This window comes from Physella acuta, unplaced genomic scaffold (genome assembly GCF_028476545.2).
Source record: "Physella acuta isolate Inbredline_101_S28 unplaced genomic scaffold, ASM2847654v3 ptg000530l, whole genome shotgun sequence".
In the NCBI taxonomy this organism is placed as follows: Eukaryota; Metazoa; Mollusca; class Gastropoda; family Physidae; genus Physella; species Physella acuta.
Window position 1 is genome coordinate 43,166 of NW_026732049.1, and position 72,089 is coordinate 115,254.

Below are 72,089 nucleotides of genomic sequence, written 5' to 3' on the forward strand. Positions count from 1 at the left end.
ACAACGCATTTCAATATTCTCCAAAACGACTTTGTTAATATTACGCACTTACTGTTCAATAAAATATATGCCTTAAACCCTCACGACTCAACGTATGAGTGAAGTATAATTAGTCTACTTGTAGCACATTGAGATATTTTTTTCCAATAGAAGTAGCTTCAAGACATGCGAGTAACTAAACACTTTTCTTGAGAGGCACTCCGTCATAACATTAAATCACTCAAAACAAAATGGTATTAAGATTTCTATCGGCTTATGTTGCAAAAAACGACTTACCTTGACAAATCAACCAGTTTAAAATCAATATTTGTTTAACTATACTTATATAGTAATTACGATTTGTAGGCTCTTGGCATACACATACTTTTTTATGGACCATGCTTTTAGTTTAGAGATTACAAAGCTGATTCTCTCAGCATTAATAAGAATAAGGATACAAATGCCAAGTAATGGAATTTTCCATTAAACGCGATGGACAAAAATCCAACTTGCGAAATTATAAAATGCACTCGTCATTGAAAACAACATTGTTCACTCATCGCAGTAGCTTATCATTACATAACCTTAAGAACCAAACACAGTAGCGTCAGACAGGCGGAGGTGGGGGTGAGGTCCACATCGGGTGACACTTTTTAGGCATGTGCTAAAATAGTGACCCATGGAGTGGTTTAACTTCAGGGACATAGCGCTCTTGAGAACCACCGGTTCCCCTACACTTCCCTTTGTTTGGTTTAGTCATCAAATGTAGTAGCCCACCGTGTCCCAATAGTAGGGTACTCTCTAAGACAAATATAGACACCGTAGTGCTCGTTGTGTGCGTGTGTGTTTGTGCGTGTGAGTGTGTGTGTGTGTGTGTGCGTGTTTATTTATTTATTGTGTTGTTAAAAAATATTTGTGTTAAATTTTAATTCAACAGTCACATTTGATCCTTGTTATGGAGTGAAAAGTAGTGACCCCCGACCTTTGGTGATCCTAAGCTCTGGACTTCAGGTCATGTGTGACACAGTGACAGACGGTGGAGGATGGACCATTTTCCAAAGACGTGTTTCTGGGACTGTAGATTTTTACAGGAACTGGACGGAATACAAAAATGGGTTTGGTGATTTTAGTTCAGGTAATTTTTATCTGGGAAATGAAAATGTTTATTTGTTTTCTTCCGAACGTCAAACACAACTGAGAGTGGATATGGTCTTCAATGGAACAAAATATTTCGCCAAGTATTCCAGCTTTAACATCTCTAGCGAGGCAGACGGTTACAGGCTATATGTTAATGGCTATACAGGAAATGCCACGGACAGTCTAGTTGACCACAATGGTATGAAGTTCACAACGTTTGACCGGGACAATGACATGTACAACCAAAACTGTGCTGTCGTCAACCACGGGTCTGTCTGGACTGGTCAACTTAACGGCTATCCTGACAGTTAGGTCAGCCAGGGCTTTTGTGAGGTCATACACATCGTTGTAATGGTTACCAGGAGAGAAATGTTCAGCAATTATCTGATTTACAGGTACAAACTCTTGATGGCCAGGATTTTTTGTGCAACTTGCATGGTGTGTGTGTAGATCTACCTCACGTTGACCTTCAAGACATTCTTGCACTTCATATGTACCTATACATGTAAACAAAATGATTTCCTTAGCTATTAAACTTTCACAAACATAAAACATCAAACTACCACAAATACACAATACTGACCTACCCATGTTGTATAAAATAGGTAATACATAAGAACTCCTTCAGCATCAACGGACTAAAAAGGAGAAAATAAAACACTTAAAAAAACTTTTTTAAAAAACCACGTTTTTCTTGTGGACTAAAAAGTAGAAAATAAATTTTCCTACATTTGATGACAAAAAACGTGGGTCGGGCAGATGGGTCGGGTAATTTCATTCACCACTGTCCGGTCACTTTAGTTCAATTATCCAACCCAGTGTATACCTAGGTGTGACATAAATGTCGCTCTACACAATTGTGATGGTGATGTGTGTGGGGTGGGGGGGGGGAGATAATTAACTCAGAGTGCACGTTGCGTCAGTTTTTAGATGACTGTTCTAAACATACATCTATATTACACAAATATATATTTAGGAAATAGATTTAAATAAGTAGCAGTTTTATTATGACAATATTTTTTACCGAGAGTTCCATGGGGGAGGGGGGTTGTAACTGTTTCATATAATTTGTAATCGTAATCACTATAATCCAAACTGTAAGAATACTACTACTTCATGGTGATGACATTGTTGACCTTGTCAAAATTTTCCCACCACTACGCAGTTTGCTCATAAGTAAATTTAAATATAGGTGACCCCCATCAGTTGTATTTGTTTATGTATTGTAATTTTTTTTTAATTAATCACAGTATTCAAACTGTATATATAAAGTAATTAAGTGTGGAGTTTTATGTATAACATTTTCTAATTCAATTATTCGTAAGCAAATACATTATACAGTTTCCTGAAACTTAACAACCCTCTTGCCAAGTGCATCGTAATGGTTATTTTTAGAATGGCAAACTGATGCAGCTGTTAATACGTGTTGTAAATGTAGACACTACTAGACTAGTACAATAATGTTTAATTGCTGCATGAAAAGAAATCTTGTGTACATAGATGTACCGACCAAAACTATTTTTTTAACAAATATCATTGATTAAAACTTTGAGTTTAAAAAGTTTCCAAAAAGGCGCCACTTTGCAGAAAATGGCCAGAGGGGGAGCGGCCGCTCCCCCTGCTCCCCCCATGCGTACGCTACTGAGCTGTTTACAATCGTAGTGACCGCTATTAGGGGGCATAAATTGTAGTTTTTAAACGATTTGAAATTAAGGACTATTAATAACACTTTCTGCTTGCTCTTTTCATTGTCGTCTGTAAACAGACGGCTGCTATAACGGAGGCGGGGTGGGGTAGAATAGTCGAGTGGAGTGGAAGGTGAGGGTGAGAATAATCGACCTCAACTAGCTACTGATAATGTTTTCAAGCAAATCATTTTCAGTCACAGCATTGGAAGTGTCGAATTCACAAATTATGAATTACCAAAATTTAAATTAAACTAAATAGGGACGTATGCTATGTCGCGGGTCAGATGGTAATTACTATTTCATGCTATTGCATATATTATTTGTTCTCGGTAGAGAAGTGTTTTAAGAAGGCATATATGCTTTTTCTTTATAGTTGCAATACCAGTGTACACATTTCCAAAGTAGTCTATAATGGAACATCAGTTTAACAAATTATCTAATTTTGTGATTATTGAAGGCTATTTCTGTATAAAGTTATCATTCTGACATTGACAAGAAATATTTGAAAATAATTATGGAATTATTAAATTTTTTTCAGAAGAAAAAAAATTCAATTGATATTACCTGTGCAATATAGATTATCTTCTCCTCCACTGGCCATGCTGATGTTGTCACTTGATTCTTTAAATGGAAAAAAAACTGATGATGTATATTTCTGGAAGTAGAGAAAAATTATAAACACAAAATCATTTCAATTTAAATAGACCGGGAGTGATCTCCCCTAAACTTCCTCGAATATTCTTATACGAGAAAAATGGCCCGTTGAGGAAGGATACACCGGGCGCTAGCTTGATAGTGCTGTCTCTTTTCTCTAAACTAAAACCAACCCACCCCCCACACACACCACCCCCACCCCCACACACACCACCCCCACCCCCACCCCTCCCACCCCCACCCACCCCACACACCACCCCCCCACCCCCCCCCCCCCCCCCACCCCCACCCCCAAAAAAACATGTCTACCGTCCCATTCAACGAAATATAATTATATACTTTTTCCAGTGTCCGCCCCCCTCCCCGAAAATTCTACCCCCGCCCCCGAAAATTTCAAGTACCCCCACCCCTCTCCGGGGAGGAAAAAGTCTGAAAGAAACACTGGTGTCGCGCTTAGCCACTACGCGAAGAATTGCATTAAAGAAATTGCGAGAAAACCACTTTTTAGATTAGACACATTAATTAGGCGGTAATTTTATTATAGAGTATCGATGAGGAAACCACCCCACCCCACCCCCCCCCCCACACACACACACCACCACCCCCCCCACCCCCTACCCCCCACCCCCCACTCCCAAAAAAATCATGTCTACCGTCCCATTCAACGAAATATAATTATATACTTTTTCCAGTGTCCGCCCCCCTTCCCGAAAATTCTACCCCCTTCCCGAAAATTTCAATTACCCCCACCCCTCTCCGGGGAGGAAAAAGTCTGAAAGAAACACTGGTGTCGCGCTTAGCCACTACCCGAAGAATTGCATTAAAGAAATTGCAAGAAAACCACTTTTTAGATTAGAAACATTAATTAGGCGGTAATTTTATTATAGAGTATCGATGAAGAAATTTCTTTTGAGATGGGGAGGGGGGGCTCAGACGTTCCTACGCGTGGGGTGGGGCTTCGCCCCTACCCGAAGAATTGTATGCAAGAAACTCTTCACGCAAACCATTTAGATTAGACAACATTTCCTTTTTATTCAATGTTTACGCGATAATCAATGACGTCATTATATTACTGTGTGCACTTTCCGCCGTGAGATTATTTTCAACTCTATGCTAAATGTGTCGACGTCATACTTCGTCTTTCGTTTCACTGTGAGAGTTTTTAATTTCCTTGTGTTTTCTCTAGAGCGTTCTTGTCAGACAGAGCGTTCTTGTCAGATACACAGACAGACAGCGAAACTATTATTATAGATAACACGACGGGAGATGGCACTTCACTATAAAGACATGATTTTCTTTATCCATTTTTTAATTACTTAAACTGTTTAAAATATGAGCAAATTAACAGTCTCCACACACTAATTGTCTACGACCTTTCTCGTCAATGGCTCAACCTTCCCCCAACTGACTAGCCTCGACTGTCTTTTAACCTCTTTTTCTTCCCCATCAAGCCTAACTTAATGTGTATGTCGCCACATTTCTGCGGTACCTGAATAAAAATGTTAAACCAGCTAATAAATAAACCTCCCGGGATTTCCCAGTCCTCCCCCCACTTAGGTCGCCCGATTCAATTAGATACATGACAGCTACATCTACCCCTTGAATAATCTCGTCCGTTATTACAATCTAATTCTAACCCGTTTTTCGTTGATCTACAGTGCGAATTCAACATTAATATAATGCATTAAAAAAGTAATAGTCAAGACTGTCATAAGAATATTGATAAAATGTAGAAGATCATCAAATCGAACTTAAAAATCATAACATTGAATTACAACTGTTTTCGACATATCTATCGAGTTATTTAATTTTGCTATCTCCCATCAGTGTGGAAACCGTAATTATTTAAAATACAATGACTAATTTAACATCTAATTAAAACGTAACAATAGATTCAACTTGTATTGTCATCGAAGTGAAATCTATCAGAACAAAGTCGCTGCATTAGAAGTGGGTCAAAATTAAGTAGCAAGATTTGCTACAAACCCACAAACTTATAAGCATATGTTACGAACTAAAATAAAAGCTTGTAAAATAATTAATGTGTTTATATTCTAATTGTCGAAAATTTAGAAACGCATTTAAATATTAAATAAATAAAACGCCAAATTAATTACCTATTTAAGTCCCACGAGTCCACATGCAATCCAAAACTCTTCACGCACCCAAAAGGTATAAGGAAGTGATATAGGCCTACACCGTGAAAAAGAAGTCACCTGAGTTAATCCAGCGTGGGTGGTTTTATACGATCATGGCGCCATTTGTTGGTATATAGGGCAAAGAGAGTAACTAGTGCACACTAAAAGAATAAATAATAGCAATTCAGAAGCAGGTTATTTTACTTTTACATCTAACTTTATTGGAAAAAAAAACAACTGATTTATTGAAAAAAATGCAATAGTAATTGAGACAAAAAATAACAAAAAGTTCGGAAAATTAGTACTACGTGGTAAAAAGAATTTTTTTAGTTTAATAAATAGACATACAATCAAACAAGAACTGATTTATTTTATAAACTAAACAGTAAATCTTATCACCTTTAAGATCCTCATAGAACATTAGCACTCGTTAGAACTGAATATGTTATGTGATTGCTTTCTGATTGCTTTGTTTGTCTTGTAGACTTACACTAATTTCTCTTATCAGTTTTTTTCACTTCATTTTTTTGTATGCTTGAAATATTGTTACTGGTAGTGCTAGTTGTTATTGTAATATAAACTGTTGAATGACGTTTTGGCTATAGTTTTTGTGTTAAATTACGCATCGCTACAATTAAGTGTCAAGATTGTTTGTTTGCAAAAAAACAAAGCATGCGTCTATAGTATAAATAGATCAAACCACGTAAGCATTTGGTGTTTGTCATCGACTGAATAATAACTGAAATAGATTTAAGACATTGTAATGAGATAAATCGTAAGTGGATATAGAGAGTGGGGAAAAACTTTGGGAAATTGGGTGTTTTAATGGTAAATAAAGTTACTGTACATGTATATTGGTAAAAAACAAATACCTCAATTACTAGAGAGAACTACTAGAGCTTAAATATAATAGAAGTTGAATGTCGTGTTTTGAGTTGTGGCTTTTGAGAAACATGAACAAACGCGTTATATCATGTCACCGGGTTACCGCATTAAAAGTGGTTTGACCAGGTGCTGCTAGTCTTATTTTTTGTCTATTGGTAGGAACAGCTGTGAACACAACACATTTTAATGTTAAACATTTTGTTTAAACATTTTGCCTACTTGTAGGTCACATTTTGTACACCATGAGAAAAATTATAAACACAAATCGTTTTTCTTTAAGTTAAATTACATTTCTTGCATACATTTTCAATGAATATAATTGTATAATTTATGTAAATACGTTGTATAATTAAAATCTTATTTTGCAGATATTACTACACTTGGCTAAATAACGGCCGCGAATAACTGCTATGCAGACGTCATTTCAAATTGTAATCCCACACTTGTCTGGAGCGCTTAGATTTCTTAGGCAGAGAGATATATCAGAGAGATATATTAGAGAGATATATTAGAGAGATATATTAGCAAGATATATTATAGAGATATATTATAGAGATATATTAGAGAGATATATTAGAGAGATATATTAGAGAGATATATTAGAGAGATATATTAGAGAGATATATTAGAGAGATATATTAGAGAAATATATTAAGAGATATATTAGAGAGATATATTAGATAGATATGTTAGAGAGATATATTAGAGAGATATATTAGAGAGATATATTAGGAGAGATATATTAGAGAGATATATTAGAGAGATATATTAGCAAGATATATTATATAGATATATTAGAGAGATATATTAGAGAGATATATTAGAGAGATATATTAGAGAGATATATTAGAGAGATATATTAGAGATATATATTAGAGAGATATATTAGAGAGATATATTAGAGAAATATATTAAGAGATATATTAGAGAGATATATTAGATAGATATGTTAGAGAGATATATTAGAGAGATATATTAGAGAGATATATTAGAGAGATATATTAGAGAGATATATTAGGAGAGATATATTAGAGAGATATATTAGAGAGATATATTAGAGAGATATATTAGAGAGATATATTAGAGAGATATATTAGAGAGATATATTAGAGAGATATATTAGAGAGATATATTAGAGAGATATATTAGAGTGATATATTAGAGAGATATATTAGAGAGATATATTAGAAATCGATTTAAATAAAAGAGTTGTTGGACTGTGACCAAAGGGAGAAAACTATTGCAATACATAGGGATAGATTTGAATACATGACCACTCGTGTTTCTGACTTGAAAGGGGAATATTTGTTTACATGTTAGACTTGGCACAGATCGCTGATTTTATTCATGGGACAAGCTTGCCAATTTGTGTTTGTTTCTGTCTATCTAACTCGTTGGCCAAGGACTAAGGTTTATGAATATAATTTATTGGCTTACGTGATCCAATCTGTCAAATTCGTCTACCAGATCGATATGTATTGATTGCATATTTTAAAGTTTCATGTAGGTTTGTGAACGTCATTTGTACGCCTTACGTACATATCATGTATTTCTTGGACACCTCTAGTCATGGACACCTCTAGTCGTGGACACCTCTAGTCGTGGACACCTCTAGTCATGGACACCTCTAGTCATGGACACCTCTAGTCGTGGACACCTCTAGTCATGGACACCTCTAGTCATGGACACCTCTAGACATGAACTTCTCAAGACATGGAAACCTCTAGTCATGGACACCTCTAGTCGTGGACACCTCTAGTCGTGGACACCTCTAGTCATGGACACCTCTAGTCATGGACACCTCTAGTCATGGACACCTCTAGTCGTGGACACCTCTAGTCATGGACACCTCTAGTCGTGGACACCTCTAGTCATGGACACCTCTAGTCATGGACACCTCTAGTCATGGACACCTCTAGTCATGGACACCTCTAGTCATGGACACCTCTAGTCATGGACACCTCTAGACATGGACACCTCTAGTCATGGACACCTCTAGTCATGGACACCTCTAGTCATGGACACCTCTAGTCATGGACACCTCTAGTCGTGGACACCTCTAGTCATGGACACCTCTAGACATGAACTTCTCAAGACATGGAAACCTTAAGACATAGATACATCTAGATATGAGTACTCAATAAGTACACATCTGTTGTAGTTGTCTCTTTCATTCTTTTAGCCCTGCGAAAACAGTGGTAAATCATGTAAAGGCCGAGTCATGTGAAGTCAAGGTCCCGTACCAATAAAGTCCTGTGATGGCAAGGTCCTGTACCAATTAAGTCCTGTGATGGCAAGGTCCTGTACCAATAAAGTCCTGTGATGGCAAGGTCATGTACCAATAAAGTCCTGTGATGGCAAGGTCCTGTACCAATTAAGTCCTGTGATGGCAAGGTCCTGTACTAATAAAGTCCTGTGATGGCAAGGTCATGTACCAATAAAGTCCTGTGATGGCAAGGTCCTGTACCAATAAAGTCCTGTGATGGCAAGGTCCTGTACCAATTAAGTCCTGTGATGGCAAGGTCCTGTACCAATAAAGTCCTGTGATGGCAAGGTCCTGTACCAATAAAATCCTGTGATGGCAAGGTCCTGTACCAATAAAGTCCTGTGATGGCAAGGTCCTGTACCAATTAATTCGTGTGATGGCAAGGTCCTGTACCAATAAAGTCCTGTGACGGCAAGGTCCTGTACCAATTAAGTCCTGTGATGGCAAGGTCCTGTACCAATAAAGTCCTGTGATGGCAAGGTCCTGTACCAATTAAGTCCTGTGATGGCAAGGTCCTGTACCAATAAAGTCCTGTGATGGCAAGGTCATGTACCAATAAAGTCCTGTGATGGCAAGGTCCTGTACCAATTAAGTCCTGTGATGTTTTCGTTTGCTTTTTTGTTTGGTTTTTCTTTGTGTTTGTATTGGTGTTTGTGGTTTTGGTTGGGTTTGTTGTTAGGTTTTTGTTTTCGTTTGTATTTGTAATTGTGTTAGCGTTATGTTTGCGTTTTGTTGCTTTGGTTTTGGTTGGTTGTGGTTTGGGTGGGCAATGCCGGGTTTATGATGATTACTAAATACACAGGTAATGTTCTTTAACAGAAAGGTTTTCCACAGAAGCCAGAGCAGGGCCTGGCCGGGACGGCTAGTATTAGATTAAAATGGATTAAAAATCATGTCTAGAAGTCTATATCACGAGTTACCATCCCCCGTAGTGTTATATTAGAATATTCGAGAAAGTTTAGGGGAGATCACTCCCGGTTTATTAGCTGTAGTAAATAATTCTGTGGCATATTCAACTATAGAGATTAATACTGAACAAAAAAAATATATTTGAAAAGAAAACCTAAAAGCTGCTAAATCATGAATTTAAACTAAATGTACCGGGACGTTCGACGTTACGCAGATTGTCTTTGTTACAACTATAATAGAGAAATAAAATACTGTATTATTATAGATCTAAAAAAATCAAAACATAGTGCAGAATTGTAATATTACTTTATTATAGTGCTTTTAATACTATCTCAGAGTAAACTTATTTTTGAGTGGCATCATAGGAAAATACACGAATCGGTTGTAACAATTATAAAACGCTCTTTAACTACTCAAGATGTGATTCATTTATTATACAATAATGCTTTGAAAGTTGGTTTACTTCAACAATCTCTACAATTGTACGTCGAGAGAAATTTCAAGAACTGACAACCAACAGACGCTATGTTTTTTACATTCTATAAAATAAATCCTACCTTTGTCTGTAAAAAAAAATGTTGCTAGGTCTGTGATACCAGAAGTGGATTGTAAAAATGTTGGCTACACACGTTACTATGTCGCAACTACCTCATTGCTTGTGTGATGAAGTGCTAGGTTGTGTGACCGAATTGGTAAAACACGAATACATACACAAACACACAGATGCCCAGCCGTACACAAAAAACACACACGCAACGTCTCTCTTCCCATTTTCTCTGTCTCTCTAAACATATAAGACATGGCAGTATTATAGCTAATTTAATGTAAACTTAATAAATTATTTGTAGAATACTATCCGGCCACTAAATCCCTAGTCAGTGAATCGTCGACTCGTAACCTCCTAGTCAGATAATACCTAGGCATTTAATCGTTAGATTCTAAATTTTTCATAAAGAATTATGAAATATGTCTGTAGGGTTTACGTTAGGTTGAGGACTAATTGTCTGTGGAGGAAAAATCTAAGGAATAAAATGTTGGGGTTTAAGTGACTGGGAACCTTGAATAATCCTTCTGTCCAGTTAAATGTTTAGTCTAAACATCTTAGTAACAATGAACTTCAAAGGAGTGTTCAGTGAAATTTACTTGTTGATAGTATATTTGATTTTTTTTTCACTCTGAGATCACCAAAATGTGTGTACACTGATACCCTGGGGCCACCAAAATGTGTGTACACTTACAACATGGGGCCACCAAAATGTGTGTACACTGATACCCTGGGGCCACCAAAATGTGTGTACACTTACAACATGGGGCCACCAAAATGTGTGTACACTGATACCCTGGGGCCACCAAAATGTGTGTACACTTACAACATGGGGCCACCAAAATGTGTGTACACTGATACCCTGGGGCCACCAAAATGTGTGTACACTTACAACATGGGGCCACCAAAATGTGCGTACACTGATACCCTGGGGCCACCAAAATGTGTGTACACTTACAACATGGGGCCACCAAAATGTGTGTACACTGATATCCTGGGGCCACCAAAATGTGTGTACACTTACAACATGGGGCCACCAAAATGTGTGTACACTTACAACATAGGGTCACCAAAATGTGTGTACACTGATACCCTGGGGCCACCAAAATGTGTGTACACTTACAACATGGGGCCACCAAAATGTGCGTACACTGATACCCTGGGGCCACCAAAATGTGTGTACACTTACAACATGGGGCCACCAAAATGTGCGTACACTGATACCCTGGGGCCACCAAAATGTGTGTACACTTACAACATGGGGCCACCAAAATGTGTGTACACTGATACCCTGGGGCCACCAAAATGTGTGTACACTTACAACATGGGGCCACCAAAATGTGTGTACACTTACAACATAGGGTCACCAAAATGTGTGTACACTGATACCCTGGGGCCACCAAAATGTGTGTACACTTACAACATGGGGCCACCAAAATGTGCGTACACTGATACCCTGGGGCCACCAAAATGTGTGTACACTTACAACATGGGGCCACCAAAATGTGTGTACACTGATACCCTGGGGCCACCAAAATGTGTGTACACTTACAACATGGGGCCACCAAAATGTGTGTACACTTACAACATAGGGTCACCAAAATGTGTGTACACTTACAACATGGGGCCACCAACATGTGTGTACACTTACAACATAGGGTCACCAAAATGTGTGTACAAAGACACCCTGGTGACACCAAAATGTGTGTACACTTACAACATGGGGCCACCAAAATGTGTGTACACTGATACCCTGGGGCCACCAAAATGTGTGTACACTTACAACATAGGGTCACTAAAATGTATGTACAAAGACACCCTGGGGACACCAAAATGTGTGTACACAACATAGTGTCACCAAAATGTGTGTACACTTACAACATGGGGCCACCAAAATGTGTGTACACTAACAACATGGGCCACCAAAATGTGTGTACACTTACAACATGGGGCCACCAAAATGTGCGTACACTGATACCCTGGGGCCACCAAAATGTGTGTACACTTACAACATAGGGCCATCAAAATGTGCGTACACTCATACCCTGGGGCCACCAAAATGTGTGTACACTTACAACATGGGGCCACCAAAATGTGCGTACACTGATACCCTGGGGCCACCAAAATGTGTGTACACTTACAACATGGGGCCACCAAAATGTGTGTACACTGATACCCTGGGGCCACCAAAATGTGTGTACACTTACAACATGGGGCCACCAAAATGTGTGTACACTGATACCCTGGGGCCACCAAAATGTGTGTACAAAGACACCCTGGGGACACCAAAATGTGTGTACACTTACAATATGGGGCCACCAAAATGTGTGTACACTGATACCCTGGGGCCACCAAAATGTGTGTACAAAGACACCCTGGGGACACCAAAATGTGTGTACACAACATAGGGTCACCAAAATGTGTGTACACTTACAACATGGGGCCACCAAAATGTGTGTACACTGATACCCTGGGGCCACGAAAATGTGTGTACAAAGACACCCTGGTGACACCAAAATGTGTGTACACTTACAACATTGGGCCACCAAAATGTTTGTACACTGATACCCTGGGGCCACCAAAATGTGTGTACACTTTCAACATAGGGTCACCAAAATGTGTGTACACTTACAACATGGGGCCACCAAAATGTGTGTACACTTACAACATGGGGCCACCAACATGTGTGTACACTTACAACATGGGGCCACCAAAATGTGTGTACAAAGACACCCTGGTGACACCAAAATGTGTGTACACTTACAACATGGGGCCACCAAAATGTGTGTACACTCATACCCTGGGGCCACCAAAATGTGTGTACACTTACAACATGGGGCCACCAAAATGTGTGTACACTTACAACATGGGGCCACCAAAATGTGTGTACACTTACAACATAGGGTCACTAAAATGTGTGTACAAAGACACCCTGGGGACACCAAAATGTGTGTACACAACATAGGGTCACCAAAATGTGTGTACACTTACAACATGGGGCCACCAAAATGTGTGTACACTTACAACATGGGGCCACCAAAATGTGTGTACACTTACAACATGGGGCCTCCAAAATGTGCGTACACTGATACCCTGGGGCCACCAAAATGTGTGTACACTTACAACATGGGGCCACCAAAATGTGCGTACACTGATACCCTGGGGCCACCAAAATGTGTGTACACTTACAACATGGGGCCACCAAAATGTGTGTACACTTACAACATGGGGCCACCAAAATGTGTGTACACTGATACCCTGGGGCCACCAAAATGTGTGTACACTTACAACATGGGGCCACCAAAATGTGTGTACACTGATACCCTGGGGCCACCAAAATGTGTGTACAAAGACACCCTGGGGACACCAAAATGTGTGTACACTTACAATATGGGGCCACCAAAATGTGTGTACACTGATACCCTGGGGCCACCAAAATGTGTGTACAAAGACACCCTGGGGACACCAAAATGTGTGTACACAACATAGGGTCACCAAAATGTGTGTACACTTACAACATGGGGCCACCAAAATGTGTGTACACTGATACCCTGGGGCCACGAAAATGTGTGTACAAAGACACCCTGGTGACACCAAAATGTGTGTACACTTACAACATTGGGCCACCAAAATGTTTGTACACTGATACCCTGGGGCCACCAAAATGTGTGTACACTTTCAACATAGGGTCACCAAAATGTGTGTATACTTACAACATGGGGCCAACAAAATCTGCTTACACATATAATCTGAGACTAGAATTCGAAAACGTATGTATACTGACACCCTGAAACAATAGCATCAAAATGTGTGTAGTAATAGTGTGATTGCTTAGAACATTGGGAAAACTATTTTACTGTTCCTCTTAAATGTTTACCTTTTTATTTTATTTTCGGATCAGTTATGTTAACCATCTATCATTTTATCTTTCCTAATAACATGAAATTTATTTTGTAAATCAGATGGTCGTATTACCTATAGGAAATAAACCTAAACATCAATAAACCTAAACATCGGCGAAAGAAGTAACTAGAGTAAGGCTGCTTGTGTTGAAATTTTCTTTTGATTGAATTTGCTTAACCGCTACTTTTAAAACTCCAACCACCCACTACCCGCTCTACACTACCAGCCTGCCTTAGAATCCTTTCAAGCCTTTACATGGACTTTTAACTTGTAAATGGAATTTTAACTGTGACACCGCATTGCAATTAGTAATACGATATCGAGATAAAAATTAATTGCATATGTTTCACATAGCTAAAATATAAAACGTAACACTAAAAACGTTCTTACAAAATGTGGTGTGACAGACAGTAACATTGCTACAAGTCACTTTTAAACATGGTGGTATAAAGTAGTTAATTGACAACTAAGGGTTGTTAAATCTACTGACGTAAAGAACAGTACAATTCGGGCGGGCTTTAGAGCGGTCGACTTCTATCCTAAAAGTTTCAAGTTTGGTTATTGGTCTGGACTAAAGCCCGCATGACATCCCTGCATCCACCTAACTGTGATTGGTAACTGACCCATGCTTGTGAAAGTAAAAACGACGGCCCATTGTATTGACGAATCCATTCACTGATATGTCGAGGTCACAAAACAATTACACTATTGACATGTTATTGTTTTATAGCCAGTTGTATTATGTAGTCTAGTGTGGTTGTCTCATATTGTAGGTCATGCTGTCGTATCAAAGTTTCATATTTTATTTTCACACGTTGTGGTCTCATATTGTTGTCCGATGTTGTAGTCTGATGTTGTGGTCTGATGTTGTGGTCTGATGTTATGATCTCAAATTGTGGTCTAATGATGTCGTCTGGTGGTTGGGTCCGTGTTTGAATATAATTTTTCTTGTAGTATAATTTCCAATATTGAAAGAAACTAACCATATAAGTGCAATATAAATAAAGCAGAAAAAAAGAGACCAAATTCAAACACCACATCATAAGACACGAGCCTTGAGCTTTTTGATTAAGTCAAATTATATATCGCTGCCGCATATGTCTGTATTGTCACACACTACCAGACCATAACTTTGGAACACATTGAAAGCTAATAAACAACAAAATTACAAACCTAATTGCTTTAAAAACTTTATACTGGTATTTTATTCAGGTATTTGATAAATTAAATATTGAACAAAGTAAAGTCATTTATTTTTGTTTATATTGACAAGCGTAGCATTTGACAATCCTTGTTTAGCCTTAAAGATATCTGATACCCTTGTTACCAGTGTCTCTAGCTCGGATTTAAATTTAGCCTCGTTAATTAAACATCACGTACAATTACATATCTCTTTAACAATGTACACGTTTTGGCGTTTTTTTTATCGTCGATTTTAATACTGAAGTCCCCTTAATGTAAAGGTCGAACAGTCAGACTTTTCGGCCAACCGGCACCGGATCTAGCGTTCTATCGCCCCATGGCAGACTCATGCCAAATTTGAAGCGCCCCGACAACTTTGCTTTTTTCAAATATGTATATAGAATTTGTTTACAAGGTAAGAACCGTACAAATTAAATATTTTGCAAAACATAACATATCATACGAAATAATAGTTTACTTTATATATAATACTAATTTTAATCAGCGTTAGTACTTTTATATAATATTAGTTAAAAACAGTAAATGACAGTAAAATCAAGAAAAACATAATTAGCAATGTAGGCCTACATAGGCATTACATAAAGTTTTAAAACAACTTTGACATGTATAGAATGTGTCATAATATAAAATATTATTTAAAAGCTTGTTACAAATTTAAGAAATTCAATGGCCTAAATAAAATATCGGTTTTAAAAGTTATAAATTAATGTTAAATGAACATGCATTTTATGTTTTAGACACATACCAATTACACTTTTCGATAATATCATGAGGGATCATTTATATATGTATCAACCATACTCACACACTCTAATGTTAAGTTTTCTATCTAATTTATTAACCTTTCTTCTCCACCTAATTCAAATGACGAAATAGTTCGTCTTCCGTATCCATATACAATATATTATAAATTATTTAATATTTGCAAACTGAGCACTGGATAATGTTTTTTAATTGGTATTCTCAACTTTTTGTATGATTTATTTAAAACCAATTTAATTTTTATATCTGGATTTTTCATTTAGTTTCTGTCCGGTTGAGCCCTTCTTGGAAGGGGTCTATGTTGGCGTTTACGTATTATTTGCGTAATGCGTTCCCTGTTTTGGCACAAAATTATACCCGTGCTTATGAATAATAACAGAATTATAATAGCGATAAGGCATCTTTGACCAGCATCACTTGATAATTTTGAAGCGTTAATTCCAGCTATATGATAAAAAAAGAGATTTTGCTATTTATTTGCATGAAATGTAATCAATAGCCTAACTTAATTAATAAGAGGTATTGCGATAGCGAAAATAAAATAAAATCGTAAGAAATTTAAAAAAAAAGCTTACACTTTTGAAAAAGAATAAAAATAATTGTAAATTATGTAACTTGTTAGTCTTAATAACGTGCTTCAATAAAATATCATATAATATTTGAAATGCTTAAGGATTATTTTTTTAATAATTTTAAGAAATACTTACATGGTACTGTAACACATTGTTTTGGATAAGTTTCCCCAGTCATTAAGAAAGAGTTGTTTGCTAAGCAATAAATATCTGCAATATAAATGTAATGTGTGTGTTTTGTGGAACATTTCTGAATACTGATCTAAATCTTTTACCTTTTGGTTAAAACACAATACAAACAATTTTTTACAGATCATTTTACTACTGCTATAATAATGATACTTTTAAAATGTACCAGTTAATTCTTTGCAATTTTTATCAAGCAATAACGTTTGTTATTAACGTGTTATCTTAATTTTATTTTAATCTTTATAATTATATTTTATAACGAGATGATTGGCCAGTTGAGGGAGAAATACAACGGGTGCTAGGTTGATCAAGTTGTCTTTTTCTTTAAAGCGAAACTAAAACCAAAATCACCAACTCGTCTTAAAATTTTACCGGAAACGAAAAATGTCGTTTAAACGAATTTCTATCCATAATTGGCATTTTAACTGGGTTTAAGCTGGATCTTAAATTTAAAAAAACCTTGCACCTAAGCTCAAATATGACAAAAATCGCATTTAGAATTTCTTTGAGACGAACTCCCCGCCCCCATCCCCTCTCCCCCTACCCACAGCGCGTCTACCGTCTCATTCAAGTGGCTTTCAGGCATTTGTCGAATTAGGACAAGTGTCCATTTGGTAATATGTCGCATTCGGGCAAGTGTCCGTTCGGGAAATCGGCCTTCGGGCAAACGGCGTTCGGGCAAGTGTCTTAAAAAAGCTATAGAAAAATAATTGTTTTCTTACTAGCATTAAAAAAAGTTTTTTTTTTTTTTGCCGACGCCTACCTCCTTAATGTTGGTAACTGTTTACTTCTATGTTGATAATTTGTTCCTATGTTGCACATCATATATTATTACCTTGTACATCACTTGCTAAAACATTAAAGAAAAGTTGCTTCTCATTTTTTGAGTCAACTTGTGTATCGTTGATGTAACAGGTAATTGTTGTATGCACATCGCTTTTATCTTCTCGTTGAACAACACAGCTACTCCATTTTTCATTATTTTCATCAGTAGTGCAGTTTAAGGAGATCGAAGGTTGTTCTAAAACACATGAAAATATTTGATAGATTATATGATTAAGTTTTTTAAACAGACGAATCTTTCTAATATAGTCATGTATATTTATATAATCTTAAAATATAAATTACTGCAAAGAATCAACATTTCATTTTTTTTTGCCGTATGTGCCCGAGGTACATGGGGCAGATGTAGTAGAGTTAATCTTTTTTATTGACCTTGGTATGTGAAAGGATAATGTGGTCAGCCGTACACCCAGCCGCGTTTGTTTTCCGTAACATGATCTATGTGCACATCAGAGCTGGGTGGACTCAGAGACGCTCAACTGACTTGAATCAGGATACAAACTCGAGATTATCGGGTTAGCAGCCCTCTCACGCCGTCCTATTATCTAATATATACACAGAAATGTGTGATTTTTGTGTACCCTAACAAGGGTGTCGGAATGTTCTGGCCTGAAAGCGTGTTCTACACTCTTTTTGTTTGTTATATAGTATTCTATAGACAGACTAGGAAATGTATGAAAAATGATATAAATTGTATATATTTCATAATAATATATTTACGACCCATTTCAGGCATTGTATACATTGCAATGTATTCTATAGAATGCCTGTTTTTACACATTGCCGGTTTCATTTATGTACCTATTTTTGAGCTATGTGCTTACTATTGTCCATATCGATTTGTACTTTAAAGTTTATTTAACAGCCTTCTTTGTCCTCAATTAAAGAGCTTATTAATAGACAATTTAAGAAATTGCTTTTAGAAATGTGCGATTTCTGATGTTTGAAACTATCAGATATACTTACCGACATTTAAAGAAAATTGTCCGCTGTCTCCGTATATTTCATCATGCTTATACTTGGACAAGTTTGGATAGATTGTAGGAATGAGAACATGAAGACCAATACCAATTCTTTTTTGTAACATCGAATGGCTGCAGACAGGCCGAAACTTTTCTTGATCCATAACGTTACCGCAAGGATTCCAAGAATACACGTCGGTCGACGGATCCTATTTTTAAAGTAAAACTAAATTAGTATTAAATTAGGTCCTAAAGTAGGATGATCCCATACTTTATAATCTTGATGTCAAGCTATAATTTCATTTAGCAGCAAAACTTTGTGGTCTTTTAAAAAATTAACAGATACAATAGAATAATTATTATTTTGCTATTTCTTTTGTAATTACAGTTTGAATGCGTTATAAAGTCTTGTATGTGTTATTTCAAAATATTTTGTATTAAAAGAAAATATATTGATTAGCACAATGAAAACAATGAGGATAATAGTATATCGAGGATGAGGTGAGGGCCTATTCAATGCGTCATTTTTTTTCCACTCATCGGGATGCAACAGAGCAGACAAACCTTGATAGCTTTCTTCGCTCGAGTTAGCAAGTTCGGGAACATCGCGATAAAAAATTACAAAACAACGGAGTTTTAGTACATAATCTATCTAATAAACACATCGTAAATTTAATCCTTTTATGTTCATTTTTTTACTATCGATTATTTAATTAGTTAAAGGATCTTGGCATTAAGTTACAATTAAAAATGTGTCGTTTTAAAACATCCAGTCACGTTAATTACTAATACATGTTGGATTAATATTTAACACTATGTTATATAGGTAATATATCCAAATACATATTTTGTCTGAGATCATTTATCATGAGATGATTTGTACAAAAACTAATGCAAATATGTGACTACCTCTTTGTATTTAATGTTCATCTTGCGACGCTCTTCTCTGTAAGAACTTAAAGTTGTGCAGATTATATTTAGCAAAAGATTTTGAAACGCAAAGCTACAGGTAATATCTTTTAGTTTTTCTGTAAAATATGTAAAAACATTGCATTAAATATTAATTTCTTGTATAACAAAATGTATATAAAACTTTCAAATTACTAAAAACGTAACATTTTATACAAAGCTAGGCATTATAGGAGCGTAAAACAGGTGAAAATTAGATTACTTCCTACGGAATATTTCGGAAAAGCGACGCGCATATTTGTGTTAGCTCGCGTAAAAAACTAACTAAGAAAGAAAAAGTATCCTCAACGCGCATTATAAGTGTTAGATTATAAGCAATCATGTCCTTAACCTCATAAAGTGAGGTTTATAATGACCAACGTAAAATTATTCGTACTTAGCCCCTTAACATAATCTGAACCTGTATTTAAGGTCAGGACTCGGGACTGTATGGCGTCCTTGAGTCCAAAAAAGTCAGAAGGCTACCTAACTCACACTGGGGAAAGTAAATGCAGCTGGGCTTAGTACTGAGCAAATATTCCTTCGTATGCCGAGTTTAAAAAATGAACTCTACTGCCCTATAGAGCTTTAGGTCTGAAAAAGGAGCTTAACTTATGTATGTATATGAAATTTATTATTAAGCAGGTGTACAATATCATATATTGCACATTTTGTATTTCTTTTACATGTAAACATTTACACAAACTTATTTGTCCCATTCCGGAATGGGTTACATAGAATGCCCGTATTTCTCACTTTGCCGCTAAGACTATATTCTCTTTCACAATATAAATATATCAAACAATTACTTTGAATCATTATGGACTTTAAACAATGTAGTTCTGTTTGGTTAATACATTTACAATTCATCAATTAGAAAAACTTACCATAGAAATCGATTGAACAATATAATACTTCATGTTTGTTGTCTGGCGTGTCTTGTTGTTTATATAACGATAATTTACCTTCGTATTCGCTTGAAACAACTAACATGGAGAATGTTGCTTGACAATAAGTTTCATTCACTTTTGTAAATGTAGCTTGATAATCATTGTTTTTACGAAAACTCACGCACTTTTTATCTAGTACACATTCAACGAGACATTGATTATTTAATTCCCATAATACTTTGGTGGTTATGGAACACGAAATGTCATTTGATGTCAGATTGTAAATCAGACCTTGTTTTGCCAACCTGCACTCTGTGTTTCCTAACAATAATAAATGCAATAGCTAAAAAATATGACAATTTTTAGACAATACATTTGTTTGGAATTTAAGTAATCAAGAATATATTGCTTAATATTCAACGATTAATAATTATTAGTATATGAAAGGTATAACTAGAAAACTAACCTGGATTAGACTGGCCAAAGAGAAGTAGGCAAGTAATGAACAAGCACATTTTTAGACAATACGTTTGTTTGGAATTTAAGTAATCAAGAATATATTGCTTAATATTCAACGATTAATAATTATTAGTATATGAAAGGTATAACTAGAAAACTAACCTGGATTAGACTGGCCAAAGAGAAGTAGGCAAGTAATGAACAAGCACATTTTTAGCCGAATCTAAAGTGAAAAAAAATTGAAATAAGATGTTAACAAAATTCAATCTTCGCCTTTGAATCTTGTTAAATGTACGTTAGAAGCAGGGACAAAACTACAGTACCTCCAGAACCCGCTATTCGAGGGGTGGGGGAGGGGGGAAAGGCCGTTATATATGAGATCATTTGTCTTTGGTTTCATTTGTTCTGAAATATTTTGTCCTGGTATCTTTTGTCCGGGGACGGGTAGGTTAGTAACTTGATAAAAATCTACCACAAAACATCAAAATCACCTTCCAGATTACCACTGAATGCTAAACATTTTTTACTGCATAAGCGTACCCACTTTGCGTTGCTGAGATGTAATCTTACATACCAGGTGATGATACATTTCATACGGGTTGCATTAACTGGTAAACAAATGTTTTAAATGTGAGACGTCACTTTCAAAATTACGATGATGGGTTTGTCCAGGTTACTTGTTAGACGCCTTATTGCATTTTGTATGAAATTTTTAATCGTACGTTTATCACCCACCATAATAGTAAGGTTCAATACCTCTCGACAACATTCCAAATGTCAGAGGCGTCGTTGAAGAGACCGGTTACATTCGAAGGGTTTGGTGCAATCCATGTTTCGGTTTGATAATCAAGCGCAGGGGCTTACAGTGTCTTTACTGAGGATGCTATTTAAAACGAATGTAGTGTCATGGTGTTTGCTGTCATCCGTCTGCAAGGAACGCGGGGGCCGTCCCTGTTGCAGTTTCATCATTGCATCACTTAGTACCCCTGGCCCATCGGGACGCCCAATCAACGGATCGCATTTATTAAGGCTGCCGATGGGACACTTTGGGCGTTCCTTATTGAATTTAATCATCAATAATTTTAAGTATCCCTCCATATCTCTAGTGTATGGACTTCATTAAACAAAATACGCACCATAGTACTTAACAGGGAGATTGGGGCACACAGGATTATGCGTACACCGCAGAGCCAGCTATGCGACTGTGCAGTTTGACCATTGCATCAAGTAGTAACCCTGACCAATGTGCTAAACGCCGAATCATTGGGCAAACTCTGGTTGGTAAACTGCACCACACTACGCCGGGGCGCCACTCTCCAAAATAATTCTCATTAAAAAAGTTTTTAAAAACCCACGTTTTCTGATTGAACTAATAAGTAGAAAATAAATGCTATACATCACAAGAAGGCAAGCGATCACTCTACTATAAGCGATGAAAAACGTGAGGCGCCGAAGTAAAAGTTTTTTATCGGTCATTGTTAATATAAGATGTAAAAGTTATATTACTATTGATTAGATAATACTATTGACATTTATTAGGGAGCTTGTAGAGAGTAAACAGTATTAGAAACTGTAAGAAAATCACGGCGCCCCAAGTTTTTCATCGCTTATAGTAGAGTGATGGCTTGCATTATTGTGATGTATAGCATTTATTTTCTACTTTTTAGTTCAATCAGAAAACGTGGGTTTTTAAAATCTTTTTTAATGATAATTATTTTCTACTTTTTAGTCTTTGTCTGTTTGTTTGCATTAAAATCTTGCTATCGATTTTATCTTTTCTCATTCACTTTTTTTTGTGGGTAAACGAAGACAACTCGTAAAAAACACGTTGTGTGAATACGTTACTGACTAGAACACATAGATTTGAACCCGTGTCGAGTGGGATAGAAATCGTGTGCCCAACCACTCGACCATATCGTCTCCCCCATACTGGCCACCAGTTGTTACGGTTGTTTGTACACAAACACCGCGTGAACACTACTCAGTAAGCCAAAAGAGGGAGAGTACCAAACCTTTTTTTCATCAAATTACAATTACTGGGTTATGTCCCTTTTTCCCCACGTTTTTTTGTACAAATATATAGGGGTATAAAATGTTCAATAAAACGTTTTCATGAATCAATTTAGTAATAATAACAATTGAATATTCTATTGTCATCCGAAACAAAGCTTCCCTGAAAATTTCAGCGCGCTAGCTAACTTGTAAGTGCCCGAAATTTCGATCGCAAGATTTGATTGGAGAACCAAACAAACAAACAGACGCGAAAGCAAGTTAAAGAAAACGTGGGAAATAAAAATAAAAGTGTCAGAAAACTTTCCAGTCGTCTGATTTGTTTTTTTTTTTGTTTTTTTTTAAAGAAAATGTCTTGTAATTTGTTTTGACAAAAGTATTCTCAACGCTTTCCGAAAACTCAAGGTGATTCGATGAATTATGTATTAAAGCAAAAAGGACAAAGAGACAGTAGCGCCAAAATTAAAGATAAAGTAGATCAACAAGTGAAATGTGATCAAGGCTAAAATGGTAGTAAAACACTGACAAATAAATGGCCCTACTATATTCATTTGGTAGGTTGAAATTTCGGGAAGGGCAGACAGCTGGGAAGGGTGGGGGTGCTGGTATATGTGGCTGGAGTAGGGAAATTCCCGATCAGTTGAGGTTTGCAGCAATGCATGAAAATCTAAGGGTGCTGAACGCCTTTTTCTCACAAAAAAGTCAAATGTCTTGCTTTTGCGAGCTTTACGGTAGCTACGGCGCTACGAAGTATATTTAAATAATGGCGGAAATGATGTCGCCTATATGGCCTTCAAAAAAATTTAAAAACAACTTAAATTTTCACTGAATTTAGCCAGAAAGTGCACGACGACACTCATTTAGTTATATTTCGCAATGTTGTGAACATGGATCAAATATGTGCACGCGTTTAGATTTCCATACCGGACCATAAATACAAATACACATGAACATAAAAATAAAAATAATTATAAGCATAAACACATATCTATCCCACTCACCATCCCTATCACTATTCCCATCCATTCGCTCTTCATAGCCTTTATCCCTATCTGTATCCTTATTCATTTACCTTGTCTTGTCATTCGTGTTATACCCATCCTAATCCCTTTTCTATAGCCTACGTGTACCGATACACTCCTTCTTATAGCCTACGTGTAACGATACATTATGTATCCCTTTCTTAAACCGTTCCGTTTCCCTTTCTCTGTTCTAATCCCATTTTATTTTTTCTTTCGCTATGTCTATCCATTTTCCTATCTATATTCGTATTCCAGTCAATTTGCTCTATCGCTATATAGCTATACATTACCTTTCACTGTAAAATCTTTATTCTTATCTTAAACCTATTCATTTCCTTGTTTCTATTTCTATTCCTATCCTGTTTCACTTTCCAAATCGATATAGCTATCCATTTCCGATCTATTCTATTTTATTTCAATTCCTTAATGCTATCCCTATTAAGTGTATCTTGTTAAATCTTTCTGAAACTAAATACATAATTTCCTAAATTTGTTATGAAACAAATAAAATCTAGTAAAGCATGCAGCTTGCTTCCTTTTTAAAATTACAAAAAAAATCGGAAGAAACAAATCGCGCCCTGCGGGGCGCCACCCCTGCGAATATGATTTTTTTTCCCGCAGAAACCTCCCCAGGTATATTCTCAACAGCTTCCCAAAGTTTCACAGCGAGTAGATAAGAGGTGCATTAATGCATAAAAGACACACACACAAATACATTGCTGTATATATATATATATATATATATATATATATATATATATATATATATATATATATATATATATATATATATATTTGCTCATAATGATGATGTTATTTAACAAATTGTAATTATTAGAAACCGTCCCTAATAAAAAGAGGTCGTTTTCTTCGGTGTAGCTTAAAGGTTGACGAAAAAATCGACTGATAAGATTTGCATAAGAACTCGAAAATCTCGATCTTGATATCAACCTAAAAATAAACCCTTTCATATCTCAATATATATTTTACACACAGTACGTCAACATTCATAGTAGCCTATATAACTTTCTTCACGCTTTATGCATATATTGATTTTTTTTTCACCTTAACCCTCTGCTAAGAAATCAAAGACACACAAAAAATGTATTATTATTGAAGTAGTTCTAGTTTCTTCACGCTACGCCGAGCCCATTGACACAGCTATTTATAGCAGTTGTTTCAAATTGTGTTGACGCCGCTAAAATAGCAACTGTCCAAATATAGAGGTACGAGCCGACCCGTGGCGTATTATACGCCGCTATTTAGTTGTTTTATTTTCTACTTTTCAGTAATTTATATTTGTGAATTCTACAGTACCAATGCTGCAACTGTTTAAAACACTACCCCCTCCCTTTCCCCCAACCCCTACCCTATAACCCCCCCCCCCCCACCCCTTCCCCCCCTGAAGGCAGTCTCCTCTTAATTACCTCCTCCAAATAGTTTAAAATCGTTTCAAACTATATTATCTGCCCCTAATGGCCGTCACTAAACCCGACTCCACGAATGTAAACATATAGAGTGAACCATCGCTCACCAGACCGTGTGGGGGGTGGGGGTGGTAGTGATAGAGAGGAAGAGAGGGGACTGTAAGGGGCGCGCTTGCAGCTTGTTTTCTAACGGCTCCCAGAAGAGAATTATATATATAGATTATGTAAGATAATGTGTGTTATCTTAAATGTGCTATGTTCTATATACATACAATTTATAGTTTTACATGTCGTAATGAATGTTTGAATAGAAATACACAAAATGCATTACCTAGATTTACAGACATACAGCATTAAACTATAAACAGAGCAATTAAATCTTTTTACCATAAAATGGGCATATTTAAGCAAAAATGCCCTATAAAAAACAGGCTTCTACAGTTTAGCTTAATCTTACGCAATAACTCATATACATGATATTTTTAAATAAAGCATCGCAAACTATACTTACAATTATTTCTATCACATACTTGATTGTCATGTTGAAGAACTAAATATAACTTGCGATCTACGCATTAGCAGAAATAAAGTATATTCAGTATGCCTATATGATATTATGAACGCTTATAGGCCTACTTGTTCGGGTAAAGAGGGCTTTTCTTTTCAGAAATTTCGATCCTGGCTCGTTGCCAACATTTATGGCACTTGAGTTAACGCAATTGTAAAAAAAGCTGTTGTATACTAAGATTGCTTGTTTGTTCACATTCCAAAATTTTATATAGTGTAAAGTCGCTAAATTCGATAAATAAGACGTTGTTACACTCCACTGATTTAATTAATCAATATAATTCTAAAGTGAGACGTATACAGAGATGTGTAAATCATATTATTTGTTCATTGCTACAGCAGTATTTATTTTACTGTTTCATTTAGGTAAGTAAATTACATATGAAGAACATAGATAAAAAATTGATTGACTTGATTTTCTGTGCGGTGGTAACTTGAGATATCTGTTTAATTAGTTTCGTAAGCTTGCTCGTACATCGAACCACTTGTATCTCAAAGCAGTTTCCACCGTAACCCATTGCACACACATTTTGAGGTACCACTTTAAGTCCGCTTGTTCGTATTAGTGTATGTTAGTACATTTTGAAAAGATTATATTTATAGTGTAATAAAACGTTTATATGTTTGTATTTCTTACAGGTTCTGTTCAAACAATACGATGCGAGAAAAGGTTTTTTATTGGCAAGGTGTTAATTTCATGTACAAACCATTCGGAATTCTCTTACTCAAAGTTTTCCCTTTCTTATACAAAGGTGGGTCTAGATACATAATCACTTTATTACAAGTGACAAAGCGACATTATAAAAATCAATATATAAACTGCTTGTGAAATTTATTATATACTATGTTATTACAGTGGTATCTCGAGATATAAATTAAGGATACACACCATAGATAAAAAAAACTACTTTTATAAACATGTTCCAGGGTGTTTAAAAATTCATATGTTAAAAGTTGTTAAGGGGTCATCCATAAATGACGTCACGCTTTTTTGGACTATTTTTACCTCCCCCATCCCCTCCGTCACGCGTCGTCACAAAAAGACAGACTCCCCCCCCCCCCTAAAATGACGTCACACCTCAGCCTGCAACCCCCCTCAAAATTGCGGTTAGGGGCCCGAAAATCCTAGCTACGCCACTGTTGTAGATGATATATAATGCTAAATGCACTTGGAAAATTTTAATCTTGTATGACACAGGGTTCCAAGCATTATCGATTTTAATGATGAATTTTGTTTAAAAATGCAAAGTAGAGAACACTGTATAAACAGTTGTGGAAAAATGCACTGTGCGTTTCCTTTTACACAAAACAGAAAAAAACGACTTGTGTGGAAGAACCATTTGACTAGAAAAATACGCGTTGATTTAAATTGTAAGTTTTAGATAGATTTTTCTATGTAAGTCATATAATATGTATACAACAGGTAATGAATAAATGACTATTAAGTATTATACATCCTCTATGTCGAGTGTTATTCTCAGAACAGCTATCCTTAAACCAGATTAAGTTTTGTCTATCCCGATTAGAATTGTAGCTTACACAAGTTTATTGCCTCTAAGAGCCTACTAAATCTTGGATACAGCACTTGAGGCTAGACATGCCCCCCCCCCCCCCCCTCTACTCCTCCCCACCGCTGGATAGTGCGTGAAGATCCGATGAGCCATAGATTACCAAAGCTTATTCAACGTAAATAACACAGGGCTTAAGTGAATGCGTATCAGCCATCCCATCTAGTATTCACATTAGTTGATAGTAAACCCGACCAGGAGCGAAGGGCTTACACATGAACAAGTGTCGTTTACAGTCCGATGTAAAGTCTGATAAACGCGTTCAAGCTTAGCGCATAATGTTATGCAACACTCACTCAATAGGAATTTTTATTACCCACTGAGGTGTTGTATTTAAAAGGGCTGACAACCTTACTAATGTGCTACGTGCAGCACTAGCAGGAATACACAAATCAGTATTCTAATAATATACATTCTTTATATACCACATTACCTTCATAAGGTCTATTTTGTCATGATCTACCTTTAAGGCTGGTAAGTATGTCACCAACCAGTTCTACGGCTCAATAAAACCTGCATGAGCCATAGAGCTGGTTGGTGACCTACTTACCAGCCCTATAGGCAACGTCACCCTCCGTGTCCACAGCAGCCTTGGGACTGACTGACACGGCCCAAAGCACGAACTACCCATAATCCAGTGTTTCTTCCAGACCTTTTTCTCCGGGGGGGGGGCACTTGAAATCTTCGGGGGGGGGGGGGGGGCGGTAAACTTTCTTCGGGGGGGGGGGGGCGGACACTGTTAAAAGTATATATTTTCTATATAAATTATATAAATTTCATTTCGTTCGGGGGGGGGGGGGCGGTAAAAAATTTTCGGGGGGGGGGGGGCAAAGCCCCCCCCCCCCCGAAGAGATGCCTGGAAGAAACTCTGCCATAATCCCATGTCACATGACATGAAACACGGGTCAAATTCGCTCACAGAAGAGCTTGCAAAAAACATCAAAAGTTTCGGTCCCACAGAGGCCGCAACCCAATAAATTACGAATTATTATTTATCCCCTACCCCTGGCTGATAACAATTATATGTGTTACAGTTATAACAAGACTATTAACTGGCCTTTGGTTAAATAGCGAGAATAGGATGACGAATTGTTTCAGCTTAGTATAAAATGTACTAGACAGTGTTTATTAGTGTTCCAATGACAATCAACAGTACATTTTTTGGCAAAGTTGCAAATATTAACCTAAATGATGTAGTATAATTTTAAAACAACAAATAGAAAAGTATATGCAAATAAAGTAAACACACGAAGACAAACGATTGTTTTTTTTTATCTAGAAACAAGATGGCTGCCAATCCCACGTGTTTAGTTGCAACCTATCCTAAATTATTTTAATTTACAGTACTATAATATGACTGGGCAAGCAATAAACGAATATATTCCCACGAGCCGACCCGCTGCGTATCATACGCCGCTATTTAGTTGTTGTTTTTTTCTACTTTTCAGTAATTTATAATTTGTGACATCGACAGTACCAATCCTGCCACTGAAAATATTTGCTAAAAAACACTAAACCCCCCTCCCCACGTGAAAGCAGCCTCCTCTTAGTTACCTCCTCTAAGTTTAAAATCGTTTCAAACTAAATTATCTGCCCCTAATAGCCGTCACCAAACCCGTCACTGTGATTGTAAAATGTAAACAGCGTGAACCACAGCTTACCAGACCATGTGAGGGGGTGGGAGGTGGTAGCGATAGAGAGGAAGAGAGGGGACTGTAAGGCGCGCTTGCAGCTTGTTTTCTAACGGCTCCCAGAAGAGAATTATATATGTTACGGTCAAAGCCCGAAGTCGGCCAATGCTAGGATTGGCCGGCCAATCCGCGCGTTGGCCAATATCGCCTCCCATAGGTCGGTCAAAGTCCGAAACTTTGCTTCATTTCGGCCTTTGGCCGGCCAATCCGCAGACTGGCCATTGTGGACCGGCCAAAGTCTGAAATAGCTCTTGATTTCGGCCTTTGGCCGGCCAGTCCCGGCCAGTCCGCGGACTGGCCATGGTGGACCGGCCAAAGTCTTAATTAGAAGATCATGAGCAGATTTTTTTTTATGCCGGTAGGATCATGAAATTAAGTCTTTATTGATTATTAATTAAAGTAAATGACAGAAACATTCAAATTTTTTATTGCACTATAGTCTCAATCAATCAATATTATCATTTGTTACAACAAGTTGAACTTTTATGGCATTTAGAATTACATAGCAGCTTGTTATTTTTACACTGGCAGCGATTTGTTGTGCACTTGGTTGTGCAATTGCAGCGAGTGTAACCTTGGCCTCCAGTCAATGATTGTGAAGATGCGATGCTTCGTAGTGATTTTTCCTCAGTGCCAACTGACGACAATAAGAGCAGTTTTTCGTGAAGAATTGAAAACTCACTTCTAGCATACAGTTGTTTTAGAACACCATGTTCCGTTCCTAATTTGTAAAAACCGCCCTCGACGCTCATGACAACTGCAATCACGCTTCGGGGATCACCGTGACCTCTGTCAACATCTGGAAAACGGATGCGTACATTGTCACCCACTTCACCATCTTTAAATTTTGTATTTGATGTTTTAAGCATCTTAGCACCTTGATTTTGCAAGCCAGTATGAGCTGCTGACCTGTGTTCCATGATGTCTTGTTTGTTGTGACACAATCTGCAGGTAATGTTCCCTCCGTACCCTTCGTCTGCTTCATTGGGTACTCCACAAATAGCATGGACATCTTTGCCACAGGATCCACGAGATTGAGCTGCACTACAATGTTTTTCACAAACTATACAGAATCTGTTGGCCACATTATTGTCACGCAACTGGTCTGGATGTTCCGCCACGGCAGTAGATGTGTTAGCTGAGGATGTAGTTGCATTTATGGCAACCTCCATTTCTTGTTCAATGTTCTTTTGACAGCCATTTGCTATGTCTGTCTCATAGTCTGGCGGCCCTTTTGATCCATGTCGCCTTGCATATAGAATGCTATACAAACAAGAACTAAACAATACGTTACTCACAATGAAACCGCACAAAGAATAATTAAAACGCGATCACAACTTAGTCTAGATACAACATTGGCCAGGACATCCCGGCCAATGCACGCATTGGCCGGCCAATGCGCGCATTGGCCGGCCAATGTACAAAATACGCTGTCAAGTTCAAGTACTTCGGACTTTGGCCAGTACCCCCCGGCCAGTGCGCGCATTGGCCGGCCAATGTACGAAATACGATCTTAGTTCTAAGTTCTTCGGGCTTTGGCCAAGAGAGCCGGCCAATCCGCGCATTGGCCGGCCAATCCGGGGTTAGGCCGCACTTCGGGCTTTGACCGTAACATATATATAGATAGATTCTTATTTTTACGCGCATGTCGTTCTATGAAATTTAATAGAAAACAATGTTTATCTCACTTATTTGTTGAACAATAGGAACGGTCACTACACCAGCGTTTATACGAGTGAATGACCGATATATTGCTGCATAGTTTTTGGTGCTTCGCGGGCAATAAATGATGTAATATACGCTCGAAGATAGCCGCTGTCCGCGTAGTAGTGTGAAAATTTGCCGGAGGGGGGAGGGTACCATTTTTCACTTCGCAATAAAAGGATAACGGTAGGCTGTAGAAGTCTGAAAAGTTCGCGTTGAATAGCTAAAAGGTGTTTGTATCGAATTAAGAAATAAACATTTTTGTTAAACAAAAAGTCCATTATATCGAAAACATGTGTATCTTGTATCCAAGTATTTCACTAAAATCGTCTGTTAAGGCACTGGTATGCCGAGGTGCCACTGTACTATCATTTATACATACTAACTGATAGATTTTATTTCAGATTAAAGATCTAATCGTGCCAGAGGTTGACTGCCAGTCAAACGGGAGTTTATTAATTTGCAACCAGTATATACCTTTAATGAGACTGGGGATGGGGAACTATTCAATATTTGCAATTATCCAACCAATGATCACCAATTCTTCGTCTTTCAAAATAATGGAATCTGCAACAGAAATACCAATTAGCTTAGGTAACTTATAATAAAAACAAGTAAATTAATTATTATTTCTATAAAACAATAAAAAGTACTTTTGTAGTTTTATATTTCTTGTGGTTTTAATAAAATAAATTCATTTCGCTTTTATTTATGTAAAAAATGTGTGTTTCAGCGTTTCCCAAGGTTGCATTTGATAACTGCTCATATTTTCAAGATAAAATATTTTTTATCGCACACTGTACATGCAGAAGAATTGACTTAAGCGAAATTTCGACGTTAATCATTCTCCATACGGATGACAATCGAACAGTCTTTAAAGAAAGTGGCTCTAGCCTATTTGTGGAATTCCATATAAATAAGACAACAGGTATTTACACAATTGATAAATCATAATTTATTTTCATCTAATAGTAGGTAAGCCAAAATTGTTCAAAAGTGTGCTGTGTACACAAATTATAAAAACTAAAACTTTGTAAATATATTGTATATACAATCAAATATGTGTTTGAATATATTTTTCAACCACGTTTGAAACTCTAATGTTTTCCTTTAGAAATAAAATGCCAAGCAGTTAATTCAGCTGGTTGGAAATCGGAAATAATCAGATTTGGTTATATACTTGATGATGATGGTATGTACGCTTAAATATTCACATGTATTAATATATATATATATATATATATATATATATATATATATATATATATATATATATAAACATATATATATATATATATATATATATATATATATATATATATATATATATCGCCATTGTGTAATATTATTAGTGTTCATAATTGTACTAAAATCTAAAGTGATTATTTTAAAAAAGCTTTATTGATCAATGTCAAAATATATTTCAGTGTACATTTTAATCAACTTAATTTGCAAAGAACAATAAATTAAACTAATCTTATTACCCTTCACAGAAATTCCATAATTACGTCCCTTTGTCCCTTTGTACCAATTAGTTCACTTGATAGTGGATTTTTTTATCAGAAAAAAATTTACTTATTTTTAGCTGGTTTTGGTATTGGAAAATTTATATTATTAGTATGGATTGATAAAGTGCAATTTGGTAGATAAAACACAGGTATATTAAATACTAAATATTATTTAATTTGTACATTGGATTTACTGTCTAAAAATTATTATTTTTTATCTATAACTATTTAGAAGCAGTTCCTAAGTGTCCTCTATGTTTACGTTTATGATTCAATTTGCGTTATTTTTGCGTTTTTGGTTGCGTTTGAGTTTGCGTTTGCTTTTGCTTTTTTTAATACGTGTGTTTTGGTTTTGTTTGCGTAATTGTTTGCATTTGTATTTGTGTTTGTCTTTATATTTGTATTTGCGTTTGGGCTTCCGTTTGTGTTTGCGTTTGTTTTTGTACTTATGATTGTGTTTCCGTTTGTGTTTGTGTTTGGTGTTGTGTTTGGGGTTGTGTTTGTGTTTGCGTTTGTGTTCATGTTTGCTGTTGTGGTTGCGTTACTTTGGGAGGTTGTTGAAAACACTACTAGTTGGCAACCCAGTAGGAAGCTATTCTATTCTTCTCTATATACGGTATAGAAAAATAAAAGTCGATTGCTGTTCGATACACTTCCTTCAATCGCCATCAAACTTTAGTGAGTTGATTAGAACGTTTCAGTGGAGGTTTCTGCAAAAAATTCTTTTTTATTTTTAGTTTGCAAGGGCGGCGGCCCTAATGGGTGCGATTTTTTTTCTATCTAGGGTATATACAAAACAAAAACTTCGAATGAGGTTCGACACCGTTCATCCAAGTAGTGCTATGTAATTTTTGGGAATTGATGAGAATACTCGCGAGAATTTTTATGGGGGAAAAAATTCAATTTCGCACTGGCGGCCCTCGACACGGTGCGATTTTGCGCCCCGGTCTTCTACTCCAAGAGCGCTATAGCGCCTATGTTTGTTTTGAACAGTTTTAGATTATGCATAAGATGGGGTATTTGAGATATCTAAATTGTATCAGGCGTGTTCGAGGGCGCCCTAGCAGGGTACGATTTGGCGCCCTGGGCTATCCCATGATCGCTATGGCACCTACATTACTTTTAGAAAATGCAATACCCTATTGATAAAATTGCGGTATTACTGTCGTTAACAAAATTGAACCAGACGCGTCCACGAGCACCACAGCAAGGTTCGATTTGGCGCCCCGGCTATCAAGTGAGAACTTTTGCAACTACGTTAGTTTTAAGGAGCACGGTGTCACACTACATTTGATGATTAAACCGAGCCAATGCGGTAATGTAATCGGGGGTTCTCGAGATCGCCCATTTACGTCCGTGACATTTGGGTGTTGACCTACGTGTGTTCTACCTCACTATTACGTTGAGTGATTTACGTACACTCAAGATGTTCGATATATATTTACATTTAAGGGGTTAGGCCCCAGAAAAACGAACTTCTTCATCAAAAACTTTTATTGATTCTTTTGTGTATATCTAAGTTAGGGTACTTGAAGGGAAATATTTCCAAGCATCAGGGACTCTTTTGAAAATATGGTTGCCATGGCAACGGCGGCCATCTTGAAAAACATCATTTTCTGGAGTTCTAAAATTTCATAAACTATCATATATCAGCTATATAACCATTGATCCTTCTTGTACTAACACTAATAGAGTCAGCTGGTTAGTTTTTGTAACAGAAATCACCCTAGAAATATTTTTTTTTTAGTTTTCAAAATTTGGTGTGACGAAATTCCATTGAAATTAATGCTAAACTCAATGGAATTTTACCATAAAATTTTTATAAAATTTTGAAAAAAATATTTCTAGAGTGATTTTAAATGTGACACAAATTAGGACGGGACAGACACCAATTTGTCTAAAGTTTTAGTTCATCAAATATATTGACGTTATCAGACAGCTATGGTTGGAGGGGGGCACCCAGGTTTATAGTATTATTCATTACCAGATCTAGTGGTGACGCAAGTGTGTTAACCTTATCTTTATCTAGCTATAATCACATTGAAAAAGTTAGTCATTTTATTTTTTTTTAATTTTATTTCTTAGTCTTATTCTTTACAGATGATAATATTTTCGATTATCTCTATAGCCTTAAACATTTTATTATTGCGAGATGTCTAAGCCGTAAATACAATAGTTTATCATCATTAGTTAATTCAATTAAGTAAACACTTAAGACAAACTCAACTACTACCCTTAAGTCTAAAGATTTGAGATCGATCCGATCTAGAGATCGAAGGACACACAAGAGCCCTCCAAACTCTGAAGTGTACCTGCCTCACGATAGGGACAAAAAAAAATTGTGCTGACTACATCTTATAAACAAATCTAATAACTCTGCTTCATTTGCCAAACGGACTGAAACGAACTTTGCGGGTCTATTTAGACGTCCAATTAATTTGAACGTAACAGCTTATATTAACATTTAATGAGATTTAATAAGATATATCGTATATTTATAACGGTAAAAGTTGCGATTAGCACATTAAATGGTATCTAGCTGTAAAATGATAGATAAGTGTCGCTCGTTTAACAAAGAAAACAAAAAGATGAGGAACGTTATTAGAATATGCTGCATTAAGAGTTATGATTTAACATTTTCTAATACTGAAGTTTTGTAAAAATCGGGCAGAGAGTAAAGTACCATTCATAGTTACTTGTATGAAATAATGCTTATACATGGAATTTGGTTTACCTAACTGAATTATTTGTGTTATCACACACTTATACACACGCACGCACGCACGCACGCACGCTCACTCACTCACAAACACACAGACACAAAGAGGGATATTAAATTGAGCTTTTACAACTCAGGAAGGTGCAAAATAATTGATTCGTTAGAATTCGATTTTTCGTATGATTAAAATACTTTGTCATATTCCCTTCACTTACACGCGATAAAAAATGTGTAAACATTTAAACGTCATGCTTAGGTGTATTAATAGAGTTATAAAATTCGTACCTCTTTATTACATAAGTGGTTAATAAAAGACGTAAAGATAATTAACTCGAGTTAATCTTGCGACATATTAAAATGCTTTGTACGACTAAGGAAAAACATACGACTAAGGAAAAACACATGTATTCTTTAAAATTTATTTATGTTTTTAATGTAATGTTTAATTTTATCTTCAATGAACATGTGCATAATTATAATTTCTAAAATTAGAAAACAATTAATACTGTTATACTTTAGAATCGTTTAATTTTCATCAATTTAGATAGCACCATTGATACAACAGCAATACCTTGGTATACACATGCATTGATCGCAGTATTCACGTTTTCATTATTGAGTTTATTCTACAAGAAAATTAATGGTAATTGTTTGTTTTCATATTAGTATTTTGATTTTTAAAATTAATTAACGAATTTTATAACAGTTTTTTTAGAAATTTAGTTGCATAAATATATGTTTTATATAGGTCTGGGTTTAGGTCTAGTACTAGGTCAAGGTCTAGGTCAAAGTAAAGGTCTAGGTCTAGGTCTAGGTCTAGGTCTAGGTCTAGGTCTAGGTCTAGGTCTAGGTCTAGGTCTAGGTCTAGGTCTAGGTCTAGGTCTAGGTCTAGGTCTAGGTCTAGGTCTAGGTCTAGGTCTAGGTCTAGGTCTAGGTCTAGGTCTAGGTCTAGGTCTAGGTCTAGGTCTAGGTCTAGGTCTAGGTCTAGGTCTAGGTCTAGGTCTAGGTCTAGGTCTAGGTCTAGGTCTAGGTCTAGGTCTAGGTCTAGGTCTAGGTCTAGGTCTAGGTCTAGGTCTAGGTCTAGGTCTAGGTCTAGGTCTAGGTTTAGGTCTAGTTCTAGGTCTAGGTCTAGGTCTAGGTCTAGGTCTAGGTCTAGGTCTAGGTCTAGGTCTAGGTCTAGGTCTAGGTCTAGGTCTAGGTCTAGGTCTAGGTCTAGGTCTAGGTTTAGGTCTAGGTCTAGGTCTAGGTCTAGGTTTAGGTCTAGTTCTAGGTCTAGGTCTAGGTCTAGGTCTAGGTCTAGGTCTAGGTCTAGGTCTAGGTCTAGGTCTAGGTCTAGGTCTAGGTCTAGGTCTAGGTCTAGGTCTAGGTCTAGGTCTAGGTCTAGGTCTAGGTCTAGGTCTAGGTCTAGGTCTAGGTCTAGGTCTAGGTCTAGGTTTAGGTCTAGGTCTAGGTCTAGGTCTAGGTTTAGGTCTAGTTCTAGGTCTAGGTCTAGGTCTAGGTCTAGGTCTAGGTCTAGGTCTAGGTCTAGGTCTAGGTCTAGGTCTAGGTCTAGGTCTAGGTCTAGGTCTAGGTCTAGGTCTAGGTTTAGGTCTAGGTCTAGGTCTAGGTCTATGTCTAGGTCTAGGTCTAGGTCTAGGTCTAGGTCTAGGTCTAGGTCTAGGTCTAGGTCTAGGTCTAGGTCTAGGTCTAGGTCTAGGTCTAGGTCTAGGTCTAGGTCTAGGTCTAGGTCTAGGTCTAGGTCTAGGTCTAGGTCTAGGTCTAGGTCTAGGTCTAGGTCTAGGTCTAGGTCTAGGTCTAGGTCTAGGTCTAGGTCTAGGTCTAGGTCTAGGTCTAGGTCTAGGTCTAGGTCTAGGTCTAGGTCTAGGTCTAGGTCTAGGTCTAGGTCTAGGTCTAGGTCTAGGTCTAGGTCTAGGTCTAGGTCTAGGTCTAGGTCTAGGTCTAGGTCTAGGTCTAGGTCTAGGTCTAGGTCTAGGTCTAGGTCTAGGTCTAGGTCTAGGTCTAGGTCTAGGTCTAGGTCTAGGTCTAGGTCTAGGTCTAGGTCTAGGTCTAGGTCTAGGTCTAGGTCTAGGTCTAGGTCTAGGTCTAGGTCTAGGTCTAGGTCTAGGTCTAGGTCTAGGTCTAGGTCTAGGTCTAGGTCTAGGTCTAGGTCTAGGTCTAGGTCTAGGTCTAGGTCTAGGTCTAGGTCTAGGTCTAGGTCTAGGTCTAGGTCTAGGTCTAGGTCTAGGTCTAGGTCTAGGTCTAGGTCTAGGTCTAGGTCTAGGTCTAGGTCTAGGTCTAGGTCTAGGTCTAGGTCTAGGTCTAGGTCTAGGTCTAGGTCTAGGTCTAGGTCTAGGTCTAGGTCTAGGTCTAGGTCTAGGTCTAGGTCTAGGTCTAGGTCTAGGTCTAGGTCTAGGTCTAGGTCTAGGTCTAGGTCTAGGTCTAGGTCTAGGTCTAGGTCTAGGTCTAGGTCTAGGTCTAGGTCTAGGTCTAGGTCTAGGTCTAGGTCTAGGTCTAGGTCTAGGTCTAGGTCTAGGTCTAGGTCTAGGTCTAGGTCTAGGTCTAGGTCTAGGTCTAGGTCTAGGTCTAGGTCTAGGTCTAGGTCTAGGTCTAGGTCTAGGTCTAGGTCTAGGTCTAGGTCTAGGTCTAGGTCTAGGTCTAGGTCTAGGTCTAGGTCTAGGTCTAGGTCTAGGTCTGGTTCAGGGTCTGGTTCTGGTTCTGGGTCTAGGACTAGAGAATAGGAAGTATGTTTACAGTACGGTGCTTTATTTACTTCATAGATTTCTTTCAAAAGTAGATTATGTATGTAAAAAAAAATATGTTTGACTGTTGGATGGGGGGGGGGAATTAAAAGGCCTACTTGGTGAAACAAATGGTTTTGGGGTTGGTTGTAAATTATCTTTGATAAATGACACTGATAATATTTTTAAATACATTTTTAATAGTATATACTTTTTACGAATTTTTTCGTCTGTACATTAACTTTTAAGTTCAGAATATTATGATCAAAATACAAATCTTAAAACTTTTAATATACCTTTCAGAAGTGTCAAAAATTCTGTCAGAAATGCAGCGATGGATTAAGTATGCTTTGAATTCTTTCTGTAAAATTTGGTTTTAAGCAAAACTAAAAATTAATCTTTTTTATGAATTTATGTTCGGTTTGTTTTATTAATAATAAGTGAACTAAGTTAGTGAATCTATATCGATTATAAAGTTAATAAGTTTTGTTTTTCGTTTATAATTATTTTTGTTGTCCATGCAATTTTATTTTTCAGAACGACATTTAGAATTGTAATAAAGCACACCACAAAAATGTTGTACTACGATGACAACGCACACGGTAATGTATAAAACAAGAAATACAAAGTAAATCATGGAAAGGAATTCAGATTCCATGTTTTAAGCAAAATCCATTTAAGAATACATTAACATAAAAAATACAGTAACGCAGAGACACACACTCACACGAATATATATATGTATATGTATATATATATATATATATATATATATATATATATATATATATATATATATATATATATATATATATATATATATGTATAGGCATACTTGCTTTTGTTTTTAGAAAACCAAAGTTATTATAGGGAAAAGTAGAAAATGGGTTACCACTGAAATAATTAAACTATTTATTAATAATTATACTTAAGCTTTACTGTATATAATCATCCTTGTAAAAGTAATACAACTAATTGAAATATCCCCATTCCTACGCATATGTTCGTAATACTAGCGCCGCTTCATAGCGTGTGCGAGAGAGAGAGAGAGAGAGAGAGAGAGAGAGAGAGAGAGAGAGAGAGAGAGAGAGAGAGAGAGAGAGAGAGAGAGAAAGAGAAAGATGAATAAGTCCTTTACAGTATAAAAAAAACAACCAAAAGAAGCAATGAAAGTATTAAACTTAATATTTATTTTACTTTGCAGAGGAAATCTTTATTTTTCGAGATGAATTCAAATGGCTTATAAAATTTGAAAAAAAACTGCATTCTGTTAAAGTGTCAAGCTCTGAAAAACTACAACATCTGAACCAGACTGTTTTTGTAAAGTTCATTAACACTAAACATCAAATTAAGAAATCAAAAGAAGTAAGCAAATTAACGTTTTTATCTGATATAAAATGATTCTAGCCAAACGTGTATCTATACAGACACCAAACACATAAACATACACACATATATATTTATATATATACATTATATATATATATATATATATATATATATATATATATATATATATATATATATATATATATATATATATATATATATGCCGATACATATATATATATATATATATATATATATATATATATATATATTCTCTGGTTATATTCGGTTAGGCTTTATACCACCTATTAGGCATCAATAAATGATAAATTAATTTAGAATCTCTGAAATTTTGTGAGTTTTAAATCTAAATTTAAAATTATGTTTATGTAATAAGAAAACGGCTAAAACTAAAGAAAACGTATTTTTAACTTAAAACTAGCATACGCCAATAGGGCTACCCTTACAAATCATAAAACTTAAAACATATCAGTTGCACAATTAAAATTACTTAGAGAAACTTAAGTTTATTATTTGAACTGAACCAAAATTAACTTTGAAATAAATGTTATTCCTAAATTTAAACCCAACCCAAATCCCAAATCATACTTTTTCCCTAAGTATAAAATCCAATTAAATTTGTATCTTAAATTGAAACAGCAGTGACAGTTTGTCTAAACCAAAACAAAAATAATAAATAAATTTAATCCTAATATATAAAAGCCCAATGTGCGCACATCTCTCTCTCTCTCTCTCTCTTTCTCTGTCCGCAAAAAATTTTCGCCGGACATCACGTCAGAATCGGCAGCGATATATCGAGAATTTTTTACGGACTTTTGTTGAAAATAATATGTTAGATGTTTTAAATGTATAACCACAATTTTATTTAAAGAAGAAAAATAAAAATTAAAGGCGTATTCGAATGTAGAGAAACAGTATTATTTATGCAACCGGAAAAGCATTAATATATGTGAAAAAGAACGCATAAAACTGTGACGTCACTATTGCTTATACATTAACTATTGACGTCATCTGCCTAAATAGCGAAGATGTTAGTGTACATTAAACCACGCAGGTGGTGCGGGTTTGAGACACACCAAGTCAACTTGGTTAATGTATTTTTTTTTATTATGCTCGGGCTAAACTTAAAAAAAAAATTCTTTTAGGAATCTAGATCTAGATCTAGATTGTCGGGTGTCCGATAGGGCACTTCCCGGCGCCGCAGGCGCTTCAAATTTGGCAGGATCTTGCCTTGGGGCGACAGAACACGGGGGCCGGTTGGCCGAAAAGTCTACGATGAGGGGGTCAAAACTGACCTCGACTGACCGGTACCTTATATGAGCTATAAATCGAAAAAAAATGTCCACGGATTAAACCTCTTCATAACTCTTGAGGTCGTAGACCGACCCTCGGGCGAATTAATTAAGCATGCAAATTCTCAATGTTTTCGAAAGCCTAAGCGAAGCTGGGCAGCATGCCTAGTGATAATTCTAAACCTACATCCTAGCTTATGTTTTAACCTAAAAATTAATGTCAACACATTCAATTGAATTGAGCTTATTGAAAAATATAACTCTTAAAAGAGTAATAAAGTTAACTGAAAGATGTTATTATTTCTCTTATATTTTTAGAATTGTATCACACAACCAGCGGCGTAGCTAGGATTTTCGGGCCCCTATGCAAAAAATTGTCATTAGGCCACTTCGTCAATCTGTAAATTTTGTATTTTATACGTCCCTAATTGCGTATTTATACTGTATTATTATACAGTAGGCCTAACCCATATCGAAAATTATCTTTGATTTAATATCACTTTTACGTAAACACAAACCGACAAGATAACTGTAAGCCTGCAGTGCTTCTGTCATACTGTTTTCTCCGGGGGGGGGGGGGGGGGGGGGCTCGGACTAAATTTTCCGATGGGCGGACACTGGTAAGAGTATACATTCTCTATATAGATTCAATTTCTTTGGGGGGGGGGGTGACTTTTTTCGGGAGGGGGGGGGGGTGAAAGAAACTCTTCAAGCCTGTAACATTTAAGTAACCAAACACAGTAGCGTAACAAGGTAGGGGGGTGCAGGTGACACCGTTTAGGCGTGACACCATAACAAAAAAATCACACTAAACGCACCGGGTGATACCAAATACCAATTTTCAAAAGCTGCTCACGATTTATTTAGATTTATTTTTTTTCCTTCTTTTAAGTTTGAAAACTGATTAATATTTACCTTGCGGTCCATTTTAGGACAGTTGAATATAGCAGCAACACTGACCCCTTTTTGCCAGGGCGCTGCCCTCCGAATGACAAAAAACGTTACAGGAGCCAGAGTTTCTTTCTGGCTTCTCTTCGACGGGGGAAGGGGGGTAGGGCACTGCTCCTCATGTGTGGAGGTGGGGTTGGAACTTTCACGGTCTGTTGAGGTTTATCTGGAGTATTCTAAACGACTTCCCAATGTTCTATGGCGATGTGGGTGATTAGTATTTTAATGCATATAGGACAGGCAGACAGACAAACAAAAATATGTTTGTTATCTTGTATGGATGGAATTTCGGGGAGGGCACACGGTTTAGAGGAGGCTGCAAGTTTGTGGGGTTTGGGTAGAAAATTTTCTCAGTCAATTGAGGTTTGTAGCGATGCGTGTAAATTTACGGGTGCCAGATGCCAATCTCACAAAGATTGAAAGTTCAAGTTTATGTATAGGTTAGTTCTCTCAACGGCTTGTACGACTGTGTTATTAATACGGATAGGCACTGTACGACGATTCCCCCCCCCCCCCCCCCCCCCTCACCACTGAATACCACTGCCTGTACAGTAAGAAACGACTGGGGGCCTTTTTGGAACTTTTGATTATTTCTAATATGTAAAAGAAACTGGATTTCCATTTTCTGTATAAACTTACTTTTATTTAAAAACAAAATTTTAATGTAAAAGTTTTCATTTTGTTAAAGCGGGTAAAGGGCCCATATGCCTTGCCTCGCTAGCTTTACGGTAACTACGCCAAAGCACACACTTTAATCAATTATCGTATTGGGAGTAAAATTTGCTTTAAATGTCCTCTTCAAAAGATAACAGCATACATTTCTCTAATTATTTTTCACGACGACGCGCTATTGGACTCACTGTACATTAAAGGTACTCTACGTTTTTATGTTATCATATACGAAGTATAAAGAAAGTATCGTAATCCTGCCAAAAAAATTGAAATTGACAAACCTCGACGTTTTACCCCTCCCTAAGTCGGAAAATGCTAGTTTTGCATTTTTTATGCATTTCCTTGTGTATGCCCGTATAAATACTATAACTTGAGTAAGTAACAGCTAGGTTTACGAAATTTCACGTATAAGCAATATCAAATGTGTAGTTCTGTATTATTTTTCAGCGAATTACGGGAGCCAGAAAGGACACTTATTCTTTATTTTTCTTACTTAAAAGCCTATAAATTGAGTACTATTTCAGTTAGGTAGACGTAATTTGAAGTATAAGTAGAAGACATTTATCCTTAGTGTTTTTTTTTTAAGTTTTGTGTGATTTCCGGTGACCGGAAGTAGTACTTTACTAGATCATTTAATTCGAGAATACAAAGAATTTACATAGAGCTACAAACAAGTTAGACTTAAGCCATTTTCCGTCTGTCTGTACTTTCTATCTAGATCTAGATTCTAGATAGAGTCTATTTTAGGCCAATACCACGATGAAAAATCTAGCTTCTAAACTAAACTATTTAAGGTCTTAAATATTTTACAAAAATCGAAAGTTTAGTTCGAGATATCGTAAAAGTTATTACCTTTCGAGATGATTAAAAATAGACTTGGTTTATCGTACTCTTCCATTAAGATGTTTGAGTATAAATAAATTAGGAATATATATATACTGGCAATTTTATCATTTCTTGTATTTAAAAAGTAGTTTAATTATGCGATTGTAATTACGAAATAAAGATAGATTGATATTAGTGATAGATTAAGTGTTAAAGTAGATCAAACATTAGTACATAGTTTTTTTAGTTAATATGTTTAAAGTTGGGGTTTTGTTATGACCTCTGTTAATTTTAACGGGACTTTAAAGAGAGTAATGGTGCTCAAGTTATAGTATTCACAAACACTCACACTTTAAATTAAAAACCTTCTCTTAACTTCCGTAAGTCTAAACGTAATGTGACTGAGCATTTAATAAAATGTTCACAAACATTTAAAATAAAAAAAAACAGAAACCATTACACACAAATAATATCTAGCTTTTATTTAAATACAAGCAAACCGTAATATTAAATCAAATCAATTGTAATCATTTGTATACTTTATGTAGGTTTTACGGTTTTTGTTTCTTTGCCTACATTTACATAAATGTAAATACATACATTTCAAATAAGTTAGATCTACTAGTACACTCTGTTAAATAACTAAATGAAATACTTTATCATCTAGCACTGCATTTCACAGAAAATGTTTGGTTAAACAGTCTTCATAGATTACACTAAGACATGAAGTTAAATCTTACCAGTTTATACCCTAACAATGTAAAACGTATCTGATTTCTTATTTAAAATAACTTTTCTGAACTTTTGATAAATGTCAATGGAAAAATCCGTATTCAATTGAAAATGTCGAACTAGTTAAAGCATTTGAATATGATTTGTAAGTTAGGTAAGCTAGTTGTCACTCTATGTTAGCTTAATGTAATGTTCATAAAATAGAAAGAAAAACATTTTATGTTGCCTAAATTAGCTTCTACAAATGTGACTTCTTCTCTACTTAATCCCTTTCATACCCAAGACACACGGGGCAGATGAAGTAGAGTTTATCTTATTCATTGACCTCAGCATATGAAGGGATAGTATGGTCAGCACTATGCCCAGCCGCTTTTGTTTCCATAACGTAAATTTGGTACCTATCAGAGGTGAATAGAGTCAGGGACGTTACAACAAATATGATTTTAAAAGCGTATTAAACTCGTGTGCTAGGTACAAAAAGTCCCCGTAACATTAAAATTTGATTTTGTAGATTTTGTGTTTTTATTCAAATGTCCTAAACATTCTCACATCTCTTGTGAAAGGAAGTTGAACGTTTGCTTGCTATAAACCACAGGCGGTTAGTGAAGTTCTATGCATTTTCTATAAGAGTAAATAGAAGAATACTCTATATGGAATACGTCGCTCAGGTAAGTTTTTTTTTTAATTTAAAAAGAAATCAAGGATAAAAGCTACACAGTTTACTAAAAAGTCACATTTTTCTTTATCGTTTCTTTCTTACTTTGGTAGTAACAACTTTTAAGTATATATTCCGAACTTTTTGGACTTAAAAATTGTTGGGCCCCTGTATTACGTTTTTTATTGCCGCGAGACACCATAAAATATACACCCATCTGTCCGCGCAACAATTGTGTAGGTTTACACATTGGTGTTGCGATATACCGTTGATTTAAAATTAAGTGGGGCAAACATTTTTTTTTCTAGCAAGTAAAAATTTTACATCAAGCATCTTATATTGGCATAAAGTAAAAATAATGACCGGGGGGAGATTCATTGGCATAATTGACCTATCGTGTAAAATTATAGTAAAACAAAACAAACTATGATAGATTATCGAACAACATTATGAGTGTAATGGCCATTTTCAGACCATATTAACAAATAATAGCACGTCTGTTTGCTTTTATTCAAATTTTCGCTTTCATTTCCACAATAAGCAGTTTTTTGTTTGGTGAGAAATTTACCTTTTTTGTATTTAGAATAGGCCTACTAGGTAATAATAAATTAGTCTTTTTTTTAAATATCCAAAAGCAATGAACATTTCAACAAAAAAGGAACGCAATTCCCCACATTATCCAGCTCGCTAGCTATATGATGTTTGAAGAGCTTTCGTTTATACATTGAACATTTTCAAGTGCAAAGTTTGTTTGTGAAGAATAATTATTACGAGCAGACCCGCGACGTAGCATACGCCGCTATTTAGTTAAATTCCTATTTTTTAGTAATTCATAATTTTTTTAATTCGACACAACCAATGATGTGACTGAAAATACTTTGCAATAAAACACTATCAGTAGCTAGTGATGGACGATTATCCTCACCCTCACTTTCCACTTATCTGCCGTAAATAGCCGTCACTAACCGGGCTCTACGATTGTAAACATTCGTCGTGAACCAAAGCTCACCAGACTGGTGGGGGTGGTAGCGATTTACCTGGAGAGCGGGGGAGTAACGGCGTGTGTCTACGTCTTGTCCTGCATGGTCCCCATGAAGAGAATTATATATATACGAGCCGACCCGCTCATACGCCGCTATTTAGTTGTTTTATTTTCTACTCTTCAGTATTTCATAATTTGTGAATTCGACAGTACCACTGCTGTCACTGAAAATATTTGCTTTAAAACACTATCAGTAAGTCGTTAAGGACGATAACCCCCCCCCCCCCTTGTAACGATCGCCGTCTGACAGACGCAGAACAGGCGAACACCCCGGGTTCGTTTAATGTAGTAAGACAGACATACCTTTGGACAGAATGAACACACCTGCATCTACGTGGGCTTGTTACAATAGTCTAGGGGAACGAACACATATGAAAGATGTGACTCAAACTAGGCTTAACTGACAACTACTATTTAATCTGTGAACAAGTGTATACAAATGACACCAGGTCGTAGTAAAATATAATACTTAAGATCAATAGAAAACCAAAAAAGTCAACTTACAGATCTCTCAAGCTTACTTAAATACATCTCCAAACTAGGTAACAAACTATCACCGATGTGACAAGGGTGCAATTATACACCAAGACAAAATATTAGTAACACTAAAAATGGTCACACAATACCTTATATAAGAAGATAAAATATGCCACAAACTAAACAACTGAAAATGGTCCACAAAACATACGGCACATCTCTCTCCTAGTCCATGGTCAATAAGGCTGCCTCGAGAAGTCTCGTGTCGAGTTTATATCTAGGATCAAAACCACGAGAGGTTACTGTAATGTTGTAAGGCCATTGGTCGAGGATCGGTTAAGGATATTCAATGTCATAAGACCATTGGCCGAGGATCTGATAAGGATAAAAAATCCAAGTCACATGACGTGACAGAGTTCAGCTGACCGAGGAGATCAGGTGAACTAACAACTCTCTCAAGGTCAATCACATAACTCAAGAAACTAAATAATATAAATAAAGAAAAGACCTAAGTAGGTCACACCCTCCTTTCTCCCAACGCCTCACCCCCCCCCTCGTGAAAGCAGCCTCCTCTTAGCTACCTCCCCTAAGTTTAAAATCGTTTCAAACTAAATTATCTACCCCTAATAGCCGTCACTAAACCCGGCTCTACGATTGTAAACATTTAGCGTGAACCACAGCTCACCAGACTTCCTAGAGAGGAAGAGAGATACTGCTAGGCGCGCTTACAGCTTGTTTTCTAACGTCTCCAGGAAGAGAATTATTTATATAGATATATAAAGTTGTTTATTTCAGACTTCTGTTTCCAGTTTTTTATGACACAGTTTCGTCTTATAGACTTTGCTTTTTGTGCAAATAATAATAAAACAGAAAAATAATTTAACGATTTTCTAAAGACGTTTATAGATAATAGTAACATTTTGAAAGTCAATTTTTTTTTAATAAAAACCAAAATATTGTCAGAAGATGTAATGAATGTGTTAAATCGTAAAATATTGGTTTATTAATGGTTTATAATTTTTTTTTATGTCATGAACACACTATAACGTCATAACGGGTTATCCATTGCGTCTAGCAACATATATAACAAACATCCATAAAAGGGTTACGACACACAAGACTAAATAAAAGAAATGTTCGTTACAAAACTAAATATAAGTTTAATGACTACCGTCACTAAACACAACAAACACAGTATATACTAACTAACACAGTATATGCTAACTACATAACACACCAGATAAATACAAGCCTTATATACAGAGCTAAATTACACATAATTAACAAGACGAACCTGGTATATGTAAAGTAATGGATTTAGGCGACTAAACCATGTTGCTTCAAACCTTTTCGACGTGTACACAAACATGTACAAAGCGTACTATGACCACGTGATTAAATATAGCTCAGGACACGAGTGGTGAACAATTGGAGTCGGGATAGGTTACTACGTAAATACAACATTCACGTATTTCATCCATTTTACTCATTTGCCACAATGAGGTTTTATTGAATGTCTCTATAATGTTTACAGAAGTTTATCAATTAACTTAACACTAGTAAAAAAAACGATAAATATGATTTGCAGGTAATTAGTTTTATTGAACGTGACAGAAATTCGCTGAATTGTATGTGATATTAATAATTTACACTTAATTGTGTTCTATAGATCTTAAGGTTAGACTCAAAAGTCATGCATACATATCCTTCATATTTTACATTTATTTTAGAACACTTTGATGAGCTACATAATAAAGACAAAGAAATTAATTCCCGAAATGAAAGTGAAGTTATTCACTAAACAAATTTTGGAAGGCCTATCTCATCTACACGTGTCAAAAATTGTGCATACAAATCTAACAAGTAAGCCAGGATAATATTCAATATATTGAAATATTGCAATATATAAGAAATTATTTGAATAATCTTTTATTATTTCATACGTTACATGCACATTTTTTCAAAGGTTACAACATACTATTGGAAAATGAAGACAATATTAAGCTAACGTACTACGGGGTGGCTAACATGCTTGAGAAAACAGTGTATGATCCAAAGAAATTCCAATACCTCGCCCCTGAACTTAAAAATAATGACAACCCTAAATACACCAAAAAGACAGACATATGGTAGAGTACTCAATAATTTATAAATATTAGAAATTATTTACGGTTTTTTAATATAATAGCATATTAATTAACTGATTTAAACACATTTTAATTGATTTTTTAAGAAGGAAATATTTAAAAATTATAATATAAAACAGCTGATTGAAAATTCTTTATTGAATACGAATTAGTTAACATTGCCTTTTTAATTCTAGGAGTGCTGCTTGCATCGTGTTAGAAATGGCTACTGGAAAACCACTGGATCACAACAACAATTCAGATCAAAACTCACAACTATCTATGCTCCCTATAAATTCATCAAAACAATTAAAATCATTTTTGAAAAAAACACTTAATGATAACCCAAAACAAAGACCATCAGTTCGGAAGCTATTACAGCACGAATTATTCATGGTATAGGAGAAAAAGTCATTCATTTTATTGACAAGACGAAGAATAAGGAGAGAAAGCTTAATTTGAATTATAATATGTGCATATTGTATAACATTGCACAATATTTAATAACAAAATATTTTATTTACAAATTTTGATTGTCATATAAGTTTTACAGAAACAAAGAAACATATATTTTTTTTGCGTTCTTAATTGTCATATTTTAGAGGATTTCCGCAACCCCAATTAAGCATAACCTCATAACATATTACGCGCCACTGATACTTTAACTTTGACTTTAGCCTGAACTTTTTTAACGATCAATTTACTCGACGTTTATAAATGGAGCCTTTTAATATAAGTTTCAATTACCACTTTCATGCAATGGTCCCTATATCATCAATTTCATTATATTGCCTCAAAAATCGCTCATCACTTTTTAATTTAGCTATTTTATTTATTATTTATTTAATTATATTTGAAATTATATTTATTATTATTACTTATTTTTAAATTATATATTAAGTTATTTCGCTTGTATAATATTAATTAATAATATTTTAACTAATAAGTTATTATGCACTAGCTTTTTCGGTTTTTGGTTTTGAAGTTACTTGGTTTTCAAACAATGTGTTCATTGTTTGAAGTGTTTGTTCTGTAAATTTATCAAAAATCTAATATTTTTTAATGTATTAATTCACTTGCCGTTATCAACTAGGTGTTGCTACAGAAATTTAAAGATATAGAATCATATAAAACTATAAAGCAGTTACGTTATAATTTTACACAATTACTGTTATTATAGCAAAGTGTAACATTAACTTAAAAAAATAATAAAGAAATTGAAATAGAATATTGTGCTCAAACAGCATAAATTATGTATCTAATACACAAATACGTGTAATCAGTATGTGTTAAATGTTAAAATACATATGTGCCAATAATATCAAAACCAAACTGAAAATAAGCCTATAGCCTAAAATTCAGTCAGTGAGTAGGTATTGTCCTACTGCAGTTTTTGTGTCCGGATAAGGTCCTGGGATGCTATGGTTGGGGAGGGGGGGGGGGGTGATAATTGAACTTGGGGTAAAGACGTTGGTAAAATGACGGGGGTAATTAACGGAACGGGATAAATTACTAGGTCACTTTTTAAGCACCTCCTACTTTACATATACCTAGGCTTCAGGATCTATATAATTAAGTATTAGGAATTAGGAATGGATTTTTTACAATTACTTAACAACAGTTTTGTGTACATTTTAAATGAATTTATCTTTTATCCACATGTTTTATTCGATTATTATTTTTAGTAGTGTAAGAACGGGGAAATCAAAAGATTAAATGCACGATGCATTCAACATGTAATTTCAGCTGTGAAATAGTTTAATTGTTAACAAATTAACTTATATTTTCTGATAAAGTGGTATTTTTCCAGTTATGTACATCAACAGAGTCATCTCTCTAATAAATGTTAAGCTTGTGTCGCATTTTATAGTGGAAGATCTTATAGAAGCATTTTAAATAAACAGAGATTAATCTCCCCAAAATTCTCTCGAATATTCTTATATTCGGGGAATGGCAACTCGGGATATAGACATTATTTTAAATCAATTTTTTACTTACTTACACTTTTTAAAACAGAATAGAATCTCGTAGAAAAAATTGCGCATCAAGTGAACGCCAAACAATATGTTTATAATAGTGCGAAATATTATTAGTACTTTATAAATTCACTTGCGTTGTTTGTGAAATTGGAAATAGCGTACAATTACTACTTCCTATCAACGGAAGTTACTCAAAATTTGGCTGAAGGCAGATAATTAGATCACTTACTTACGTGTGAAATTTCGTTTATCTATCTGAAACAGTAATCAAGTTATATGTTTTTGAAAAACCCAAATTATAATAAGTTACACTTCCGGTTACCGAAAATCGTTAAAACGTTGATAAAGAACTAAAAATTTGACATACTTCTATACGAAAATTCATCAACCTATCTATAACGGTACTCAAGTTATCGTGTTCAAAGACATACATACACACACACACACACAGACATAAGGACAGAATTGCAAAGCTCAGCTCCGACTCGATTACGAATAGAACACCGAAATTTTGATAAATCTGCTTATTTTTGCCCGATTAAGATAAGTCTCCTATACTCCGTATATGATGAAATATTGAGGTGTAAAACGATGAAAAATCAGAATCTCATGTGATTTTTGCGCACGATTACAATACTTCCTTAATACTCTGTATACGAGAAAGTAAGAATGAGGTATATATTACGGCGCGGTCAGTATGTAGGCTATAGTTTTACGTCATGTTGACGATGAGTATCTTTTTGGCAAAAACAATACCTCTGAAACTTTCCTGTAAATACATCTACTACATGTGTTGAACAGCGTGACAAACCCCACTTTGTTTTTAAAAATATAGAATTGTTTATTTATTGAATGAATAAATAAATACATTTTTAAATACATTTTGATTTATTTAATAACCAGCATAAGTATATAAATACAGAAAATAAATACCTGCAGTAATTAATTAATTAAAAATTAACATTTTTTTATTAACAATTTTCATTTTTTAATCTTCCTTATTTTATAACATTAAAATGTACTTTATTTTATTTTTTAATTATCTTTCGTATTATATATGCCATATGTATTTTTTCTACATTAATTGATTGAATGAGTAAGTTATTCATATAATAGTTAATAAACAAATTATATAACATTTTTAAACTTGTTATTTCATTTCGTAAACTTATATATATATATATATATATATATATATATATATATATATATATATATATATATATATATATAAATATATATATATATATATATATATATATATATATATATATATATATATATATATATATATATATATATATATGTAAAGCAATGTATATATGTTAATATATATATATATATATATATATATATATATATATATATATATATATATATATATATATATATATATATATGTAAAGCAATGTATAGGCCTATATGTTTATTTGTGTCTTATCAATTACTACACCTTTCATTCGATTGCCTAATTTTGGAGGCTGTGGAGAATTTTCCTGTGGAAGTATCTTTGAAAAATCTATTTTAATTTCGCAGGAGTGGTGCCCCTAGCAGGGAACTATTTGATTTTTCTCAATATACGGTATATCCTAACATATAAAAGACCATTTGCGCACTTCTCCCTCTCTCTTTCTCTCTCTCTCTCTCTGTGTCCGCAAAATATTTTCGCAGCATATCACATCAGAATCCTCAGCGATGTATGGAGAACTTGATACGGACTTTTGTTGAAAATAATAATATGATAGATGTTTTAAATGTATAAACACAATTTTATTTTAAAGAAGAAAAATAAAAAAATAAAGGTGAATTCGAATGTAGAAAAACAATTTTAATTATGCAACCGGAAAAGTGTTTATAGTTGGGACAAGAACGCATTTAACAAAGACGTCACTTAATGTTTATACTAAGGAAAGAGAACGAAACTAATGACGTCATCTTCTGAGTTTAGAATAAAATAAAGAAATGAACTATTTCTATTAGGATTCTAGATCTAGATCTAGAATTTTTAATCTAGATATTCTTCTAGATCTACGGAAAAACTAGACTTCAACAGATCTAGATCTAGACCCTACCTAGATCTAGAATCTATTCCTAAAATAAATTTCTATACTAAACTATTTCAGGCCTTAATTAATTTATTGAAATCTTTTGTTTGTTTAGCTATGCAAATTGCTAATCGATATATATATATATATATATATATATATATATATATATATATATATATATATATATATATATATATATATATAAAGCAAAGTTGTCGGGTGCTCGATAAGGCACTTCCCGGCGCTGCAGGTGCTTCAGTTTTTTCAGTATCCTGCCTTGGTGCGACAGAACACGGGGGCCGGTGCCGGTCGGCCGAAAAGTCTACGAAAAGTGGGGCAAAACTTACCTCGACTTACCGGGGCCTTATAAGGGCTATATATAGAAAAAAAATGTCCCACGTAGTAACCCTTTGAAAACTCTTGGAGATGTACATCGGTCCCAGGGATTCAGGAAAAACATTGTGCTATCCTCGGGAAAATTCCGGAACAATGTTTCAACTGACCAGAGGCTATATTTCCTTATATAGCACTGTTTTTGTTAAAAAAATACAAAAATCTGGACGTACAAACCCAATCATAACTTCTGGCTCATTTTTGCATATAGCTGAGTAAATGAATCGGCCTTATGGATATAGTATCGGTCAGCTTCTGCTCGCACGGCGAGGGCTAAAAAGTGGCCACAAGTGAAATTCTTGTTACATGAGCTATAAATAAATAAATTGCCAAACGATCCCCCTGATATTTTGTGAGGTCGTAGACCGACACTGGAGGGTAACAAAAGAGTTTTTTTGGTCATTAAAACTTAACAGCCAATCACTACTTAATTAAGCATTTAAATTCTCAATGTTTTTGAAAACCTAAGCGAAGCTAGGCAGCATGCCTAGTATTAAAGAAAGTTCTTTGCAGTTTGACACATTTCATCCGATCGCTGTGAAACTTAATCTCTAAATTGTCAAATATAATGCAAACTGTCTATATTACGTCCCTGTTTGATTGAACTCAACTTGGACTCAATTCTTCACATAACAGAGTAGCCCTCGCACTAACCGCTACAAACTAACCCCTGATAATCATTCACTCCAACTTTTATACCGCATTCGGCCTTGGGATAACAATACATAAACACACCGAGGTTAACAATACTCTAGGGCAGGGGTCTCCAAACTTTTCAGTCCGAGGGCCGCATTAACTATGAAATTTCATTTCGGGAGCCAGTTTCTTCCAGGCATGTCTTTGATTTTTCTGGGCGAAGTTCCTCAGCCATAACAAACAAATGATTTTTCCTTGGACAAAAAGATCTCCGCGGGCCGGATGAGAGGACTTCGCGGGCCGGATCCGGCCCGCGGGCCTTAGTTTAGAGACCCCTGCTCTAGGGTAAACTCAACTCACACGCGCACTCTAGATTATTCTAACCTATTTCTATCTAACCTACAACTGACCCGTTACAGTCTAAACAGCTTATTTATTATCACACAAAAAATGGGCTACATATTATGCAAGCGCACAGGGTAATCAAAATTATTTTTATATTCAACTTACTTTGTTTGTATTTCTATGTGTCTATATGTCGTCATGGATCGAAAGAGCCGAGCGAACATTAGATCACTTCAAACTGACCGCTTCGTTTCAAACTTGTCACAAGTATTCAATGCATAATTAAAATGGTATAAGCACATTGCTAGCTAAACAAACAAACCTAACTGTCCCGTAAAGAAATGAAGATTGTGAGATTAAATATGGTGTCCCTCTATTTTTAGACACAAATTTATACGAAAAAAATACAGGAATTTCCCGATACTGTATATATAAATACATTTTACTCGAAAACTTAGAATACACATTGGTATAAACTAATTTATAAGTTTGTCAAAGTTAAAGTAATTTTTATGAGTAGATTTTTTTTTTAAAATATGAATGCATGGAAGCAAATAAAGCATATTTGCTAAACAATTACCTGCTTCTTGATGATTCTTCAAGTACTTTGAATTGTGTAGTAATTGGCGTATTGATTTTTTTAAAGCCTTCCTAACAGACGCTTACTTCTTTTCACATATTTAACTAAGATTAGAACAATTTCTAACACTGATATAAGACTACACGCCAATTGTATAACGTGACATTAGCATTACACATTTCTGTAAGACTGTTGCCAACACGTCATACACCATCCAGTGACATATCACGCAGCACCGCCACCATTCATCAACATTTGATAAAATAACAGATCTTAAAGCCATGTCATATAATTACTATAAACGCAATTCTCCAGAATTGAAATTGCGCTAAAAAATGTGAACTTAGAGACGTCTTACGTAATGTCGTGAACTGTAATTTGCCAACTGCCTCTCTAGATATATCATACATTCCTTAACCAAAATATGAGTATACTTAATTATTTTATATAGCAAACGAGAAGTTAAGGCATACATCAGTACAAAACATAATATCGCTATTTTCATTTTTCTAGTTTGGCAGGCTAAGATTGAGTGTGATAATTAAGCGCACCACTATATCCACTTATTTTGATGAAGTATTCAAATCGGAATGAAAATATATGAAAGCTTAAAGCAACTTGTCTTTTGTTAATGTTTCCATTGGTATGTCTTAGTTATCTTGTTTTGATATCCATAAACTAACTACATTACCTGCCATCTAGCCCAGACACAAATCTACGATTACTTTAGCAGTCCGCCATTTTGTAAAATCATAACACTTGTCTTCCCCAGTTCCCATATCATAATCACAAAATTATTTTGACCTAATTTTAGCACACAAATTTGACTGGAAATCTTCTTTCAAGATCGTCTTCTAATCGCAGTCTTCTGCAATATTTATGGACACTGCCTTTTTGTCTCGACTCTCGACCATTTAATTCTGCGATTTGTGGATGAGGCCGAATGTGTATATTTCTTCTTTATAGGTTTTCATTTAATAATCTTCGAATTAACGAATTTACAGCATAGTCATTGTCTTGTACGCGATATATTATGAAAATTATTTATTACTTCTAAATTAATCTAAGGATACACCATTGTAAAGCGTATGTTTAGAATACAAATACTTGTAAACTTAGAGACATTTCATAATTTGTATTATGGCTTAGCATTAAATTAAGCAATAGTATAGTATTGTATGCTTGAACGTTGAAAGAAATGAAATTTCTTATGGAAGCGATGTAGGTCTACAACAATGTGTCGAACAAAAATAAATTTCAAACAAATATTTATGGTACAATATATTTAGTAAAATAGTTTTCCGAAATGGGGCAGTTTGAAGACAATTATCACAGGTGGCGCGTGTTTCCCCCCTGCTCTCTCTCTCTCCCCTCCCCAATGTGTACGCTTTTGGTGAATAAATCAATAGAGGAAATATAAAATCTCACAGAAAAAAACCCATTAATTTTTTGCAAGATAATTTAAAATCACGGAATGAACACACTGAAACATACAATACTAAATATTATACAACCTATAGAAGAATTTTTAAAAATTGTATTGATCTTATATTTTGTGCTATTCGCGTTGTGCAAGAAAGTATAACTTTACCTTTTAGACAACATAACGTGCAAGTTTTGCAAATGGCGACACACGTTTTGCACGCGCTACTAAACTGTATATATATATATCTATATATATATATATATATATATATATATATATATATATATATATATATATATATATATATATAATTCACTGAACATATATTTTTTTTAAGGTCGAATTATTTTACAGTGAGTAACAGACACATAAAGCAATAGTGAACGACTTCTCTCTCTCACTAATGTACTTTATTCTCTGCCTATTCTTCCCTCAATCCACTATCTTTTTCTAATATTACTCTATTTTCTGTATTTGTCAGTACCTCTCTATTAATAACTTCACAAAAATAATACGACCAACGTGAGTTGAAGAAAAGTTAAATACTGTTTTAAATCGGTATTTAAAAAGCTTTTATTTAACTTGCTACCTCTTTTTTTTGTCAGTCTATCTTGTGTTTCTATCATGGAACGAAACCGCATTGAACACGTGTTTTATATATAAAATAATAAAAGTGTCAATACGTGTACGTTCACATAACAATACACCTTACTGGTTAAACATGTATTTAGATCAAATTCCAAAATATTATTGTGTAATTTCGCTAAAGTAATTTTTGGTCTCGATATTCCAATGGTATGTAATAGAGACAGGTTTTTGTTTCAAAATTCATGCAATCATTTGGTTTTAATTTAGTGTATTAGGCAAGTCATAAGAGACTGATGAAAATAGTTGGCTTCTCAGTATGCAGTATTCACGAGACTAGATAGTTGTCTAGCTATAGTTGACCTGAGCTCTATCGATTATGAAACATCTGGTTTACACGACAGAGAATTTCGTATTTTGTGACACACGTGTAACCGCTTTTATGGAACACATTTACAAGGCATGTAATGGAATACATATGTGTACTACATTATGCTAAGGTGGCTTTCCTTAATGTGTAACTGATCCATTATACTGGTAGTGGTGAAAACTATAATCAATTTGGAAAATTGAAAAGGTCAAAAAATGGGTATATCTGAGACTGTGAAATATAACAATATTTAATTCAAGAAAATGAACTTTTTCATCTTTAGCAATCCTTTTAAGCAACTAAATTACTTTGGGAGAGGTATAAAGCAAATTCTAATAAAAACTTGATATGCTGCTATTAGTTATTATTTAAAAATATAAGCATAATGTTCAACTTATTACAATTAGTCATATGTGCGATTACTGTGTAGCCTATATAGTGTGATAAACAAATTGTAATGAGACTTAAAAATATTTTATTAAACTTATCACAAGAATAACAAGTGGATTAAATGTAAAAAAAAACAATTAAGGTGCACTGACATAAGACAAAATTACTCAAATCAAATTTAACTATACGTACACACACTTTCACACGTTGAGGCTTTTGTATAATAATAGGCTTGTTAAGAAATTCAGCACTGATAAATTACTTAGCAGTAACCTCCAAACATCGAAAGTTATGTCGATTTGCTAATTTGCTGATGTCCAATGTGATTTCACTCCAATCCACCTTGGTGGACGGTGTATGTGATGTCACTCCGTAACCCTTTTTTTTCGGTAATGGTTTTAATTCTTAAAAACATTATAAAACCCACTTAGAGAATGCATCTAACTCCAACAGTTATTAAGTCAAATGGAAAAGTCATTATTTTTGTAGTAAAATTTTTCATTATGTCATTAAGTTTCACCCCAATATCAGTCTTTGATTAAAGTATCAGTTATTAAAATTCTAAACAAAACATTTTCCTCTAATAAATATTGCAACGTAGAGTTGCTTTTACGGCCCCCCTTCACTCCTTCTCAAGTGTTAATGTATGATAATAATGATAAAATATGAAAATAACCATGTTAACGAATAATCGATTATTAGTACATCGGGATGTAACATTGTTTTCTCTTAGTTATGGAGTATACGTCAGGATGCCTCCCGTCCCTGCTCTGTATTTAACGATTTGCACGTAAAGACCATTAAACTGTAACTAATCATTAATTAAACTAGAACGTTTTTTTTTCTTGCAATAGTTTTCAAGTTTTGCTTTTGTGTCAGCCCTTTAAATGGTGTCACTCAGTGCAGTACCAACCTTCCCCCTTCAAGAAGTCTCTTCTAATGCACCAATCGGATCTCAATATGACGGATGAATGTTGGCTATATAATGAGATTAAGTTTAGATTAGTTTTATTTTTTTTTAAAAAACAGTATGATACGTATAATACTAAAACACTATATTTTTTTGTCAATTATTCACATACTGTTAGCCTTATTTAGGTGGTCAATTCTTTTTCTTCGTGATTTTATTCATTTTTTTTTTTTAAATAAGTATTTAAAGAAATAATTTTTAAAAAGTGTAGGCCTACAATCGATTGCATTGAAAGTATCTTAACATTTTCTGTTATACAAGAATATACAAGAGTTATGGATAGTTCACACATGTTTTGTTTGCATTCTAGCTAAGACATACCGGCATATTGCTTAGTCCCAGTTTACTCCACTATAATTTAATTGACCAGAGTTAGGGTTAGAGTTACCTCCACTGTGGGGATGGCCAGACCCCCAGTCATACCCAAGTCTGTAGACCAGAGCCCCACTGCTACCTGGGCAGGTACATGTAGTATACGTGTACCTGGTCCTGCCATCCACCACTTGCCTGTGTACCCAGTGACCTATAGAGATCTGCTTAGAACAACCGTGCGGATGTGATACTATAATTGTTAGCTTGCCCATATCTCTAAGACTGTTGTATTCATCCCTTATTTTCTCGAGTAGACCATCATACCACCTCACCAACTCTTCCAGTTTATCACCTAAATCTAAGTCATGTGTCGCACAATACAGCCAACACAAGTCTCCGTCAGTCTCTAAGACACCACCCATCCACCGCCCGTAAATGTTGACTACTGGGCTTGTATCATCATCAAACCACAACCTACAGCTGGACTCTCTCGCCTCACTCACATCAAACACCACATGTCTAGCCGTTACTACAGTAACCCTCCACCACACTTTGTTGGGTGCGTCTGAATTGTCACATTCAGGACATGGACAAGTTATGTAGTCCCACTTTCCCTCTGTGTACTTGTCCACCCCCCCCCCCACCCACCCTGTCCCTGTCCTCAGTGAGTTATGTCCCCTGATGTTGTAGTGCGATCGGGTAGCCATATTGGATAGAGTGTAATTCTGAGACTTGGTGAGAAAAGACGTAATTTTGTGTCTGGAAGTTTTTTCAATAACTAATGTAATATTTTATGGATACTCTTATTGCTATTACATGATGTTGGATATTTGTGAATATGTTGCCCCGTATGAGGGGGCGATATGAATATTGTGCAAATAAAAGTATAACAGAAATCTTGAGTTATTAAGTAAGTCACACGTATAGACGAAATGGGGTGTGACAGTTATTAGGGTTAGGTTTGGAGTTATGTTTAGAGTTATATGTGATTGCATATTGTTGAAAATTTAATACATTCTCAAGAGCCGGGCAGCGCTGAATAAACACACATGTTACTGTCCTTTACAAACAAGGTCTTTTCACAAAAGCCAGTGCAGAGTTTGGCTGAGACGGCGAGTGCTGTATAATATTTTCATGTTTCAAACTACTTGTAAATGCAGCGTGGTCACGTTGCTTAAGCTACGTTTAAATGTACCTTGGGAACGTAGATTAAAGTCTACTTATAATAGTAGTGTTCATACGTAGCCTAGATTAACTTTATTAAAACAAAAGTAGTGTGGGGACATAGTGTGAGTTTTTTTTTTTCACAAATTTCGACCTTTTACACCTTCCTGAGTAGAAAAACATAGTTTTGCAATTTTTTCCCGTAAGTGTGTGTGTTTGTCTGTGTGAATTTGTGGATGTGTCTCTGTGTGTCTGTGAACACGATAACTTTTATTAATAAAACAGATAGTGTTAGTTACCTAACAAGTTAAAGGCAGTTACAAGTACTATGGACGTTTCGACCCAAGGTCTTCTTCAGCACACAACAGTGTGGTTACAGATTAGACAAATAAAGACAAACAGTTACACATTTTTGACTTAACTCGACAGTGAAAACACGTCTTGTCTGCTAGCCACGATATCCAAAAGAAAAGACGCGTAAGAAGGACGCTTGGACACCGTATAGGGGTGGGGTTGGGGGCGTGGTGTATGCGGGAGGGGGGTTGGTTAGGTGAAAGATACCTGTTCATTCAAGCCATCGGGTGCCCGTGTGCCAAATTTAAGTATTAGTCGCGTTTCAGTGCTAAGGCGATTTTTTTAAATTGTGGCAAAACCGAACGCCGTTGTAAATATTTCTCTAACAGTTATATGTTACGAATAAATTTCATAATTGTTGTATACAAAATAAAACTGCATGTAAATGAACGACCAATACATTTTATAATTAAGTAGTAAACCTTCTAAATAGTAAGTGAAAAAGCTACGTTATATAAATTAAAATTACTTCCCCTAGGCCAGGGGTCGGCAACCTGCGGCTCGCGAGCCGCATGCGGCTCTTATGACGTCCGGATGCGGCTCTCCAGCTGCTTGAACAAATATTAATAGTCATATAATTTCATTTTTACTTGACGGGGGCGTACGACTTTAACCTGCGTTCAGTTAGATGGAAGATAAGCCTGGTGAGAACCAAAGGATAAAAGCGAACGATGCAAGTTATTCAAACCGATATCTAAACCAGTTAGTCGGCGTTTGCCGTGTTGAGGCCTGGCTGGCTAATGGGAGACACCTCCTGAGCCAGCGATATCCGTAAAGAAAAAATTAAATTAAAATTAAAAGCTTCTAAAGTGGATTGAGATAGTCCTAGAACAGGGGTCGGCAACTTGCGGCTCGCAACACTCGGTAATGAACGATATAATAATAAACATAAACAATAAGCACTCGCTATTCTACAAGAATATTAACGACTCCTATTTCAATGTAGGCCCTACTTCCAATTAACTTGCCTATCCCAAATCGATACATTCAACTTCATGGTGGATATCACAAAGAAATTAAACGAGCTAAATGTAAGAAAGGAAAGGAAAACCCAACCTACGCCTTGCTTGAAGAAGTGTTTTGTTTTGTTTGTTTTTAAAATTCACTTTGTTGAAGACACGGACAGCGGTAAATTACTTTATTTTAAAAACTATAAAACAAAATTTCGTGATAAAACCAACACTACTATTAACATGAACTATTTTGGCATTACTATAAAAAAAGTGAAGGATGAGTTCACAGAGAGATTTGAGCCAATCAAAGCAAATGCAAGTACTCTGACGTTCATAGTAGATCCTCTCATCACACAAAAACAAATGACAAAAACTTATAGCTATTTGGAATTTAAGATGGTTCGCTTCAAATAAAATTGATAGGTTTTAAAAACAAACATTTGTGGAGTGGTTATATATATATATATATATATATATATATATATATATATATATATATATATATATATATATATAATCCTTAAAAATATCATAAAATTGATATACAAATGTTAGTGGCTCTTTAAAATCTGGGAAATCTAAAATTGTATCTTTTGGCTCTTCCGTCTCAAAAGTTTCTGTCCTAGAATAATATTATTTGATTACTAATTTTACTATTCTGGCGAAACATGTCTAGTTTTCATATGAATAAATATTATTTCATATTTAAAGCTATTTATTTTAAATAACAAATCAACTTTATTTACCTAATCCTAATCAAATACCGAGTATTGAACTAAAAATATTGTGGCTCTTTAAAAACTGGGAAAGTTTGTAAATTGTAAACTTTGCCTCTTGCGTATCAAAAGATGCCGACCCCTTCCCTATGCTGTTGACATGGTCTAAAATTTATATGTAGTAACCAAGGCAACACTTTTATATTTCTTACTTTTTTGACGCGACCGTTTTAGCATCATATTTGAAAACAACTAAATAGTGAGTTTTCACATAAAAGTACATCCTTGCTTAATAGGATAACCTTTAAATACAATTTATTTCCCTGTTGTAGTTTTAGAACAGTTGCACACGACCCAGATGTGACGTCATCAGTTACCCTAACACAAGTTATATAATCTTCTGTGTATCTGTCACTGTCATAGACAAATGTCTTGTCTTTACAATCTGACGGCGTTTTTGGAACTTGTGTATTTGTTGTCTTGGTTTTTGTAGACACACGTTTGCGATATAAGCCAATTACTGCGTTACCTTTGATCAATGTATCTACATTTAAACTGAGACAGTAAAGTCCGTCTGTGGGTACTGTAAATTCTCCAGTCGTTGGTTGAAAGCATCCACCAGTATTACATAACACTTTTCTAAAATCTGTAATGACGTCATCAGCCGTGAGGGGTACATGTTTTATCCTGGCACTAAACCCAACATTAGATTGACATTTTGTCTCTGTATAAAATAAAAAAAAGATGATCACGATAGCATTTGTTCATTGATAACCTATTACTTTATAATCTATATCGTAAGTGTGTAAAGACTTTCATGATTAATTTATGACAAAACTTGATACAATTTTAACACGCAAAATTTAGATATCTGATATAAAAATATTAATATATCACATTTTGCCGATATACTTACTTAACACATTCAGCTTTTCGGTTAACTGAAAAAGTACATGAAACAAACATAAAGACCTACATTGAGCTTACATTAACTTTGAATTCATAAAAAATTCCTAGTCTACCGTTGAAACACGCCATTAAATCTAATTTACGATTCAATATACCCGAAAACCTAATGTAAAATTAACATATCTAATACCTGAAAAACGCTTTGTTCTCTTGATTTCATTAGTTGATTGAAGACATTTTGTAAAGACTCAAATTGTGAAAATCTTTTAGTCAGTACTTGACACATAGCTCCAGTCTGTAAAGATATAAAGGGGTTAGTTTGGTTGTTACGTATGTTATTTTAAATGTTATAAGGGTGTAATTTAGTTGTTACTGATATGTGATTATCTATAATTTTACATGTAGATGGAGATGGAAGCAGGCGTTGTAACTGAAATAGTAATATAAACAGAAAGTGATATTTCAACACCAAGGGTAGACAAAGGTACAGAATATAGTCCACAGTCAGAACCCAACGGGATTCGAACCTACCCTTCATCGCGGCAACCAATCGCCTCGCCTTCAATGCATCAAGGGGGTTAGGTTAGTTTTCACCAATCTAAAGCTTTCTTTTATCTAATTAAAGGTTTCATTCAAAATGTAACGTAGTATTTTTAAGAGTTTAATTTGGAATGGACATAACGTTATAAAGATAAGAATGTATAGTTACTTTTAATTCTGCATTTGTTAGTTTTGTATCAGTTCTAGACAAACTTTCTAATATATCTTGGACAGAGGTTTCATGATCGTTTGTTTTCTTGACCAGATCTTTAGTGACAACACTTAACTCTTCTATGTGTTTCTTGTTGTCACAGCTAGCTTCATTTATTTCTTGTATTGACGTCATAATTTGCCTTATGTTATCAGAATGTCTTTGTGTCGCGTTATATTGTTCTTCTACTTTTTCTGTCAGCACATCCATGTTTTTTTCTATCTCTTCTACCCGTCTATCTTGTTGTTTTAATTTCTTTGCTTGAGATTTTAGCTTGCCATCAAAACGTGTGAGTTTATCATTGACTGTGTTGATATTTTCTTCTATCTGGAGATATTTTCTTTCTAGTGAACCAGTTGCCATGTAAGTGATGTCTAGCTTGTGTAGCAGAGACTGAAGCTCTTCTATGGTCACTGGATACAAAATGTCGGATTTAAATATAAAATGCATTGATAAATTGATTTAATGAAGAAAAGAGTATAAAATAATTTATTCGTTACCAATCAGTTTTATACCTGCACTTTTTAAATTGTTACTGCTGCATATTTGCTGTGTTTCTATTATACTATGTTTACTATAATTATTTTTGGATGTTTAATATGTATAGCACACAATTTGTTATTTAAAACATTCAAAATAATATGCACAACGATGTCTCAACATCCTGAATAACATAATACTGTTGACTACTGCCGAAAAGAAAACATAACAGGTCAAAAATTGTCTAAAATCTAAAACCAATCATAACTTTATTGCCCTTCAGTATAATCTATCCCTCACCAAACTTGCTGCATGTTTTGTCCTCTGTGTTGTCTTGTTGTGACGGCTCTAGTGAAGCTACAACATTTGTGCTGATCATTGGTGAGTTGGTGGAGGAAATGTTGGCTTCTGTCTGTCCTGAGTTCTCTGATCCATACAGGTGGTCTCCTGATGTCCAATTAAAAGATATTATGTAACGAAAATTATCTTTAAAAATATCTCAAATACATTTACTGATCTATTCCCGATTCAACATGTAAACATTTTGGTAGTAGCTAAAATAACGAAATGTAAAACGAACAATATATTAATACATAAACTACAAGAAGAAATCAGAATTTCAAAAACAAATTAAAAGTCTATAGAAAAAACAAACTATCTTAATGAAACAATATCTACTGGCAACAAATCATTATTTAGCAGCCTTACCGTAATGTAAAATAAGAACATAAATATGAAAATAAAACACCCAATTTATAAAAGACAGGTACTAATTTATAGCAGTGGGGAATGTAAGTTGAATGTTAACCAACCAAACAACGTAGAATACTGATAGAAATATAAACAAAGATTGCGATAGCTAGGGCATCTAGAAAGCATGTTGAACTGTGCGGATGAAAGTGATAGATAAATACAATATCCAATGGAAATAATCAGAAAGGTTTATGAAGTGGGTAGGCCTACCCTACATCATTGAGTCAAGAAGCAGTAGACAGCAAACTACACTGATTGGAATAAGTAGACAAAGCGCTAATTTGACCTGTAGAGTGAAATGGTAGAAGGAAAACATTAAAGTTACCCAATCGTGCACAGCTTTATATTATAACTACCAGTCTTTGTACATAGTCTACCAATCAAATAATCAACAGCACTTAGCAGTACATAACAACGCTGACACTTGTTCTAATGTTGAAATATTTATGTCCTCCAAATGTAGCATCATTTCTTTAAACGATTTGTTGTTACCGTCATTTATCCAGTATTGGCATTCATCAATGGCCTGTCATTAGAGACATAATTATTTCAGGTCACTAGTCTATTAACACAGGACCGAGAAAGTATTCTTCAAAAACAATGCAGTCGCATTTTACAAACAATATAATATGTATAATAGGCCTAATTATTCAGCATGCGTAATACTGAACATTTATCTTATTTAACTTTTGTAATACTTGACTGTACATTAACTTGAATTACTCTATGTTATACTGGACTAAACACATACTGTGCAATAACAACAATTACATTGTGCAATTATGTGTAAACATATACTATTTTTTACATGTGAAAAGTCGATACTTACCTTATTTAACATAAGTAGTATTTGGCACTTACCTCATTTAACATGTGTAACACTGGAGACTTACCTTATTTAACGTGTGTAATACTGGACACTAACCTTATTTAACGTGTGTAATACTGGACACTTACCTTATTTAACGTGTGTAATACTGGACACTTACCATATTTAACATATGTAATACTGGACTGACCACTTCTCTTTGATGTTCCAGATGGTCCAGCATCTGTCGGATGGTTTTTATCTGGTACAAGGGCGGCATCTTGAAAACAAGCTGGTTCTAGTTAGCTACATATCGTTTATTATGGGAAACTTATAGAAAACAAACGGTTGTTGTTTTAACAACACAGTTTATATCGACAGACATTTAGAAAAAAGACATTTATTTTGACTAAAAAAAACTTGTATTTTCCTCAAGTACATAGTTTCTTTCAGACTTTTTTCGCTTGATATTTTCGGGAGGGCAGACTTAAGTTTCGGTGGGGGAGGGCACTTGTACAAGTATATTTTTTCTATATAAATTCAATTCTCAGTTTTTAATTTGGGGGTGTATTGATGTTCATTAAAAGATGAGGATTACTTGCAGTTTCGATGTTCCTCGTCTAACAGTAATAAAACTCAATTTGGGTTTTCCCGATATTATTTTATGAGGCTTGGCGTACAAGATAAGTGGGTACAAAATGAACCAAAGTGTATTTGTCATTCTCTGTATACTAATTTGACTTACTAGGGATAAAATAATGCACACTCAAATATGTTTATTTTATGTCTTTTTATTACTAAACAAATACATTTACATTTTATTTACATACAAGTTAAAATACGGGACTTGACAGTTAGAACAAAAAAACATTTTAAACATGACGGAACATATTTTGAAAAAATGAATAACGTTAGTAAACATTGAAAAATGCCCTGGGATATTGGTTGTATATCAGGAAACAAAATGATAATCCTTGTACTTTGAAACATTATTTTAGTTGTTGTATCCAGTGACTAAAACATAGGTGTACAAACATTTGACGTTACTAACGTGATATCTAGCTCATTAGAATATAAAATATATACAAAAATTATCAAAGTATTAAAATATAATTAATTTTTCTTTTGTTTAAGTGGATTTAAAAAAAAATACAAAACTAACATTAACCCGGGAGAATGAACAATATGAAAACTTGTGAAAAAAACCAAGGAAGGATAGGTCATAGATAAAAACATATCTGATTATGCTTAAATTAGAATATTAACGTCTAATACTTGGAAATTTTAAAATGTATAAATATCTTAAAATTAAACTACTTAACTAGCATTACATTTAATATTAACATAGGGCTTTGATTAATTCATTTGAATTAAAAATATTAATAGAAATATTCATCATTTATTGTGTAAAATACGCGCACATAAGTATTTCTGTTTGCAAATTCAAGTTAACCTTGTAAACTAGTATATAAATCTAATATGCCCGTCCCCGCGCATTGCCTCGGGGTTAGAAACAGAAAAAAAACCATATATTGATAGCAGCTCTCGAATTTTAACTGCTGTTAAAAATTTTAATGAGTCCACCATTATTGAGTATTTGCGAGGCATCGCTCACAATCTGTCTTTTTAAAGTTATAATAAAAATAAAAGTTTTTTTCTAATGTCTGTTTTGTATTTATATATTAATTTTGTTTCTCATTATCTTTGGTTTTTCCTTATATAAACCTCAATTGGGGGGTTTTTGTCCAGGGAGTTTATATCGCGGGGTTTTTATAATTATAACACTGGCTGTCTATGCACTGATTGTTATTGATAAGTCGTACTTTGCAAGTCATGCTTAACAAATCATGCTTTACAAGTCATGCTTTACAAGTTAACCTTCACAAGTCAACCTTCACAAGTCATACTTCACAAGCCATACTTGACAAATCATTAAAATGTTTAAGTTTATTTTCCCCAAAACGGTGCACTTTCAACCACATTAACCTTTTTCTCTCATCTCATATAGTAATTTAATTTATTTTCCGCACCCTATAACAAAGAAGCCAAAAATGTTTACATATGTCTCGTTCGGCCAAATTAAGTTAAGACTTACGTTGTCTTTCATGTCAAGCTAAGTAAATAAAAACTTAAGGTTAAGAATTTTATACATAAGGGCACTTTAAAATGTCGGTAAAAACTAGTTTTTTTATAGTTGAGCTAAAAAGGAAGAATTTATAATTTAAGTGTTATTAAACTTAAGTAAGAAAACAATTCAATATGTAGGTAATCTAATATTTTTTACTCAATTTTTTTTTCCTTCTTTTCCATCGTAAAAATATAATATATAAGTAAACTGTTATCGTTCTTAAGTTGCTAACTATATGGAGCTGGTCATTTTTATTGGAGCTCTAGCACAAACTAAAGGGGGGGGGGGGGATCATTTGATTAGATTTTAGGGTATTTGTAGAGTAGAACAATGTACTTGGCGAAAGAGAAGTATTATGGCTGATAAATTTGGTTTACTTTGGAGCTAGAAATCTTACAAACGTCTTACCTCGGACTACCACAAGGTAAAAAGTAGAGAATATTGTTTGTTTTTAATTGTTTCTAAATTTAATATAGGCCTATTTGATATATCGTTATAAATAATTTTAGATAAAGCATTTGTTGCATTTTCAAATGAGACAAAATAATTCAACGCTAATCAGAAAAAAGCAGTTAAGAAATAATTTTAACCAGGAAAAACTTACTATTTTTAATTTGCTAGGACGTTATCGTCACCAGGAAGTGAAAATCCAATTTCTTAAACTGGTGACACAAAAACTGAGGTCCAGATCCAATGACAAGCTGAGCTGTATTCAAATAAGATACGTGTCTTAGCCGTGTTTTGAGCTATGATAAGAAAAATGTCAGCAACCTTATCGGTTTATATTGTGTAGGACAAATCTCGATTTTAAAGTCTATTTTCTGTCAGACAGTTTGTCAATATCGTTGTGTGATTTAATTTATTCGAATACCTTATCTAACCTTAAAGAGCGTTTGCAAATGTTATCTTGTGTTTGCCTAGACCCCCAACTTTTTATCTGCCAGTTAAAATACTGAAACTCTTACACAAGATTGACCTTTGGGTAAACATAGTTCTCAACATTGACAGATATGAGTTCCCCTCGACATCAGCTATAGAGAAGACTAGAGACCAAGGTCAGATAACTGGTGTGTAGAGCTAAATAAATGGCGTGTCTGTTAACATTTAATAGAAGCGCCATTTCTAAGAAATAACTCATTTTACAAACGTGTTGGAAAGATGTAATAGTCTTTTTTTGGTGTGCATTATGCAACACTAAATACCAAAAAATTAATAAAGTACACTATTTGAACAATAAATACATTCAACATGCAGCCTCACTTGAACGCTACCTAAATATAATTGGGTCACTAGGACACTCTGACAGTATTAAATTTCCTTTGTTTCATTTATTTTTAATTTGAATTAGTAGAGTTAGGCTATTGTTCTGATGGGGATGTTTTATTATTCAAAATAAATAAATTACTGGGCTATAAAAACATGAAAACACAACATGAGATCACAACAAGAGACCACATTATGAGACCATATATTTGTTCTAAAATTGTGTATCAAGTACTTAAAAAATTACAATATAAAAGGTCGTTTATATATTGACAGTACGTAATTGTAGCCTACATCCCGAACACAAAGATCTAATCTAAGTGGACAGTAATTGAGATCGTAGGACATACAAAATCCTAAGTTAACATTACACGGTAGTGTAGGACAGACGACATCCGATATATATATAACGTGGTTCACGTAATATAAAAGGTAGATAATTATACGTCGTTTTTAGTAAAGTATTACTAGAGTTATTTCCACTGATAAAATGTATATGTTGAGTTTGATGAAATCCGTGTTTCTTGAAATCCGTGTTTCTTCCAGACTTGTTTCTCGGAGGGGGGGGGGGGACACTTGAAATTTTGGGGGGGGGGGGGGTGACTAAACATTTTTTCGTGGCTGGGGGGACACTGTTAAAAGTATATATTTTCTATATAAATTCCATTTCATTCAAAGAGATGCCTGTAAGATACTGGTCTAAATACTGCAAGTGAAATTGTACACAAGAGCAACAAAAGATAATATACTGCAGTAAAGTTTCGTCTTGACATGTTTATGACGCTTGTTATGGTAGACAATTTTTACATTAAAGAGTTGTATAATCTGCACTTGTCGAAGAAAAGTTGAATCTTCTCCTTTAGCTTTATACATGGGTCTGTGTTTCAATTGTATTTCTATATGTAATTAAATTTTAATATTTACATTCCTTTTATTAAAAAATATTTCATTATTTATACTTTTGAAATGACATATATATATATATATATATATATATATATATATATATATATATATATATATATATATATATATATATATATATATATATATATATATATATATATATTTCGCTGATAGAAGTTCTTTGGATTTAAAACTGTTTTGTTATATTTAAGTTGTTTTGATCAGCTCCTGTTGATACAGCTTGATGAAAACTATATTTAGAAGAATGTGTACTATATATTATACTTATGCACCCGTCACCGGCGCTTAGAAGAAAGGCTGATTTAAGAGGTTTTCATCTTATGCGTTACCAATCCTTTATTTGTACACGCGTTACCTACAACTGAGTTATTTAAATATAAACAAAGCAGGCGGTATATTTCTTGGATCATAGTAGCTGGAGTGCGGGTTTGTTCACACTACATGCCTGACGCTCTTTCTGTATGTAAGTCTTGAATATACGGTAACTATCTTACGTGATATTGAGGAAAAAACACACCAGCAACGGCCTAGGCGACATAGCGGGGCCCCTAACTCGGTTTGTTCAACGAATGTTGTGTGCCATCGTGTATCTACTGTGCTCTTAAAACGAACGTAGGAGCCATAGTGATCACTTTTTCTTCTTCTTTGTTCTTAATTTTTAGTGTTGGAAGGGATCCCCCTCCAACACAATTAAAGATACCTGTCAACTGGTTATGCGCCATTGAGGCCATTGACTCCAATTTCAGCCTGCTTTACTTTTTGGATTTGCTTCCATAGCCTTTATCCAACCAAGAACAAACTACAAGGCAGCAGTTGTTTGATTTTGGAGTTGTCTCTCCTAGAAGAGTGGCTGTCCCCAGCTAACGAGCCTCATCTACCCTAGTAGTGGTCACTGTGGAGCCCGGGGCATCAAATCGCATCATGTCGGGGCGCCGGTGCACGCGCCTCATTCCAAGCCTGTGTAAACCTATAGGTTTGATATTGTTATGGACCTGCTCTGTAACTTATCTAGGGGTCATCAATAAATGACGTCACGCTTTTTTGACGATTTTTACCCCCCCCCCCTCCCCTTCGTCAAACATCGTCACAAAAAGCCACCCCCACCCCTATAATGACGTCACACCTCAGTCTAAACTCCCCCCCCCCTTTAAAATTGCAGTTAAATGTTTCTGAAAACCGATATTTTTCCCAAATCTTGTCTGAAATCGGTCAAAATAGAGTATTTTAATCAATTCTTATTACAATTTATTAAAACAGTTTTTTTAAAACAAGAAATAACGTCGTTTTCTAACATTGCTTTTTTATAAAGCAAAAGTGTGACGTAGCACGATCTGAGTCCCCCCCCCTCTCATCACACACCGTCACAAAACTACGGACCCCCCCCCCCCCCCCTCCCCCATACGAGTGTGACGTCATTTATGGACGAACCCCTATCATCATTTCAATATAATGTCTTTTCATTTCATTTTATTGAAAATATAAGAGAACAGATTATAATAGAACATATGGATATACATACAAACTCACTTTTCAAAATTCAAAATCAGGGCTCTTTTTAAGTAAGCCCTCTTACTATTTACGAACTTACAATAGTTATACTAAATGTAATTACTGTGAGCTACCAATAATAGTAATTTGTAAATCTAGGTTTGAACCCTCGGGCAGATGAGACTCTTAAGATGTAGACAGCAACGCATCTAACAGAGAAATCTTCGAAATCAGACAGGATTTGAGTTTCTCGGCAGATAAGATTACCAACTATGTTGTTTTTACAGCTCCTGCGACAATCTGATAGTAAGTTGTATATTTAACGCCATGTCTATTAGCTGTTTGATACATAAGATATATCTGGCTCTTCTAATCCAGCTACCAAGTCTTTATGCTTGGAATGATCAGTCGAAATTATCCAGTGGTATTTAAGACTATTTAGCCATATGAATTCATGTTTAATATCTTATTTGTTCATCTCGTAAATTAGGTTTTGTGTATTCAATTTTACCAACAACTGACGGGTATTTGAATGTTTTATAATTCAAGCCTATTCTGGTTGTGAGAGTTGAGTAGATGCGTTTTGTTTAGCATATATTTTTTTTGTATTCTTATTTTTTTTTTAAATATAGGTAAAAAATGTTATAAATGTAAGCTACGTAAGCCATGAAATATCCTCAAAAATATAAATTGATTAGAAGCTAGTAAGCCCACCGCGGGGTAGCATACGCCGCTATTTAGTTGTTTTATTTTCTACTTTTCAGTAATTCATAATTTGTGAATTCGACACTACCAATACAGCCACTGAAAATATTTTGCTTTAAAACACTATCAGTAGCTCGTGAAGACGATTATCCTCACCCTCCCTTCCTCCATATCTCGCCAGACTGGTGGGGGTGGGGTGGTAGCGATATACTTATAGAGCGATAAAGGGGGCAGCACGGAGCGTACGTGTTGGTGTTGGTGCTGGTGTCGCGCACGGTCCTCACGTAGAGAATTATATAAATAGATTGCAACAATTTTCCAACGCCGCCAGCATTGTGAGCACCTTACGTGTCACCTAGTTCTTATAATCAAGTTGATTTAATTAACAAATATAAAGTCTTGTCTAAATAACTACCTTAATAAGGCAGGTGTTCGGGTTGAGTTCGTGTCAGAATAGATATATCATTTATAACACCGTATATTGGGGCTTTATTGTTTTAGTGACTAATTAGTTTTAAAGAAAGTTTTCCAATCTTTAATTAATTGGATGACTAATTGTGAAAGAAAGTTTGCCAGTGCTTCAACGGAGATATGGATCGATGTCATTAATTAAAAGTTTACTTTTAAAGAATTGACCATAAAATTTTACCAGATCTTTTCATGTTAATTAAAC

General features: G+C 35.0%; 5 protein-coding genes across 5 annotated transcripts; 2 read left to right on the top strand and 3 right to left on the bottom strand.

Annotated features, from left to right (window-relative positions):
- Positions 1–1,299: 1,299 nt before the first annotated feature.
- On the bottom strand, positions 1,300–6,164 carry LOC131945167 (uncharacterized). Its single transcript, XM_059306186.1, has 3 exons — positions 5,996–6,164; positions 3,369–3,425; positions 1,300–1,613 (listed from the first exon to the last, which is right to left on the bottom strand). Exons 1-3 carry the CDS (start codon positions 6,015–6,017, stop codon positions 1,300–1,302), a joined length of 393 nt encoding a protein of 130 aa, XP_059162169.1. The 5' UTR covers positions 6,018–6,164.
- A 2,691-nt stretch (positions 6,165–8,855) lies between these two features.
- On the bottom strand, positions 8,856–26,042 carry LOC131945168 (uncharacterized). The gene is made up of 7 exons (XM_059306187.1): positions 25,902–26,042; positions 21,094–21,154; positions 20,470–20,793; positions 19,544–19,662; positions 18,639–18,843; positions 17,665–17,850; positions 8,856–9,214 (listed from the first exon to the last, which is right to left on the bottom strand). Exons 1-7 carry the CDS (start codon positions 25,929–25,931, stop codon positions 8,856–8,858), a joined length of 1,284 nt encoding a protein of 427 aa, XP_059162170.1. The 5' UTR covers positions 25,932–26,042.
- A 93-nt stretch (positions 26,043–26,135) lies between these two features.
- Positions 26,136–35,813, top strand: LOC131945169 (uncharacterized). Its single transcript, XM_059306188.1, has 6 exons — positions 26,136–26,323; positions 26,597–26,709; positions 31,325–31,514; positions 31,654–31,848; positions 32,035–32,112; positions 35,692–35,813. The coding sequence occupies exons 1-6, from the start codon at positions 26,263–26,265 to the stop codon at positions 35,811–35,813; spliced, it is 759 nt and encodes a 252-aa protein (XP_059162171.1). The 5' UTR covers positions 26,136–26,262.
- A 3,130-nt stretch (positions 35,814–38,943) lies between these two features.
- On the top strand, positions 38,944–48,776 carry LOC131945166 (serine/threonine-protein kinase 26-like). The gene is made up of 5 exons (XM_059306185.1): positions 38,944–39,229; positions 44,247–44,351; positions 47,588–47,720; positions 47,824–47,986; positions 48,181–48,776. The coding sequence occupies exons 2-5, from the start codon at positions 44,334–44,336 to the stop codon at positions 48,383–48,385; spliced, it is 519 nt and encodes a 172-aa protein (XP_059162168.1). The 5' UTR covers positions 38,944–39,229; positions 44,247–44,333; the 3' UTR covers positions 48,386–48,776.
- A 13,998-nt stretch (positions 48,777–62,774) lies between these two features.
- LOC131945170 (uncharacterized) lies at positions 62,775–65,185 on the bottom strand. The gene is made up of 4 exons (XM_059306189.1): positions 65,087–65,185; positions 64,590–64,623; positions 63,645–63,791; positions 62,775–63,277 (listed from the first exon to the last, which is right to left on the bottom strand). Exons 1-4 carry the CDS (start codon positions 65,183–65,185, stop codon positions 62,775–62,777), a joined length of 783 nt encoding a protein of 260 aa, XP_059162172.1.
- Between the last annotated feature and the right edge of the window lie 6,904 nt (positions 65,186–72,089).

Excerpts from the sequence above, each read along its gene's own strand:
- LOC131945169 (XM_059306188.1), top strand. The coding sequence starts at position 26,263 with ATGTGTAAATCATATTATTTGTTCATTGCTACAGCAGTATTTATTTTA. Across the intron at positions 26,710-31,324 it reads TTTCCCTTTCTTATACAAAG|ATTAAAGATCTAATCGTGCC; the intron begins GTGGGTCTAGAT and ends ATTTTATTTCAG. Across the intron at positions 31,849-32,034 it reads CCATATAAATAAGACAACAG|AAATAAAATGCCAAGCAGTT; the intron begins GTATTTACACAA and ends GTTTTCCTTTAG.
- LOC131945170 (XM_059306189.1), bottom strand. The coding sequence starts at position 65,185 with ATGCCGCCCTTGTACCAGATAAAAACCATCCGACAGATGCTGGACCAT. Across the intron at positions 64,624-65,086 it reads TATTACATATGTTAAATATG|GCCATTGATGAATGCCAATA; the intron begins GTAAGTGTCCAG and ends CTCTAATGACAG. Across the intron at positions 63,278-63,644 it reads CAAAACATGCAGCAAGTTTG|TGACCATAGAAGAGCTTCAG; the intron begins GTGAGGGATAGA and ends TTTTGTATCCAG.
- LOC131945166 (XM_059306185.1), top strand. Across the intron at positions 47,721-47,823 it reads TGTGCATACAAATCTAACAA|GTTACAACATACTATTGGAA; the intron begins GTAAGCCAGGAT and ends ATTTTTTCAAAG. Across the intron at positions 47,987-48,180 it reads ACCAAAAAGACAGACATATG|GAGTGCTGCTTGCATCGTGT; the intron begins GTAGAGTACTCA and ends TTTTAATTCTAG.
- LOC131945168 (XM_059306187.1), bottom strand. The coding sequence starts at position 25,931 with ATGACAATCAAGTATGTGATAGAAATAATT. Across the intron at positions 18,844-19,543 it reads TGAACATTAAATACAAAGAG|GATCCGTCGACCGACGTGTA; the intron begins GTAGTCACATAT and ends CTTTAAAAATAG. Across the intron at positions 9,215-17,664 it reads TTTAGCAAGTGATGTACAAG|GACTTTATTGGTACAGGACC; the intron begins GTAATAATATAT and ends TTGCCATCACAG.
- LOC131945167 (XM_059306186.1), bottom strand. The coding sequence starts at position 6,017 with ATGTTCTATGAGGATCTTAAAG. Across the intron at positions 3,426-5,995 it reads GTTCTATGAGGATCTTAAAG|AATCAAGTGACAACATCAGC; the intron begins GTGATAAGATTT and ends TTCCATTTAAAG. Across the intron at positions 1,614-3,368 it reads AGATAATCTATATTGCACAG|GTACATATGAAGTGCAAGAA; the intron begins GTAATATCAATT and ends TTACATGTATAG.